Consider the following 72,089-nt stretch of genomic DNA (forward strand, 5'->3'; position numbering starts at 1 on the left):
AAATGCAAAGTTTTGTTCTAGACTGGCAATTCTTCATATTAGCATAAACATAGAATTTTTGTTCTCACAGTAAAATCTTTTGAGGGAAACAAGTAGTCCCAAACCTTTGGGTCATATTTCCACCTACAAACACTGGCAAACACTGGACACTGGCAAACAAAACTGGCAACCAAAACTGGCAATCAAAACTGTAGGCCAGCCCTGGGATAACCAGCCTGCCTCCTTTTAGTAACAAATAATTACCAATAGCATGTTCAAAACACGTAGGTGTGGAACCTGTGCTCTCAAGGGACTCCAAAAAAACGTTTATGTCAAGTTCAAAAATTCTATTTTTTTCATGTCATCTGAGGAACAATAAACCTTTGTGACATCCAACTGAAGGGTGGGCAACAGAGCAAGAAATTGCTGACAGGCCCAACAAAAACAAGGGACTGCCTGCAGCTCAAAGAGCCACCTGAAGCTGACATTAGGTAAAAACATCCACCTGGTAAAACTTGGAAAACATGTGAACAGAAGACAAGGTGACAGCCATACAAACCTGAGTAAACAGTGACCTGATGCTGAAATGCTCAAAAGCACTCACAGCCCTGATGGAGTGAGCATTGATTTGAATTGGGGAAACTTGATCCATGAGATCATAAGCCTGAACAATGGTCCATCTGAGCCACCTATAAATGGTGGAATGAGAAGCCAGAGGGCCCTTCTTGGGATTATCCGGAATGACAAAGATGTGAGAAGAGAGAGATGTGGCAGAGGTAGAGGTGTCCTGGAGCAGTGATCCTGTTAAGGTGAAAAGCAGAAACTACCTTAAGAAGAAAGGAAGGCCTAGGCCTTACCATGACCATGCCCCATGCAGGACAAAAAAAAGGATTCCTGGCAGGGTAAGGCTACCAGAAAAGACCCCCAGCCGAGGTGATAGTGACATGATAAACTATCTTCTGTGCAAGTGCAGTGAAAGGAATCTCTCTGATAGGTTTAAACAGGGGGCGTCTGACGCACCAAGTGGCCCAAGTTCAAATTTCATGGAGGTAGGGTGACCCCTTGCACAAAAGTCTTGATCAAAAAGTTATAAGCCAACATCTCTGGAAAAGATTGGTAAGAGCAGAGTTCTGGCCCTTGATGGTACTAAGGGACAAACACTGGCCAAGGCTCAACATCAAGAAAGGAAAGATTGGTCTCAAGGAGAAACTCCTGGAGTGGAAACCCCTGGACTCACACCATGTAAAGTACACCTTCAACATTCAGTAATGGACTTTGCAGGATGTAGACTTTTCAGCCTTGAAGGATAATGTCAACTGTCCCACAGCTTTAACCCCTTCTTTGGCAAGCTGGTAGGAAAAATAGGAAAAAACTTTAGACGCCCAAGCACTAATAAAAATGAGGGAGCTCCATGAGCCAGAATGACCTACACAAATAAGCGAGTCTTCAGAGACAGAGCAAGTGCAGAGGCAATGGCAATAACTCTGGACCTGGAAAGCACTTCACAGCTCACTTAACCAGAACCTGTCTGGAAAGTGCTCAAGCAGAGACCAGCACCCAAGCTTAATTTCTAGGTTTGCTCCACAACGTCCAATCCAGATCCAGAGGGGGTCACAGTAAGACCAAAGCTGAGACTGTAAGGACAACTGTGCAAGATAACAAAAGGCCACTAGAAAAAAAAGTAGCAAGTCTTTACATTAGTGGAGCTGAGATACAGCATCTATCCTTCCAGAATTCTAGCAAAAAACTGAGGCATGCTGGTAGTAGGAGGGGTTATCCAAGGGCTGGCCTACAGTTATTTGTTTGCCAGTGTCCAATCCTTCAGTAGACTGCAGTATAACCCATAGATTTAAGACTTCCCGTGTCCTTCAATGGATAAAAAAGAAAATGTTTGAAGGGCCAAGTCCACCTTGTTTAAAGTGGACCTTCAGTCATTTTTTTCATCTTTCCATCTATTAAATCTTCTGCCCTTGTTGTTTTAACTTTGGATAGTAAAACATTTTTTCTACCAGTAAATACCTTATACAGCCCACTTCCTGTTTCTTGTCTGGTAATTAGCCTAGGCTTATGACATCATGTACAGCTCTCTCTCTAACTCTTGTGAGAGTTTGCCAGGAAGGGAGAGGGGATGAGTCATAAGAGGGCCAATGAGAGCTGCAGAGCTGGAGTTGTGCATCTGTATGTCTGTGTAAATCCAGGAAGGGAACAGGCAGCAGCTTTAGCTGCCCACAGTTAAAATGGTTGCAGCCAGACTTAGTGGATGGAGATTTCTGCAGCATATTTGGCAAGTACAGAATTACAGTATATATAAAATAATATGCAAAGTGGTTGTAAGGAAGCTTCAGAATGGCAAAGATGTTTTTATTACAAATTATGTGAGCAGACTGCAGTTCCTCTTTAACCACATGCCCACTGGGCATTTTCACTCCCTTCCTGCCCAGGCGAATTTTCACTTTTCAGTGCTGTAGCACTTTGAATGACAATTGTGCGGTCATGCAACACTGTACCCACCTGAAATTGTTATAATTTTTTTGGGACAGATAGAGGTTTCTTTTGGTGGTATTTAATCACCATTGGGCTTTTTATTTTTTGCTAAACGAAAAAAGACTAAGCCGTTCGGTTGGCTTCTGTCGGATGTGCATGCTGGAAAACCAGCAGACTGACTCCCGATCAGTGCTCTCAGCCAATGGCAGAGAGCGCTAATCAGAGTGTTCTGGCAGGGGGCTGTCCCCCTGTCAGAACACAACAGCTCAGTGGCGGAGATCGCTGGACTAACCTTGCATGGTTAGTAGTACAGTGGCTCCCGACTAGAGCTGTCTGTTTTGTTTTTTTTTTGTGCAACCCCACGAGTATGTACCAGGCATTAGACACCATCCATACACCAAAAACCTCACATGACCCTCAGGTACTGGACAGATAAGCAAGGTGCACCTCCATCGCTGATAAAGGTCATACATAAAGCTACAGGATGAACGACCTGTGGGTATTTCTTTGCCCTTCTATGGCCTGCTGCTTGTTGCTTTTACGTGTGGCATTGGCCTCTGATTACCCTGTCCACAAGTTGACAACGCTGCTACACAATTTCACTGCCGAATGAACAGTGTTGTCACGCCATTAAAGGTGGTTCAAATTATGATTGTACTAGCAGGATTAACAGGTATAAAAACTATGTTACAGGGGACTCAGACAAAAACTTCGATTGGCTGCATCATACATTTCATTTTTGACATTGCCCACATAATAGATTGTCATTTGAGAAATTTTTCCACTTCTATTCTTAATCCCTGTTAATAAGTAGGATTCCCCTAATCCACAGGGAGCAGGCAGGTTTAAAAAGGTGTTCTAACAAGTCATTCACAACAATGTCTCTAAGGACCAAGAAGCATTATCTTCCCTAGGATACAGGTGCTTATTATTTTAACTACTCCTTCATTGCAGCCTACAGAAAATCACTGAGGACTCATTTACAGATCAGTGTTTAAAGTTGAGGTATGGCTTTTTGTTTTTGCATAGTTACATTGGCTCAGCTTGGAACAATGTAAGTATAATTGTGCCATACCTGTGGAAGTTCTAAATCACTGTAGTAGGCAGCGCTGCTACAGTAATCGCCGCTAGCATCTGGGTTCCATGTTGAGCAGTCACTCTGCTTCATAGTGAACACAGGAGGTCGCTCGCTTGATACAGAAATGTTCTCAATGAATGCAAGGCATTCTTTGCTTAAATGAGGAGATTGTGTTGTCACCTCCCTGCCTTTACACCTTATCCAATCAGAGAATCCGTTGCATTTATTGAGAAAATACAAAGTGTTCTCTAATTGGCACCCATGCCGAACCAGTGACCCCTTTTTTTTACTATGCAGCAGGCCAGCTGCTCAGCATGGGACCTGGAAACTAGCCTAGATCACTGTAGTAGAGGTGCCTACTACAGTGATTTGTATCTTCTACATGGATTGTCCAGGTATGGTATATACATATATATATCAGTCCAATGGCTCGACCAATGTAATAATGCAAAACAGTGTTCTCCAAACTGCGGCCCTTTGCAAGCTTTTATCCGGCCTTTGTGGCACTTTTCCTCCATTCATTGACACAAACAATGAGGCATAATTCCTATTACTGACATCAACAACGGGATACTATTTTCCCCCCTGACACCAACGATGGGGAGCGGTGGTGGCTGGTGTTTTTTTTTTGGGGGGGGGGGGGGCGGCAAAAAAACCCCCACCCCCCCGAGCGCCACACAACTACCCCCCACCCGAGCGGCACGTCCGGCACTCACCCCATCGTGGCGAGTGAGAGGCTGCATGTAGCAGCTCGGCTGGGCTCCAAGTCCTGTCCTCCATGGCGGCGGGTGGCAGGCAGCATGTAGTGGCTCGGCTCCGAGTCCTGTCATCCATGGCGGCTTCCAGCTCCTCCCCTCCTCCTCCTTGGCGTCCAATAGGATCGCCTGTCCTTTCGGCCATTCGGGTGAACAGTGTCAAAGCCTGCTTCCTGATTGGCCGGGTAGAGGATCAGTGTTACAACAGCGAATATTCATTTGGTGTAGTAACACACCTGGGTGGGATCGGAGCGCACTCTCTGCGACCTGAGCCCACCCTATATTGAAGCCCATTAGAGCCTCTGGCTGTGCTTCAAAAAAACGACCCCTCCACATTGGAATCCATGGTCCGGTGTCCTGAAAGGGGCCGGACTCATGGATAGGGAAGGCGGTGGATGACAGGGGGGTGGCCTTAATGGACGGGCCGCCCCTGATGGGGAGCTATTCCTCCCACTGACACCAACAAAGGGGCATTATACTTCCCACTGACACCAACAATGGGGCACTATTCTCCCCACTGGTACCAATGATTGGGCACTATTCCTTCCACTGACCCCAATGATGGGGCACTATTCTTTCCACAATTTTAGGATTTTACATGTTTAGCATCTATTTACTCAATGCCAGCCCATCTTTTATATTTTACCAAAAAATGGGTACTATATTATGTGTGTGCACTAAAATTTATTTATTTTTTTTCTGTGCATATACATTTGTTAAACAGTTGTGCCACATAAAAATTACAACTACTACCTTTTTATTCCTAGTGGTAATACTTTTTTATTTTATTGTTATATAATGTTCTTAGAGTTTTAGATAATTTTATACCCAAAATGCAGATTTTTTTTTTATTGTTACAAAAAAAATGTTCTAGAGGCAAAGTGGTTTACCTCCTGCCATCCACTTAATGCATATGTTTGCAGCAAAGAGGATGGGCTTTCATGCCCACATGCCGCACATGTGTGTCCATGAGCAATAGAGGTTTCTTTGCTGAGAGTACATCCCCAGCACAGATACTCAGCTGTCACAGTCAGGACCGGCTGCTGATAGTGTGACCACTGTGACAGCCAATCACAGTGGTCATGTGATCAGGCAGACCTTCCCACTCCCCAGGCATAATAGCCCAGTTAAAGGGACACTTGGGCTAGACGAGAAAGGATTAACCAAAAATACAGATGAGAAGTGTCTACAATAGATGCGTTATTATAATCACTTCTCTGGCAACCTGTATCTTCTACCTTTCTTCCATCCCAGTGCAGCAGTCTCCATCAATGTCTTCAGCATTCATCACTTCCTCCATAGGAATCATGGTGATGGGCAAGCACATTAGGGCCTGTGTTGATGGACTCTCGGCTTGCGTTGATAGAATCAGTTTGAGATGCTTCTGAGATCATTCAGATTTCATTGACACATGCATCTGGCCTTAAGGTGACCTCCTGCTGACCTGCATTTCACCTGCTTCATGTGGGTTTTGCATTCCTACAAACTTGTATAAGAATGCAAAATCTGCTTGAAGCGAACAAGAGCCTGTTGTCACAAGCCTTGTACCATTATTGGCTGCCTACTAATAAGTTATGGGAGTCATCAAAGGTTTGTTTGAAGTCATCTGCCTGAAATAACACCTATAGCTGCTCAAATATGGAAGCTGACATCTTCCAGCACACATTAGGGAATTCCAGGGACGGTCCCTGGAAATTAGTTCCAGCTAGTAGAGAGACCCAGGTGTCACCTGTCACTGGGACTGGCATATGCACAAAAGAAACGACTAATTAAAGCAAATGAAAGTCTCATTTGATTTGTGTTTTTATCTGAAGACACCAGTGTGCTTTGAAGTGAGGATGACAAGTCAACCTGAAGCCACATCCTGTGATAAATGAATCAAACGCACTACATAGTATTACTCATATTCAAATAAACATGCTTCCTGGCAAGTCCACTACCTATCAGCAGGAAATAAAGCACAGTCGTTGGCTTACTTGACAGGGTTCCTGTGTATCTGCCAGGGTTTCTGTGTATCCCCGCACACCGCTGTGACCGGCGACATTTCTCCTGGGTTCACGGCTTCGGCGCATGTGTGCGGGACCTGCCCGTCACGGCACAGGCCTTTTAGAAACGGCGAGATCAATCCGTTTCTTCAGTGCGCATATGGTAAATATCTCCTAAACCATGCAGGTTTAGGAGATATTTACAGTACCTACAGGTAAGCCTCATTATAGGCTTACCTGTAGGCACAAGTGGTGTAAACCAACCAATAAAACTCTTATGCCACATAAACACGATCAGACTTTCCTCCAACAAAACCAAGGATTTTTGTTCGAAGGATGTTGACTCAAACTTGTCTTGCATACACACAGTAACACAAATGTTGGCCAACAATTCTGAACGTGGGAACGCGGTGACGTACAAGACGTACGACGAGCCGAGAAAAAGAAAGTTCAATAGCCAATAGCTCCTTTTGCTTGATTCCGAGCATGCGTGAACTTTTGTGCGACGGACTTGTGTACACACTATTGGACTTTCCGACAACAAAGTTTTGTTGGCGGAAAATTTGAGAACCTGCTAGCAAACATTTGTTGGCGAAAGTTCGACAGCAAGCGTTCAATGGAAAATTTGGAAAATTGGATATTTGGAAAATCCGGCCGTGTGCACGTTGCATTACTGATTACAGGCAAAGTTCCTTAGTTATTTCATGTAGGGGCTCACTTTAATGTCATAGCCCAGAAAAGGTACACCAGCTGGATTGCCACTTTCAGCCGCAAATGTAGCTGTCGCTCACATGGAGGGACATTTTTCCCCTAAAATTCCATGGTGCAGATTCTTTGGTTCATATTAATATAAATAGAGTTCATGTGCAGCTTTTCTCTCCAAAGCACTCTACTCATCACTGACACTTCAAGTTAAAGTCGACTTTGGGGCAAAAATTTAACTGATATTAAAGGCTCATCTTTTTTTTCATTTAAAAATAACAAACATGTTATATACTTACCTGCTCTGTGCAGTGCAGTGGTTTTGCACAGAGCAGCCCTGATCCCCCTCTTCTTGGGTCCCTCGCCAGCGCTCCTGCCCCTCCCTCCCATTGAGTGCCCCCACAGCAAGCAGCTTGCTATGGGGGCACCCGATCCATTCAGACACAGAGCCGTGGCTCGGCCCCGCCCCCGCCCCCTCTCTCTTCTCATTGGCTCACTGACTTTCATTGACAGCAGCAGGAGCCAATGGCGCCCCCGCTGCTGTCTCAGCCAATGAGGAGGGAGAGTCTCGGGCAGCCGACACGCTTGTGCAACATTGCTAGATCGAGATGGGCTCAGGTATTAGGGGGTGCTGCTGCACACAGAAGGCGTTTCAGACAAAAGGCGTTTTGTCTTAATGCATAGAATACATTAAGATAAAAAAAAACTTCTGACTTTAGAACCACTTTAACTACTCTTAAAAATGCCCCCAAACACCTTTTCTGGGTAAGAAAAGATCCGTATACTTACCTATTTCAGGCCATATTTTAAGGCCACTCTGGTCCAATCATGTGATCTGACTCCCCTGTGTCAGCCAGCAGTGGCTGCAGGGATGAGGAAGAAGCACCGATAATGGATGGGCCATAAGAGCCCATGGGTGACGTCACCACTCCCAGGCATTACCAAAGCGCTCTCCCCACTCCCCAGCTGGCTAACACATGGGAGATCACGTGACCGGACTGGAGCAGCATGAAAATAGGTAAGTATACAAATCTTTCTTACACAGGTTAGTCATAATAGGTGTTGTGGGGGGAGCATTTTTGAAAGTAGTTAGGTTTTGACTGAAATTCTACTTTAAGCGGAGTTTAAGCGGCAAATATTAGAAAACAGGAATCTGTAAAGTTTCCAGACAAAATTGATCAAGCTCAGCTGAAGCCAAATTAATAAATAGGACTTATTTTAAGCTTTTGGCTCAAAGTCTGAAACCATAGTTTTTTTATAAGCATGAGCATCATCAAACTCACACCACAGATGAAACAGGTGTGTGGACCTAGACTTTACATAACGGAGAATAGACCACACTGCAACCCCTTCTGCAAACTTCGGACTTGCCAGATGTTGGTAAAAATATCCCCTGCATGACTAAGTCTAATGAGGAATGTTTTCACAGCTAAGCCACAAACAGGGGAGAGAAGGGAAGAACGTTCGAAGTGTAACTTCTGCCAAGAGTTTTTTTTTTCGGTAGAGTGGGAAAGCATTAGAACTTCTATCGCAAACATTTTCACTGGCGCTTGCTGCCCTTAGCTGTCAATTATAGCTCACTTTCCTGTCAATTACAAAGCCTGGCCTATGCACCTTCCTGTTGTCACTGAATATCTGTTGGCAGCTTGGAAGAGGCCCAACTGCATACCAACAGGGTACAGGGTTTGGTGTTCACCTGATCTGAGGTCTGATGTTTTTGCATTGGGGTTGATCTGAGGTCTGAAGTTTATGAATTGGGGCTGATCTGAGGTCTGATGTTTTTGCATTGGGGTTGATCAGAACTCTGACGTTTATGAATTGGGGCTGACCTGAGGTCTGAAGTACAATTATTGGGATTGATCTGAGGTCTGAAGTGCATGAATTGGGGCTGATCTGAGGTCTGAAGGGCATGTATTGGGGCTGATCTGAGGTCTGAAGTGCATGAATTGGGGCTGATCTGAGGTCTGAAGGGAATGTATTGGGGCTGATCTGAGGTCTGAAGTGCATGAATTGGGGCTGATCTGAGGTCTGAAGGGCATGTAATGGGGCTGATCTGAGGTCTGAAGTGCATGAATTGGGGCTGATCTGAGGTCTGAAGGGCATGTATTGGGGCTGAACTGAGGCCTGAAGGGCATGTATTGGGGCTGATCTGAGGCCTGAAGGGCATGTATTGGGGCTGATCTGAGGTCTGAAGGCCATGTATTGGGGCTGATCTGAGGCCTGAAGGGCATGTATTGGGGCTGATCTGAGGTCTGAAGGCCATGTATTGGGGTTGATCTGAGGTCTGAAGTTTATGAATTGGGGCTGATCTGAGGTCTGATATTTTTGCATTGGGGTTGATCAGAGGTCTGACGTTTATGAATTGGGGCTGACCTGAGGTCTGAAGTGCAATTATTGAGATTGATCTGAGGTCTGATGTTTTTGCATTGGAGCTGATCTGAGGTCTGAAGTTTATGAATTGGGGCTGATCTGAGGTCTGAAGGGCATGTATTGGGGCTGATCTGAGGTCTGAAGTTTATGAATTGGGGCTGATCTGAGGTCTGAAGGGCATGTATTGGGGCTGATCTGAGGTCTGAAGTGCATGTATTAGGGCTGATCTGAGGTCTGAAGCGCGTGTATTGGGGCTGATCTGAGGTCTGAAGGCCATGTATTGGGGCTGATCTGAGGTCTGAAGGGCATGTATGGGGACTGATCTGAGGTCTGAAGGGCATGTATTGGGACTGATCTGAGGTCTGAAGGGCGTGTATTGGGGCTGATTTGAGGTCTGAAGGGCATGTATTGGGGCTGATCTGAGGTCTGAAGTGCATGTATTGGGGCTGATCTGAGGTCTGAAGGACATGAATTGGGGCTGATCTGAGGTCTGAAGGGCATGTATTGGGGCTGATCTGAGGTCTGAAGTGCATGTATTGGGGCTGATCTGAGGTCTGAAGGATATGAATTGGGGCTGATCTGAGATCTGAAGGGCATGTATTGGGGACTGATCTGAGGTCTGAAGGGCATGTATTGGGACTGATCTGAGGTCTGAAGGGCGTGTATTGGGGCTGATTTGAGGTCTGAAGGGCATGTATTGGGGCTGATCTGAGGTCTGAAGTGCATGTATTGGGGCTGATCTGAGGTCTGAAGGACATGAATTGGGGCTGATCTGAGGTCTGAAGGGCATGTATTGGGGCTGATCTGAGGTCTGAAGTGCATGTATTGGGGCTGATCTGAGGTCTGAAGGATATGAATTGGGGCTGATCTGAGATCTGAAGGGCATGTATTGGGGACTGATCTGAGGTCTGAAGGGCATGTATTGGGACTGATCTGAGGTCTGAAGGGCGTGTATTGGGGCTAATTTGAGGTCTGAAGGGCACGTATTGGGCTGGTCTGAGGTCTGAAGTGCATGTATTGGGGCTGATCTGAGGTCTGAAGGACGTGAATTGGGGCTGATCTGAGGTCTGAAGGGCATGTATTGGGGCTGATCTGAGGTCTGAAGTGCATGTATTGGGGCTGATCTGAGGTCTGAAGTGCATGCAATGGGGCTGATCTAAGGTCGGAATTGCATGTATTGGGGCTGATCTGAGGTCTGAAGGGCATGTATTGGGATTGATCTGAGGTCTGAAGTTTATGCATTGGGGCTGATCTGAGATCTGACGTTTTTGCATTGGGGCTGATCTGAGGTCTGACATTTTTGTATTGGGGCTGATCTGAGGTCTGAATTTTATGAATTGGGGCTGATCTGAGGTCTGAATTTTATGAATTGGGGCTGATCTGAGGTCTGAAGGGCATGTATTGGGGCTGATCTGAGGTCTGAAGGGCATGTATTGGGGCTGATCTGAGGTCTGAAGGGCATGTATTGGATGATATTTACTACTGGCAGCACACATACAAATCATTGCATGCACTGTTTAGCAGTACTGTGGGCCCATGCTGGCTTGATGATGCACCATAGGGGAAGAACAGGAAAGACCCATGATATCACGTGATCAGGAAAAAACTGCAGAATTTGGGGCCATTCACACAATCACATCATCTCTTACATCGTTGGAAGGAATGGATCCGCACTGCACTGTTTAACACCCTATCACACCTAATGTGCACTGTGGTGATTAGCATTTCATAGATGTGGTGGCTGCATTCTTTTTTTTTTCAAACAAGTACATTTTCAGAAAGTATGGATAATACCTGTTTATCCTGAAATGCAGCATCCTTGTCACTTCCCGTGAGATGAATAGACAGTACAAGCATCTTTATCTTTCTTGTCTAAACTACTAATTTCATCAGTCCACCATGTAATGGCAATAAACAAAGGCTAACATGTTTGAAGTCCCAAGTTATATCAATTGCTGCCCCCATACAGTGGAGAAATGGGTATACAGTAGGCAGGAAGTGTGTTATTCACAGGAGTACCAGGTAAAAATTAGACATGTGCAATTTGTTTAGTTACAAATTAGTTTTTTAACGAATTTTGACAAATTAGTTAATTTCCGAATGTTTCAATTTCCGATATTTCGAATTTCCGAATTTCCAAATTTTCAAATTTCCAAAAATTCGAAATTTTGCAGATTTGGAATTTCGGAAATTGGAAATTCGGAAAATGGAAATTCAGAAATTTGCAAATCCCAATTTTCGGATTTCTGAAAATCTGAAAATTCAGAAATACGAATTTTCGGAATTCCGAATTCCGAATTTCCGAAAAAAGCATAGAAACGAATGAAACAAAAACGAACACATTTTTTGTCAGTGCACATGTCTAGTAAAAATAGAGGAAACAAAGCCTGAGACAAGAAAACTAATGCAGCCACCACATCTATTAACTGGTATGCTGCATTATGTTACTTTTTTTTGTTTTGAGTTTAGTAACACTTTAAAGTAGCATTAAATGCAGGCATTTTTTTTTTTTACAAAAAACATTCAGCATTTAATACTACTTTAAAGTGTAACTTCAGGCTGGCTCCTTTTGCAGATATAGCTATGTAAAACATTAAAGGGTAAGTTCACCTTTACAGAAAATCTGTAGGGTGAACTTACACTGGACTCCCTCCCCATCGCACCTGGTCCTGCTGTGCTGAGGCCGGCGATCTCCCGCTGTGACACATCATATAGCTGATTTACCGGTCTGGGGATCTGAAATCCCCCGCAGCTTAATCTCCTAAACGTACCTCGTAAAGGTACATATAGGAGGCACTCTAATTGGTTGTCACCGTCACATGGGCGGCGCCGACCGATCAGAACCCGCGTAGCCCATCCCGTCAGCGCTGAAGAGGAGAGAAAGCCGCTGGGACTTCAAATCCCCGGACTGGTAAAGTGGCGATACGATGTGTCAGTGAGGGAGAGCGCCGGCCTCAGGTACAGCAAGACCGGGTGCAATGGGGAGGGGGTCCAGTGTAAGTTCACTGTACAGATTTTCTGTAGAGGTGAACTTACACTTTAAAAGTAAGTGTCTATACCAGCCTTTCTCAACCTTTTCAACACAGAGGAACCCTTGAAATAACTTTCTGGGCTCAAGGAACCCCTGCTACAATTACTATATCCACAAGTCATGATACATTACTGTGATGGTCAGTGGGAAGAATGCTCCTTACACTTGTGGTCATTGGGAAGAATTATCCCCTTACAAATAGCTAAAAAGATCAATGGTGTCAGTGGGAACTTCTCTGAGAGGCAGAAATTTCTTATAGCTCAAGGAACCCCTATAAACTTCTGGAGGAATCCTGGTTGAGAAACCCTGGTCTATACTGTTTAAAATCTAGTAATATGCTTTCTCACCCTGCTCTGCTCATGCTCAGTTGCTCTTCATTTTTAGGCACTGCTGAATATGTAGAGGCCGATCTGCTGACAGCCTTGAAGCAGAATTAAATCCTCCTATCCTTTACAGCCAAGGAAGCTGCTTCTGTTTGATCTGCAACTACCGTGTTGCATGCACATGTGATCAGTTATGACACCAGACATTTGATGATCTGACAGTTTGGTTGCAGACACAAGCAAATGTAACAGTTAGCAATCCCGGCATTCCAGGAATGTAAGGACGTTGCTAAGAAATGCCCAGCTGTTACTGTTCTCCTCCACTATCACAGGAGCGAGCTCACAAACACTGAGCTCAGAGCTACTTCATCATGGCAGAGAAAGAATATGTGAGGGAGTTCGTATCAAAGAGCTCACTCCTGTGATAGTGGAGGAGAACAGTAACATCCTAAAAGTTTTCCAATCAGCCTTCATGAGGTACATAAATGGCTTCCACTTATAGCAAGGGCTTCAGTTTGTTTGTATTTGCAGACACCCCTTATCTTCATCAGCAGTTGCAAAAAATGGGGAAACGATACAATGGATGAGCAGAAGTAGCTGCACGCCCTGGTGAGAGTACAAAAATTGGAGGAGGTTTCCCTATGGGGTTTTGTATTGCAGCAATAGAGTCCAAAATGATTATAAAATGTTTATTACAAAAAATAAATGGAATTACAAAAGCATAACTATCTGTTGCTGTCTGGATCCTCGCGCATCATCTGGGAGGCTTACTTTAAAGCCATTAGTGGCAATTATTAATCTTTAAAATTATATGGAATCAGTAAATTTTACTGTTTGTTTTTCAATGTACTTATTTACATATTGTACTTTTTAGAAATCTGTAATTTTTTTCCCCCTGAAGAAGACCTCTACTTCATATGGTCGAAACGTGTCGAGGTTCTCTTAGTATGATTTTTGATACATATCATGCTATGTTTTAACGTGCGCTGTACAGCTGTATCATTATGCAAATTATGTATGTCTGCTAGCCTCTATCACAGAGCTCATGTTTTAACAGATAGTTATACTTTTGTAATTTCATTTATTTTTGTATAAAACATATTTATATTTTATAATCATTTTGGACTCTATTGCTGCAATACAAAACCCCATAGGGAAACCTCTTCCAATTTTTATATCTTCATCAGCAGTTTTTTAGTAAAGGTGAAGTAACTCAGTTTGCACTTTGAAAAGAAAAGCTAAAAGCTGATTGGTTGCTTCAGTTTTAATCAATTCCCCCCAGAGTGTTTCCAGGGCAACAACTATGAGGCCTCAGGTGACATCTCAGGCCTGACTGACTCTCAAGCTTGGTGAAAAGTAATAAACAAAGGCAAATAGAAATCTTTCAGCAGTACAATAATAACACTGACTGACTATTGAGATTACATGAAGCCACTCATGACAGGCTCTCTCCAGTCTCAGCAGAGCATGGTGGATCATACAACAAAAAGCTCACAAATCCCTGAAGGAACTCCCAGCTGCTGCCAAATCTACGTACACATTACCCAGCCCCGCCCACCAACATGAACCACCAATCACAGCAATATACACAACTCACTTCACGCCCTCTGCTGCCTCCTATCGGCCATCTTTGTTATGGGCGGACTAACGCCGTCTCACCGCGAAAAGAAACGCCATACGAGACGCCAGATTAATTTACAATTCCACTACCTCAAGAAAAAAACGTCCTATCAACGAAATCACCGCTTTTTAAGACTAAATAATTAAACAGCCGTCAATAAAACTTTAGGCGCCTGTTTATTTACGAGGTTGACTCGGCTTTGTTTTCTGTAGAGGGCAGACGACATTTTCTAGAAATTTCTCTGACATTGTGAAAGCCCAAACCCGCCTTTGGCTTTACCTCAACGAAGATGGCGGCTGTGGGAAGACGTCAAGGTCTTGCGTGTGTGACGGATAAGCGGTCACGTGAGCTCACGCCTAGTCGACGTGCTGTGCCTGGATGACGTATCGGCTGCGCCTGTGTTTGGGGGAAGGAAAAGATGGAGGTGTCTGTGGTGCAGGTGTGGCGGAGGGACCCGGGGAATGGGCGGCTGTGCCAGGCGGAGCTGCCACAGGGATCCACCGTGAGAGAGCTCCTTCCCCCCAGCGGCCTGGTGAGTGTCTGTGTGTTTAATATTAGGGCGGGTTATCTACAAGGAGCTCCAGCGATGTGTATGATGGAGTCACTGACAAGAACACAGCAGCTTCTGCCTTCCCTGTGTAATATAGTTGTATCTCTTCTGGATCCTGCCAGGAAGGCTGCTCGTTTTCTACTTCCCTTCCAATGTTGACACCGCCGTTCATTCCCCAGTGATGTCACACAGCGGCGTTGTCACCCTGTTCACAGGATAGTCTCACATGGACATGGAGCTCTCACCGCTTCCCCTCACATACCTCTTCACCCTCCATGGACCAGAGCAATGTTTACCGTTCTGCAATAGACTCCTTTATTTGTATAGAATAATGGGGGACGGGATCCACTCTCATTCTGGGGTGACGTCATCCTCACCGCGCTTGTGTGCCCGTGGGGGACCTGGTGATCAGGGTTCGCCGTGTCCCTGGGACACCGGTGTTCTTTTGAGAATTTCCCTCCGTCAAAAAATGCCTCTTATGGGTCTACGCATGCGCAGTACGCAACATCACTGCAGCTGATATGATGATCAGCTGGCGTGATGTCAACACGGCGCATGCACAGATCGCCGGAGACAGTATTCGACTATCCGCTAAGCACCTAGAGAGAATGCAATTGTCAGATTCTGCCTCGCTATTGCGTGGTGGGTTTTGTGTGTTTTAACCCACCCTTATACACAGCCAAAACCCGCCACTCAACACACTCAAGGCGCCGTGCAACAGACAGAAAATACGCCGTTCAATACAAACCCCCCCCAATAGTGAGGCAGAGTCTGATAATTTCATCCCTCTTGGCGCTTAGCTGATCGTCAGATACTGCCTCCGATGATCTGCGCATGCACAGTGTTGACGTCACGCCAGCTAATCAACATGTTAGCTGGAGTGACGTTGCGTCATGCGCAGACCCGACGGAGGGCATTTCTCGATAGAACGGCGCCTCCCCCAAGTTCGGTAAAGAGCTGATGATTTGGCTCTTTACCCATGTGATCAGCTGTGTCCAATCACATGTAATCACAAATGCCATTTATCGGCTCTCCTCGCCTTAGGCCCCTTTCACACGAGGCGGGCTCCGTTTCTACGGAGCCCGCCTCGGTCCGCCGGCTCAGCGGGAGATCAGTCCGTTGATCTCCGCTGAGCCGGCGGATGACAGGTCCCTCTCCGCTCACTGAGCGGGGAGGGGCTTGTCAGGCGCCGCTGCCGCCTATGGAGGGATCGGACGAAAACGGACAGCGTGTCCGTTTTCGTCAGATCTCACCCGATCCGATCCGCCAGCGACGGATCTGGACGTAGAGCCATACGTCTGCTTTTAGCGGATCGGACGGGGTCGGATGTCAGCGGACATGTCTCCGCTGACATCCGACGCTCCATAGGCTAACATGGATCGCCCGTTCAGGTCCGCCGTCAAAACTGACAGGCGGACCTGAACGGTCCGATCGTGTGAAAGGGGCCTAACACTGACAGAGTGAGAGGAGAGCTGATTAGCCGGTATCTCCGCACAGGGGAGACAGTACAGATAATCAGGGCACTGATCACCAGTGCAGCCCCATCGGTGATGCCAATTTGTGCCCATTAGTAATGCCTATCAGTGCTACATATTACTATCTCCTCATCAGTGCTGCCTATTGAGTGCCGTCTCATCAGCACACATCAGTGAAGGAGAAAAATTAATTATTTAAAACATTTTCTGACAGAAACTAAGAATTTTTTAATTTTTTTTTTTTCAAATTTCTTTGGTCTTTTTAAGCTTGTTTTAGCCAAAAAAACCCAGTGGTGATTAAAGCGTTTGTAAAGTCAGAAGGTTTTTTTTTATCCTTTAGTGTGCAGCAGCCCCCCTGAGCCCCATTTCTGTCCAGCAATGTCCACAAATGTCTCGACCAACCAGAACTCTCCCTCCTGATTGGCTGAGACACAGCAGCGACACCATTGGCTAACTGACTTTGACAGCAGCGAGAGAGAGCGAGGACGGGGCCGAACCGCAGCTCTGTCTTAATGGACACACAGAGCTGCAGCTCAACTTGGAATAATCAACCTGAATGCACAAAGCAGTTGTGATGATATGTTTTACTAACACATGTCAAAGTTGCAAAATTGTGCTTGGGCATTAAGATTTGTTTTACCCTTAGGCGTGAAGGGGTTAATTGAAGGAAATGCAGCAAATAATTAGTTAAAATACTTGATTTTGATGTGCTTTTGCCAGCGATTTTTAGTTGGTAGCAGGGTCCCTTTAAGAAATATTTGGTGTAATTTGATGGTTGTTTGTCTTCTTTTCAGGGAATATCTTGCTGTGATTTTTATGTGACCTGTAATGGGCAACGAGTTAGCGGAGATGAAGCTTTGCAGAATGGATTCACTTACAGTGTGGAGCCGCGACTCTGTGGCGGAAAAGGAGGTATGATTGTGAAGTTTTTCTAAACCATATAAGTTACTGGAAAGTCTTATCCACACTGCCAGGAAAATCATCAAATCTTAACCCCTTATTGTCGGCTCATTAGGAGTTCATAATGCCACAGGCGTTACTAGGGCTTCCTGATATGTTCACTGTGATTGGCTGTCACAGTGATTATGTGGATTGGGAGCCTGTCCTAGTGGCTTCTGATCTTCACTGTGTGGCTGGAAGTTTGTATATGACAGTGTGGTCATGATAGAGCATGTCACCAGGACAAACTATGAACACACATATGTGGTAGCACAGAATAAAGACCACCTTCGTGCTGCTATGTATGTGTGTGTATACAGCTGGCATCAAGAGGGTACATACATGTCCAAACCCCTAAATCTAGAATATAATGAAGATTGGATTGTATATCTTGATTGTTTAGGATTTGCATTTTGACCTTTTATCTCCAGTCAGTTAATTGGTTACTGCCTACTATGACTAGAGAAATGAAAGCAGAGCTTCAGGCACTCTCTGCTCAACGCACAGTTTAAAGCGGACCTTCAGTCATTTTTTTTTTTTTTTAACTTTTCATCTATTAAATCTTCTGCCCTTGTTCTAACTTTGTATATTCTAATTTTTTTTCTGTCACTAAATACCTTATACAGCCCACTTCCTGTTTCTTGTTTGGTCATTAGCCTAGGCTTATGACATCATGCAAAGCTCTCTTTTGCACTCTTGTGAGAGTTTGCCAGGAAGAGAGGGGGGGGAATGAGTCATAAGAGGGCCAATGAGAGCTGGAGGTGTGCCTATGTATAAATCCAGGAACTGAACAGGCAGCAGCTTCAGCTGCCCTCAGTTAAAATGGTTGCAGCCAGACTCTGTGGATGGAGATTTCTGCAGCATATTTAGCAAGTATAGAATCACAGTGTATATATAAAATAATATCCAAAGTGGTTGGAGGGAAGCTTCAGAATGGCAAAAATGTTTTTTATTACAAATTATGTGAGCAGACTGCAGTTCCTCTTTAAATGTATGTTTACTGTTCAACATGCCTAAAGACTGTAATTCTTTGTGGTTTATGCACAGCGAGGCAGGTGACATATTACTTGGGATTATTATTATACAGGATTTATATAGTGAGGTATTCAGTGCAAAACAGTGGCATTAAACACCTAAATAGTCCCCTTCTTTTTTTGCATGATGCACTTTATGAACTGCCTTATGAACTAACCAGTTTAATCCAGGGACAGGATTCTGACATTGCACCGTTCCTGGAGGAATCGAAGGACAGGAGATATTTGAACAGTGTATGGTGATACAAGGCTCCTTTATTGTTTACCTGTGGTGAGTTTATTACCAATGGGGATTATCTGTGCACAAGATGTCTTCTGGTGATGGTATTCAGATGAGGAGCCTTTAGCCTTGCCGCTGAGGGGATACAGAGCACTTTTTATATTATAAGAACTTTATATGTTTGTTTTTTTTTTGCATACTGATTGTCTATTTAGGTGTTTTTAATGCCACTGTTTTGCACTGAATACCTATAGTTATTCTGCAAGCGCTGTTAGTGCTGGGATGATTATTTTGGTTTTTATCTTTGCATAGTTTATCAATTGTTTTTTACATAATAGCTGCTATAGAGCATTAATTTGTTTCTATCCAGTAGAGCACTGGGATCAGTGACATCTAGTGTTTCTGATATTTTTTTGAGGATTTATATAGTGCCAACAGTTTGCACAGTGCTTTATAAAACTAAGAGAGACAGTACAGTTACGATGCAATTCAGTATAGTAGGGTTCCAGTTGGTAAGTAGAGGTGGGATAGGCTTCCCTAAAGAGATGAGTTTTCAGGGATCACCTGATGCCAGACAAAGTAGGAAATAGGTGAATTGTATCACGCAGAGGAGAACTGGGCATGGTTGACAAAATTCTTGGTATTTCAGTGCTGCAGAGTGTTCAGAAAGAAGCTTTCTGAATTCTTGCAGATCAGCGGAAATTTTTCTGAATTTGCAGTGTTTTCAACCACTTGTCTACCAATGCCATAGAAAGGGCTTTTAAATACACTTCTGGAGCTGTGTTCACAGCTGTCAAGTTGTCTTTCTGGTGTATTTGGGTGGTTCTACACCTGACTGCACACTATGGCAATTTCTGGCCCATAATCATCCCTTGCCCAACTACTCTTGCCATGCATTTGGCCTCTGCTGTCCTTCCTGTGGGCTTGGGACTTGAATTTCGTGTAGCAAGGAGGGATATCAGAAAACATTTGTTCGCTGATCTCTTCTGGTGTATGATGCTGGAAGTTATCAGCAATTTAGCAATTTAGTCACTTCCAGGTTCACAACTAGCTGTCATTCCGTGGCACCACAGACCCAGGAAGAAGCTGCTCAAGCAAAAAGTGTGGTTAATCAGTCTCACTAGGGTCCATAGGTGACATTAGAGGTCTAATAGTCCTTGGATCCCTTCTTTAAAGATGACCTGCCGTTTCTAATAGGTTATCACCCCTCTACGTAATGGCAATAAAGCTAGTGTATCTAAAATCAATTTTTTATAATATACTGTATTGGCGTATAACACTCACTTTTTTCACCATGAAAATCGGGGGCAAATAGCGTGTGCGTGTTATACGCCAATACTTCAATTTTAGCTGCCTCGGAGGGGACAAGAAGGGGGGCCGGACGAGCGCTGTCAGATTACATACAGCGAGAATCTCCTGTTTACTTGGCAGCCTCTGTAATAGGAAGTCCTGTCTCCTGGGCCGCCATTGGACCACTGTTCTGTTTATCATAGGAGAGTCTCTTTGTATGTAATCTGTCGGCACTCGTCCCGCCCCCTCCCTGTCCCCTCTAGACTGCAGGTGGACGTCAATCAGGCTGCACTGATGGCAATGGTGAGGCTGCTGCATTGAAGGCAATCGTGAGGCTGTATTGATGTGGATTGATGAGGCTGCAGATGGGCACTGACCCTTATTTTGCTCCAAAGTTCCTTATTTAAAATTTTAGTTTTTTTCCTGAAACTTCCCTCTTAAAATGAGTGTGCGTGTTTACGCCGATTAAATACGGTATATTACTTTTTTTTTTTTTTTTTCCACAGAAAAGATTGGATAGCGTGGAGATTTGTATTACTGTCTGTGCCCCTTTAGAAAGATTCACTCTCTCGATCGGTCTTGTTTACAGTTATCACCACGAATGAAAGAAAATCTCTAATTTTGGGTTATCGTCAAAACCGAAATCCTCCAATGAGGACTCCAGTTCTGGTGATTCTGGTGACAACTAGGGATTTCCTCTCATTCCTGGTTTTGGCTATGGGACAGGAAGTGAAGGGAAATCTCATCCCATTGGGACACAGATGACAAAATCACTGAAAATCTAAGTTTCCTGGGATTACCTAAATTGTGGTGACTTTATGTAATTCCAAAGATGGTCTTTAAAGTATCGCCTATGAGCGATTTTGGGCACCAAACGTTGTTGCTGTTTCGCAGGCCCATGCCATTTTGATGCTTGAAATGTTTAGTACCTATAACCTTGACACAAGCTCATCTTTTATAGTTTACAAACAAATTGGATATAGTGTTTTGTGTGCACTAAAATACATTTTTAGTGTAGCTCTTACTGAAAATATGGGTTTGATAAAAATGTGCACTAATATTGTGGGACATAAAAATTTGTAACTACCCCAATTTTATTCCCCTGGGTCTCTGCTTTCAGAAAATGAAAAGTGAATAAACAACGCCAGTAGTAAATTGACTAAAGAGGCACAATGGGGAAATGTGCATACATTGTAGAGAAATACTGTATTTTATTTTTTTTCCCCTTTTGGTTTGTGGTTCCGAGCACGAATTTATGAGAAAAGGGAGATAACCGGTGTATACTGTATTTATAGGTTTCGGTTCCATGCTTAGGGCACTGGGGGCTCAAATTGAGAAGACCACAAACAGAGAGGCCTGTCGTGATCTCAGTGGAAGGCGACTGAGAGATGTTAACCATGAAAAAGCGTAAGTCGCAAATTCTTGCTGGTTATAATATAAGTGTATTATGAACTGACTGAAAAAAAAAAAATCTGTATTTTGTTGTACATTTCCTGGATTACACAATACATTTAGGACACCTATTTCAGTACCTGCAAAAAGGAAAAGTATAACAAAACTGGGTTCTGCATTGCAGTTCAGCTCATTATTGTCCATGCGATGCAAAACAAATCTTTGTGCATGGGAGTGCATGTATTTGTAGAGGAGGCAAAGGCATACTGAGTTAATCATCACATTGAAGGCTAAGGGTCAGTATGACAGCCAGTCAACTAGTAGTGTTTGTTTGTTTTTGTTTTTTTTTGTTTTTTTTCTTTAGACTGAATTTAGCAATGGTAGCATCCCCCACCCACCTATCCGTTCACTTGTCTGGAGTGATGGAAAAGCCCTGTATAAGCGAAGTTGCTGGCGACTTGCCTTTTATACAGTGTTATTGATGCTCCATATGACAGAACTTAATGTTTTGTGTGTGGGTGGGGGGGTTCCCTCCCAGAATTGTCACAATTCAATGGTACCCAGTGGTTTCAGAGTAACTTAAAGCGATTCTTCCTTTTTAATTTTTTTTTTTTTTTAAGTAACAAACATGTCATACTTGCCTCCACTGTGCAGTTCGTTTTGCACAGAGTGGCCCCGATCCTCGACTTCTGTAGGCCCCCGGCGGCGCTGGTAGCTCCTCTCTGCACCGTATAACCCCCTAGGAAGCGCTGTCTCTCGGGAGCGCTCCTGCAAGGTAACCCCCCGGGTCTAGCATTCAGTGTCCATAGACGCCGAATGTAGGACTAGGCCCCCCCGCGTCATTGAATTTGATTGACGGCAGCGGGAGCCAATGGCTGCGCTGCTATCAAGCTAGCTAATCAAGAGCTGAGAACCCCGGGCAGAGAGGAAGAGCGCGTCTCCGGCTGGGAATACAGGGGGAGGGGCCGGTCAGTGACAGAAGTTTTTTCACCTTAATGCATACGATGTATGCATTAAGGTGATATCCCACTTTAAAGGACAAGTTCACCGCCCACACGGTTACATCATTCATTCAGAGTTCTGTGAATGAACTACAAGTACTGTCCGTTGCCGTAGCCGGCAACTTGTGGTTCTCAGTGCAGTGCTAGTGAGCGCCCTCATAGTTCGTTGATTGTTTCTGTCATTCGGTAACGGTGATACGGGCAGACAGTGTACTGAGGGTTTTCAGGATCCTGGCAATGCATTGGTGATCTCCAGATCACAGGTGCAATGCCTTACAGCAGGGGTAGGCAACCACGGCCCTCCAGCTTTGAAACTACAATTCCCATGAGACATTGCAAGACCCTGACAATCACAGGGATGACTCGCAGAGGCATGATGGGATTTGAAGTTTCACTACAGCTGGAGGGCTGAGGTTGCCTACCCTGCCTTACAGGCTGCAGAGTGAAAAAAATAAAAAAGATTCCTTTTTTTTTTTTTTTTTCTTCCCTGCCAAAAGATTTGCATTTATTTTTTATAAAAGGTGAACTTGGCATTTAATGTGATTGTGATTCCATTTTTTTTCTTTAACCATAATAAACATGTTATACTTACCTGCTCTGTGAAATGGTTTTGCACAGAGCAGCCCAGATCCTCCTCTTCTCCGGGTCCCTCTTCGGTGCTCCTGGCCCCTGCCTCCTATCGAGTGCCCCCACCGCAAGCAACTTGGGGGCATGGTGCTGCGGTTTGGCCCCGCCCCACTCACTCTCCTGCTTGGCTAATAGAAATGCACAGCACTGTAGCCTAGGGTGGCAAGGCAATCCCCTGCTCCAGCCTTCCCTCTGGCTTGAGACTACATTGTTATATACACACACACACACAGTGGGGACGGAAAGTATTCAGACTTTTTTTCACTCTTTGTTATATTGCAGCCATTTGCTAAAATCATTTAAGTTCATTTTTTTTTTTTTTCCCTCAATGTACACACAGCACCCCATATTGACAGAAAAACACAGAATTGTTGACATTTTTGCAGATTTATTAAAAAAGAAAATCTGAAATATCACATGGTCCTAAGTATTCAGACCCTTTGCTCAGTATTTAGTAGAAGCACCCTTTTGATCTAATACAGCCATGAGTCTTTTTGGAAACGATGCAACAAGTTTTTCACACCTGGATTTGGGGATCGTCTGCCATTCCTCCTTGCAGATCCTCTCCAGTTCTGTCAGGTTGGATGGTAAATGTTGGTGGACAGCCATTTTTAGGTCTCTCCAGAGATGCTCAATTAGGTTTAAGACAGGGCTCTGGCTGGGCCATTCGAGAACAGTCACGGAGTTGTTGTGAAGCCACTCCTTCGTTATTTTAGCTGTGTGCTTAGGGTCATTGTTTTGTTGGAAGGTAAACCTTTGGCCCAGTCTGAGGTCCTGAGCACTCTGGAGAAGGTTTTCGTCCAGGATATCCCTGTACTTGGCCGCATTCATCTTTCCCTCGATTGCAACCAATCGTCCTGTCCCTGCAGCTGAAAAACACCCCCACAGCATGATGCTGCCACCACCATGCTTCACTGTTGGGACTGTATTGGACAGGTGATGAGCAGTGCCTGATTTTCTCCACACATACCGCTTAGAATTAAGGCCAAAAAGTTCTATCTTGGTCTCATCAGACCAGAGAATCTTATTTCTCACCATCTTGGAGACCTTCAGATGTTTTTTTTTTTTTTTTTTTTCTTTTTTTTAAAGGAGCGAGGTTGGGATTTTAAATGAGACGTGGGTCTCCATCCCTATGCATACTAGAAACGGGAGAAGTGGGACTTTGAGTGAGGTGTGCAAAAAAGGCCAAGGGATCAGTCACCATGTAACAAACCATTTATTGATAGACAATAGCCTAGTGGCACGCTGTTGTTCCAAAATATACATAAAACCGTCAAGTATAGTACATATACATCCTTCTATACATGGTAGATATAGATAACAAAACCCAGATGATACAGGGCAAGAATTGATTGAAAAGTTATAACATCCATAAAATGCACAAGGTCACAACATTGGTATATAAAAAACCCAATAAAAAATATGGTGCATGTGGTAAGCCCGACGTGTTTTGTGTATCAAACACTCTTCAGGGGCAATTAAGCACCAACATCTAAAAGCAAAAAGAAAAAAAAAAAGAAAATGTAATAGGAAAACAAGGAGTCCAAATGAGTCAAAACTGATTGTGCATAAGGAAGAAAGGGTAGAGTAATATGTCCACACTGGTATAAGATGAGGGGAGTGAGTCTGTAGTAGTGATAAAAAGTAACGTGTATAAAGTATGCTCCTAGGCTAACAAAAGCCCCTAATCAAAGAGTAAATGTGAAGAAAATATGAGCATATGATAACCTTCTTACCTATGGATGATGGCCACATATAACCTGCCCAGTGGTGGACGTGCTGCCTGAAATTAGGCTAGCGAGAAAATGGGGGCCCTTATGTGCACCTAGCCAACCCCTCCCCCCCCCCCCCCCCCCCCCCCCAGCAGGGAAACTCCCCCCAGCGTCAAACAGTGCAGACACCAGGTGAACCGAGGCCTCCTCCAGCGCAGCGGCACTCGCCGCCCACAGCAGCTGGGGACGCCGCCGTCCGCACGGGAGGTAAACACAATGCCGACAACGTGACGGACGTCACGTGCACGGCGTGGAGGAATGACGCAGGGAGAGGAACCCGCCCCGATCCCCCGTCACCCACAGGGATGACAAGGAGAGAAGGGGGAGGGGCCCACCATGCGTCGCAGCTCCCGGATACCGAGACAGGAGGGCAACCATGAAGACATGGACTCCCTGTCGGAGGCACACTGCAAAGCTGCATCAGTTGGGGGAAAAAAATATATATATATAAAAAAGATGGAAATTAAACCGACAAATGAAACGATGCATGTACACAAAAAAGTTAAATGAAAAGGAATGTGTCATGCTAGACAATCCCCAATAGGAGGCCAACGATTCAGGGCAAGTGTCCTGTGGACTGATGTCCATGTTGGTGAAATAATCCAAAGGTCTCAAAGCACACCTCCATCCCTATATCGAGTTTAAAGGAGCGAGGTTGGGACTTTAAATGAGACGTGGGTCTCCATCCCTATGCATACTAGAAACGGGAGAAGTGGGACTTTGAGTGAGGTGTGCAAAAAAGGCCAAGGGATCAGTCACCATGTAACAAACCATTTATTGATAGACAATAGCCTAGTGGCACAGTGTTGTTCCAAAATATACATAAAACCATCAAGTATAGTACATATACATCCTTATATACATGGTAGATATAGATAACAAAACCCAGATGATACAGGGCAAGAATTGATTGAAAAGTTATAACATCCGTAAAATGCACAAGGTCACAACATTGGTATATAAAAAACCCAATAAAAAATATGGTGCATGTGGTAAGCCCGATGCGTTTCGTGTATCAAACACTCTTCAGGGGCAATTAAGCACCAACAGTCACAGGCCACTGACTCACTCCCCTCATCTTATACCAGTGTGGACATATTACTCTATGGGGACTCTCTGTCTGCGCCTGGCGTTTTCGCTCTCCCCCTGTCTGAGTGCTCCTCCCTCAGCTCCCGGATCTGATTCAGTTGGTGGCCTGTGACTATGGAACCCATGGAGGTTGCACTCCCCGGTCAAGTGAGTATACATCTGGGAATTGTGGCTCTTAGCCTCTCCTATACGCATACCCTTTCTACCTTATGCACAATCATTTTTGACTCATTTGGACTCCTTTTTTTCCTATTACATTTTTTCTTTTTTTTTTTTTTTCTCTTTGCTTTTAGATGTTGGTGCTTAATTGCCCCTGAAGAGTGTTTGATACACGAAACACGTCGGACTTACCACATGCACCATATCATTTTTTATTGGGTTTTTTTTATATACCAATGTTGTGACCATATGTACTATACTTGACGGTTTTATGTATATTTTGGAACAACACTGTGCCACTAGGCTATTGTCTATCAATAAATGGTTTGTTACATGGTGACTGATCCCTTGGCCTTTTTTGCACACCTCACTCAGTCCCACTTCTCCTGTTTCAGATGTTTTTTTAGTAAACTCCATGCGGGCTTTCATGTGTCTTGCACTGAGGAGAGGCTTCCGTCGGGCCACTCTGCCATAAAGCCCCGACTGGTGGAGGGCTGCAGTGATGGTTGACTTTCTACAACTTTCTCCCATCTCCCGACTGTTCCGTCCCAAACGTCTTCCATTTAAGGATTATGGAGGCCACTGTGCTCTTTGGAACCTTAAGTGCAGCAGAAATTTTTTTGTAACCTTGGCCAGATCTGTGCCTTGCCACAATTCTGTCTCTGAGCTCTTAAGGCAGTTCCTTTGACCTCGTGATTCTCATTTGCTCTGACATGCACTGTGAGCTGTAAGGCTCGGTTCACACTGGGGCGACTTGTCAGGCGACCTAGTCGCCTGACAAGTCGCCTCCCGTTCTGTGCTATGGAACCGTTCTAATTGGAGCGACGCAAGTCGCTCCGACTTAGAAAAAGGTTCCTGTATTACTTTGGGGGCGACTTGGGGCGACTTGCATAGACTTCTATGCAGAAGTCGTCTCGCAAGTCGCCCCGCAGTCGTTTGCAGGTCGCCTCGCTGAGGCGACCTGCAAGTCGTGCCGCCCATGTGTGAACCGAGCCTAAGGTCTTATATAGACAGGTGTGGGGCTTCCCTAATCAAGTCCAGTCAGTATAATCAAACACAGCTGGACTCAAATGAAGGTGTAGAACCATCTCAAGGATGTCCAGAAGAAATGGACAGCACCTGAGCTTAATATGAGTGTCCCAGCAAAGGGTCTGAATACTTAGGACCATGTGATATTTCAGTTTTTCTTTTTTAATAAATCTGCAAAAATGTCAACAATTCTGTGTTTTTCTGTCAATATGGGGTGCTGTGTGTACATTAATGAGGAAAAAAAATGAACTTAAATGATTTTAGCAAATGGCTGCAATATAACAGTGAAAAATTTAAGGGGGGTCTGAATTCCATCCCCACTGTGTGTGTGTATGTGTATATATATATATATATATATATATATATATATATATATATATATATATATATAATTTTATAATAAAAAATCTTATGGCAGTTTTAACATTCCTGAAGTGGAGGAAGAAAACAGGAAGGAGAGCGGAACAGTAGAGTAGGAAATCTAGAAAGGAGAAGAGTGTCAGAGTTAGGAGGAGGAAGGTTGGTAGGTAGCTGGTACAATCATGTAATGCTTGTTAATTGGTTAAAGGAAAGGAGAATTAATGAAATGACTTAAGGTAAATGAGTAGGCATAGTCTATGGATTCTTGGGGGTTAATAATAAAAAAAGATGTGTCCTGTTGAGGGAGGGAAAAAAACTATTTAGATAAAGTGCAGGTAGGATGTAATAGCCAGAGTTTCCAATTGCAGATGAATTTGGGAGTTAAAAGATGGGCTTTAGCAAATATGTATTAGTAAAAAATCATGGCCGTTTAGTATACGGACCACTGAACTAAGATCTGGTGTGAGAGGTTGTTTCCATTGGCAAGCAATGGATAGTCTGGCTGCTATAAAGATGTGGGTAGGGATAGTGTGGAATTCAAAGGGCCAAGAATCCATGTCTATGCCTAACTAGGCTAATTGTGGATCCATTAGAATAGGAATACCAGTAACATAGGAAGCAGATGAAAATATTTGTATCCAAAAGCGCTGAATTTGAGGGCAATACCACCAAATATGGGATGGAGATCCTGAAGCTCCGCATTGTCTCCAGCAAAGAGCAGATTAGTCTGGCAATATTGAAGTGATTGTAAAGGGGGGGTGTGTGTGTGTGTGTGTTTTTTGTTGTTGTGTTTTTTTTTTTTTTTTTTTTGTTTTTTGTTTGTGTTTAATAACAAACCTGTTATACTTTCTCTGTGCAGTTGGTTTTGCACAGAGCAGCCCGGATCCTTCTCTTCTCGGGTCCCTCTTTGCTGCTTCTGGACCCTTTGCAGCTTCATAGTTCCTTTTGTCCATTCAGACACAGAGCCCCGCCCCGTCTCTCCCCCCCTGATTGGCTGACGGATTTTGACAGCCGCGAGAGCCAAAGGCGCCACTGCTGTGTCTCAGCTAATTAGGAGTGTCCCGGAAGGCTTGGACATCGCTGGAGAGAGAAGGGGCTCAGGTAAGTAATTAGGTGGGTGCTGGGGTGGCTGCTACACACAAGGTGTTTTTTTTTTTTTTTTTTTTTTTTTTTTTTAATCAATGCATATTTACAACTCCTTTTTAAGGCCAGTTTCAACAGGGAATAATACAAGTTGTGAAATAATTTTTGTAAGGATTCCCAGTGCGTTATACATCGGGAGTGTTTAAGAGGTAGAGAAACTGCTGTGTGCCATTTAGGTATGGAGGTAGAATAGTTAAGCACTTGTTCCCAGTGCACCATAGAAGTAGTTTTCTGTGTAGCTGATGGTTGGGAGAGAATGGCATAAATGGGAGAAGAGTCCTTTGCTCGATGCCGCAAAGGATTCAAAAAGTTTGAGGAGAGAGTTAATGATGTGTAAATTTGGAAGGTGTAGGTTTCCTAGTGTGTGACGTATCTGTAGAATTTGTAGAATGTAGAACTGGTTATGGAGTAGGCAGAATGAAGATCCTGGAATGAACATAGTGGTGGGTGTTGGTATAGATCAGGCATATGCAATTAGCGGACCTCCAGCTGTTGCAGAACTACAAGTCCCATGAGGCATAGCAAGACTCTGACAGCCACAAGCATGACACCCAGAGGCATGATGGGACTTGTAGTTTTGCAACAGCTGGAGGTCCGCTAATTGCATATCCCTGGTATAGATGAACAATGGAGTGGATGCCTGCACTTTCCCAGGATTGTAAAGATAAGTCCGGAATGATAAGTTCCAAGGATCGGGAGAGAGAGCTTTTGTAGGGATAAAAGTGAGATTCCTGTTAGTGTCCCGTATAGAGTTCCATGTTCTTAATGAAGCTATTATGGTGTCCAAGAAATGTTTCTTTGAGGCTGATCTTCATAAGGTGGCACTCGGAGCCCATTAAAGGTTCGAGTTTGTAGCTGAAGTTTGTCTGTGCCCATGAGGATGGGTCTTTCGAGTACACCTAGTCTGGCAAATTTTGCAGGTCAAAGGAGATTAGAAGATTTTATACAGGGGCGTGAGAAGCAAGGATGGCTTGTAACATCTTAAAGTGAGTAGCAAAAAAGGGCATGGGCAGGGCTCTGAATACATATAGAATATGTGGAAGGAGGTACATTTTTGCTAAAGCAATACGACCTGCCCAGGGGGCCAGGACAGAAGCCAAGTTGGTGCATAATTGGGTACGTTTCGAGGTAAGGTTGAGTATTAAAGCAAGAAGGTCAACATGGCTATCGGGCTGCTCATATTTACAAAAGGAGAGGTTCATCAGTTTTTAACCTACAAAAGACAAACCTACACAAACTGAACCTTTCCCTACAAGTGCCGTATTTTCTCCTCATGCTTTCAGGATTACAATAACAAGCTGTAGTTTTGTAGATGGAGTATTGAAGTAAGGCAGAAGATGACCTCTCCTACAACAACCAGGTATGCATAGTTAATAAAGTAATCATTCCCACCCACCTGCGTAGTAGTTCGGGAGTTCTACAATATATGTTCTGTAAGACATACACAGTTGTGTGAGGTTACTCAAGACAGAGTGAAAAACTGTAGACTGTCTCCAGTATCTCTCTTCACCGCGCACCCAACCCCCCATCTCTGGGTGGCAAGTTTTTAAATGGTCCTTTTTTTTTTTTTTCCTTTTCTCAATAGCATGGCTGAATGGAGCAAAAGACAAGCAGAGCGTGAAGCAGAGAAGGAACAGAGGCGAGTGGAAAGACTAAAACGTAAACTGGAAGAGCCAAAACACTACTTCACTGATCCCGAGTATCACAAACAGCGCAGCGACATGTCTGAGAGGCTGGAGGACTCTGTCATCAAAGGTGAGAGTGTTAAAGGCCGCTTTCTGGAAAATGCAGGCACCTCCTTAATAATAAAAAAAATATATATACTGTTTTTATATTGGTCTAATTTAAATAGACTGACTAGCATGAACACTTTCTTTTTTTTTTTTTTTTTTTCTTTTTTTCTTTTTTTTTTTAGGTTTGCTCTTCCATATTTTTGTTATACATATGGTAGAATAGCAGCTACATTGACTACCTCCTTGTTTAATGCCCAGCTTGAGACACAATAACGTAACTAGGGTTAAAGCAGTCTGACATTCCTTTGCCTCAAAAGCAATTTTCCACCATGTAGGAATGGAGTGATGGCGACACTACTTAGTCCTTGCGATTGGCCGCCTAGGCCTGGGCTCTGAGAAAAGATATTGGCCATACAGAGGATGTTATTTTTAGCAGGTCTGCTGAATTGTTAATTTCCTTTGTGAGAAGAAGCAGTAAGCCACAACCATTTTGCACACTGAAAAGCAGAACCTAAGGCTGGATTCACACCTATGCAGTTTTAGTGCTTTTTGCAGATTTGCACTACAGAACGTGTTCCATAGGAAACCATGTTAAATGGACTGTAGTGCAAATATGCAAAAAGCACTAAAACTGCATAGGTGTGAATCTAGCCTAAGTATGTAATTGAACACAAATACATGTGTGTATGTCTGGAAAATCTTTTGACTATACACTGATTAGCCATAACTTTGGCCACTGACAGGTGAAGTGAATAATATTGATTCGCTTTACAATGGCATAGGAAAGTTGTTAGGATATAGTGGGCAACAAGTAAACATGTTGTCCATGAAGTTGCTGTTTCTAAAGCAGAAAAAATGGGCATCCCAGTTTGTTGTGTATGGGGCTTTTCGGATCAGTCAAGGTACCCAGTATCCACAGCCAAAACGCCTACAATGGGCATGTGACTATGGGAACTGGAAGAAAGTGGCCTGGTATGATGAATCGCATTTTCTTTTACATCATTTGGATGGCCAGATGCTTGTGTGTCTTTTAACGGGGGGGGGGGAGAGATGGTGCCAGAATGCATGGGAAGAGGACAAGCCGCTCGAGGCAATGTTCTGCTGGGAAACCTTGGGTCCTGCCATTCATGTGGATGTTACTGGACACATACCACTTACCTAAACATTGTTACTGATCAAGTACAACCCTTAATGGGAAACGTTATTCCCTGATGGCAGTGGCCTCTTAACCCTTAATGGGAAACGTTATTCCCTGATGGCAGTGGCCTCTTTTAGCAGGATAATGTGCCCTTCCACACTGCAAAAATGGTTCAAGAATGATTTGAAAAGCACAGCAATGAGTTTAAGTTGTTGACTTGGCCTTCTAACGTGCTGTGTTTTCCTGTGCGATTCACATTAGATCTGGGTATTGTGCGTTTTTAGCCCAATCGTTTAAATGGGCTGAAATTGCGCTGGACCGCAGCAAAAGTAGTGCATGCACTGCTTTACAGAACAATCAGATCACATGGTACTTCTGTATCATGTGATCTGGTGCAGACAAATGCACTGCGTATGTGACCTGCATTCGGGTTCTCATTAGCATTGTGCTGACACCCACTGCAAATCCCTAGTGCAGTGCGCTTTGAACGTGGTGTGGGAAACATGCACGCAGCATGGGTTTCCTGTACTATGTACTGGTGTGAACTGGACTTAAGTCTTCAGATCTCAGTCCAATCAAGCATCTGTGGGATATGCAGGAAAAATAAACTTGAACCATGAAAGTCCCACCTCGCAACTTACAGGACTTTAAGCATCTACTACTGACAGCTTGGTGCCAGATACCACAGCATACCTTCAGAGGTCTAGTGGCACCAATGCCTCAGTGAGTCAGGGCTGTTTTGGCAGCAAAAAAGAAGGACCTACTGAATATTAGGTGGGTGGTCATTAAGGTTTGGCTGATTTGGTGTACATTCCCTTTTAACCACTTTAGCCCCAGAAGGATTTGCCCCCTTCCTGACCAGGCCATTTTCTGCTAAAAATAGCCACTGATTGCTATATAAATGTCACTGGCAGGGAAGGGGCTAACACTAGGGGGCGATCAGGGGTTAAATGTATTCCCTCAGTGTGTGTTCTAACTATGGGGGTGACTAGAGGAGGAGACATATCGCTGTTCCTAACTAATAGGAATGCATGATCTGTCTCTCCTCTCCTGACAGAACCGGGCGTTGTGTGTTTACACACACAGATCCCATGTTCTGTCTCTCGTGCGTACGATCGCGCGTGGCCGGCGGTCATCGCGGCCACGTGCATTGGGTCCCCCGCTGTGCAGCGGTGCACACCTGCTAAGGCTCTTAAAGGAGCCGACGTACCCGTACACCATTTTGAGCAGGGCTGCCAACCTGTCGATGTACAGTGCCTTGAAAAAGTATTCATACCTCTTGACATTTTCCACATTTTTGTCATGTTACAACCAAAAACGTAAAATGTATTTTATTGGGATTTTATCTGATAGACCAACACAAAGTGGCACATAATTGTGAAGTGGAAGGAAAATGATAAATGGTTTTCAAAATTTTTTTACAAATATGTGAAAAGTGTGTTGTGCATTTGTATTCAGCCCCCCTGAGTCAATACTTTGTAGAACCACCTTTCTCTGCCATTACAGCTGCAAGTCTTTTTTGGGGATATGTCTACCAGCTTTGCACATCTAGAGTGACATTTTTGCCCATTCTTCTTTGCAAAATAGCTCAAGCTCTGTCAGATTGGATGGAGAGTCTTGCCACAAATTCTCAATTGGATTTAGGTCTGGACTTTGACTGGGCAATTCTAACACATAAATATGCTTTGATCTAAACCATTCCATTGCAGCTCTGGCTGTATGTTTAGGGTCAGTGCCCTGCTGGAAGGTGAACCTCCACCCCAGTCTCAAGACTTTTGCAGACTCTAACAGGTTTTCTTCTAAGATTGCCCTGTATTTGGCTCCATCCATCTTCCCATTCACTCTGACCAGCTTCCCTGTCCCTGCTGAAGAAAAGCATCCCCACAACATGATGCTGCCACCACCATGTTTCATGGTGGGGATGGTGTATTCAGGGTGATGTGCAGTGTTCGTTTTCCGCCACACATAGCTTTTTGCTTTTAGGCCAGAAAGTACAATTTTGGTGAGTACCTTCTTCCACATGTTTGCTGTGTCCCCCACGTTGTTTCTCGCGAACTGCAAACGTGACTTCTTATGGCTTTCCTTCAACAATGGCTTTCTTCTTGCCACTCTTCCATAAAGGTCAGATTTGTGGAGTGCACGACTAATAGTTGTCCTGTGAACAGATTCTCCCACCTGAGCTGTGGATCTCTGCAGCTCCTCCAGAGTTACCATGGGCCTCTTGGCTGCTTCTCTTATTATTGCTCTCCTTGCCCGGGCCTTTCAGTTTCGCTGGATGGCCATGTCTTGGTAGGTTTGCAGTTGGGACATACTCTTTTCATTTTAGGATGATGGATTGAGCAGTGCTCCGTGAGATGTTCAAAGCTTAGGATATTTTTTTTTTTATATATAGCTTAACCCTGCTTTAAACCTTTCCACAACTTTATCCCTGACCTGTCTGGTGTGTCCCTTGGCCTTCATGATGCTGTTTGTTCAATAAGGTTCTCAAACCTTTTGAGCGCTTCACAAAACAGCTGTATTTATACTGAGATTATATTACAAACAGGTGGACTCTATTTACTAATTAGGTGACTTCTGAAGGCAATTGGTTCCACTAGATCAGTGATGGCAAACCTTGGAACCCCAGATGTTTTGAAACTACATTTCCCATGATGCTCATGCACTATGCAGTGTAGTAGAGCATCATGGGAAATGTAGTTCCAAAACATCTGGGTTGCCACACACGCCACACTTTTTTCACTTTTTTTTTTTTTTTTTTTTACAAATATTGGATAATTTATCATTTTCCTTCCACTTAACAATTATGTGCCACTTTGTGTTGGTCTATCACTAAAAAAAAACAATAAAATACATTTAGAATTTTGGTTGTAACATGACGACAAAATGTGGAAAATTTCAAGGGGTATGAATACCTTTTCAAGGCACTGTATATGTACGTGAGCCGGTCGGGAAGTGGTTAATGTATGAGTAGCTAACTGACAATAAAGTGGTACTAAAGCTCAAGGTTTTTCACCTTGATGCATTAGGGTGAAAAACCTGTGTTGCAGCTCCCCCCACTTTTCTTTACCTGATCCAATCCGGCGATGAGCACAGCGGCTCCAGCTGCTGTCTCTCTCCTCATTAGCCAGTGGCTTTCGCTGCGGTCAATCTAATCCCGTGATGCAGGGCCGAGTCCTGCTGTGTTAATGGGCGCAGCAGTAGGACTGGGGCGTGAGCCCGCACGTGGCTTTCCGTGGGGATACCTGCTGAAGAGGGCCCGGAGCACCGGCGGGGGACCCTAGAAGAAGAGTATCGGGGCTGCTCTGTGAAAAACGATTGCACAGAGCAGGTAGGTGTAGGCATGCTTGTTTTTGTAATAAAAAAAATCTAAGGTTTACAACCACTTTAAATTAGTTGCTTTTATGAAGATTTCTGAAAGCTTGGTAAATGGCATTGGAAGCTGTGAAAATTTTTTAACCCTTTGTAGGTGCAAGCCTGTTTGCGTCATGTGCATATTTCCTTTTTCTGTAGCTGAATGTGTTTATTGGACTGATGTTTCTTTTAACTAGGTCTGCAAGCTTCTTCGAGTACAGTGGTTTCTCCAGAGTCGAGTGACTGTTGCAAACGTAAAAAAAAGACCCCAAGTGGCAAAGAAAAATCCAGCAAGAAATTCCTATGGTAAGCCCAATTATCGTTGACCATTTTTATAAAAACAAGTTGATATTATCAAACACTTGAAGAGGGAACATCTCATGGGTCTCTCTTATGTATGAATTGGAGCACTCATTTCAAAAAATGTAAAAAATGAAAATCATCATTTTGCAGGTAAAAAAAAGTAGCCCTTTTTTTTATTTTTTATTTATTTTTTATTTTTTTTACGCTGCAGCCTGTAAAGTATTGCACCCACAATCGGAATGCAGGTTCAATGCCAGCATCCTGCGGACACTTAGTATAGCTGTCTGCCTGTACCGCTTGTCAGTTACTGAATTGCAGGAAGTGTGAATGAACTACGAATGTGCTTACCAGTGCCCTTGCAGCTCAGTTTGCAGTTATGCCATGCTCTTTCTATTTTCATATGATGGATTGAACAGTGCTCCGTGAGATGTTCAAAGCTTGGGGTATTTTTGTATAACCTGACCCTGCTTTAAACATTTCCACAACTTTATCCCTGACCTGCCTGGTGTGTTTCTTGGCCTTCATGATGCTGTGTGTTCACTAAGGTTCTCTAACAAACCTCTGAGGGCTTCACAGAACAGCTGTATTTATACTGAGATTAAATTACACACAGGTGGACTCTATTTACTAATTAGGTGACTTCTGAAGGTAATTGGTTCCACTAGATTTTAGTTAGGGGTATTAAAATAAAGGGGGCTGAATACAAATGCACGCCAAAAATTTTCAAAAAACATTTCTTTTCCTGCCACTTTGTGTTGGTCTATCGCATAACATCCCAATAAAATACATTTGCGTTTTTTGGTTGTAACATGACAAACTTTTCAAGGCACTGTATCTCCTCTGAAAGACCCATGAGTGCCTCTATACCTGTTTTTGATTTATATGGCCAAAAGTATGTGGATACCCTTGCAAATTATTATTTCCCAAGTAATCTTCCAGGATGGCTACTAGAGAGAGGCTCCTCCTATCTAGCACAGGAAACACAGGCTCCACATTATTTAAAGCATGCACCACAGTATACCCTCAGTTCTTGTTTCCTCTGGCTAGACAGGAGCATGCTACATGCTATGAATTTTTCCTGCAGACCTTCGTGCTAGGTGGCAGGGACCTAGTTTAGCTCTTTTTTTTTTTTTTTTGAAAAAGATATAAAAAGCTCAGGGGCCCCCTTCCCTTTTTTTTTTTTTTTTTTTTGAAAAAGATATAAAAAGCTCAGGGGCCCCCTTCCCTTTTTTTTTTTTTTTTTTGAAAAAGATATAAAAAGCTCAGGGGCCCCCTTCCCTTTTTTTTTTTTTTTTTTTTTTTTTTTTTAAGCTGGTTCTCAGAAGCATCCCTAGGTGTGGGGATGATTTCTGGCAGAGGAGGGTAGGTACTCACAGGAGTCCTTCCTGGGGGATGGCTGGGTGACTGCTGCTGTTATCTGGCAGGGTGCTGGTTGCTCTAGGTCAGGCAAGCCTATGGCGGACGTCGCTCTCCATGCGGTTCTTCTCCCTGCTGGATGCCCCATTCTCGGCGGTGCCAGTGAATGACAACATGGCCATTGCAGTGGAAGTGAAGTCGGGCCAGCAGGAAGTCATCCGGCGGCCGTCTTTGATTATGGCAAAAAAACGACCTGGAGGTTGCTGAGGCTGTGGAACACCTCAGGCTCTCTTCTAATCCCTGATGCGGTGCCGGATCCACAGCTCCAGGCCGGGATCCTCCCTGTAGAACTTAAGGGCGTGGAGGAGGCAGCGCCGGGTGCCATGTTTTATTAACTTGCTGTGCACCGTGGAGGCTGCTGGTGGTGATGCAGGTCTGGAGACGCACGGGGATTCCTGCCCTAAGGTAAGGAAAAAGGGGGCTGTAGCACCCACTCTTCTTTTTATACCTGGTGGAAGGGGCACTGGATGTCTGTCAATGGAGGTCAGGAGGCCCGCTACTGTTAAGGTTATTGTTGAAATTTTTCTACAATGCATTTATTGTGGGTGCGCCTGGTGGCAATCTTTCACTCAAACATGGTATTTCCTCATGCTTTTCTGTTCACCTTTTTGTCTCTCCTTCCCGTTGGTGGTTTTAATCCTGTTTGCTGGTATGAGGGCTTGTATTTTAGGTCACCCCTCCCCCCCATTCAGAAGTTTTTTTGCTAAAGGGGCTCTTTTTCTCCTTATGTCCTTTCTTTTGCAGGACAAGGACAGAGAGGCAAAAGGGGAAATACCTAAAAAGAAATTTTCAGTCTGTAAGAAGAAAGTGTCTTCCAGCTGGAAGTAAAGTCTGTCAGGAATGCATGGATTATCTCTTTAAAAATGAGGCTGGCTCTCTCCAAGAGTTTATTGAAAGCAATGAAGAAAGAAATGGCTGTAACTATGCAATCTTTCCAAACTAACAAATCGGGCACCTCGGGGTAGAGCTTCTACCTCTACTCCTTCTGCACTTTCACCGGCCTCCAGAGTTCTCCCTTCAAGGGCAGGGAACTTTAAGTTGGGAGAAAGTTCTAACTTGGACTCTGAATCAGAGGAAGGAGAATTAAAAGGAAAAAGTCGCTAAATTTCAGCAATTCCGGTTTCCCTCGGAAGACACAGATGGATTACTGGAGGTCATTTATGATACATTGGGCTTAGAAGTGGAAGAAAATAAGGAACTCTCGGTCCACGATCAGTTATACGCGGGTCTGCAAACAAAACAAGCTTAGACTTTTCCAATCCATGAGACCCTAAAAGATATGATACTCAGGGAATGGAAAGAACCAGAAAAGATTTTAAATTTTTTGGGGAAAAAAAAGACTATTTCCCTTTTAACCACTTCAGCCCCGAAAGGATTGTCCCCCTTCCTGGCCGGGCCATTTTTTGCGATACGGCACTGCATCGCTTTAACTGACAATTGCGCAGTCGTGCAACATTGTACTCAATCAAAATTGATGTCCTTTTTTTCCCCCCACAAATAGAGCTTTCTTTTGGTGGTATTTGATCACCTCTGCTATAAATAGCCACTGATCACTGTATAAATATCACTGGCAGGGAAGTTAACACTAGGGGGCGATCAAGGGGTTAAATGTGTTCTAACTGGGAGGGGGGGTGGGACTGACTAGGGGGAGAGACCGATCGGTGTTCCTATATGCTAGGAACGCGATCTGTCTCCTCTCCCCTGACAGGACGTGGTCCTGCTTTGTCGCGAGTGATCGTGGGTGTCCGGCAGATATCAGGCACACGCATTGGCTCCTCAGTGACGCCGCAGGTGCGCGCCCGTCCACTATACCCGTTAAAGCGGCCGCCGTTCGGCGATTTGCGCAGGGGTGCCATTCTGCCACCATCCAGCAACGGCGGTCGGCATTTGGTTGAAGAGGAGGACACCGGCTTATGGGGCAAATGCCCCAAATTAGATGCATCCTCAGCTAAAGTGTCCAAAAACTCCAGAATTATCCTTTTGAAGATTCAGGTTTTTTTGAAGGACCCAATGGATAGGAAAGCGGAGGGCTACCTCAAACGGGCAAGGGAGGTTTGCTCCGTAAACTTCAAACCAAACCAGCACTGGCCACTATGAGCGTAGCCAGGACCTTAGACCTCTGGTTGAAACAGTTGCGCATACTTCTGGAAAGTGACACACCAAAAGACGAAATTCTGGACGCCCTTCCTATTAACAAAGCAGTACGGAATCGGCAAAATTTACAGCTAGATCTACGGCGCTTATAAATGAAGCGAGGAGAGCGATTTGGCTCGTGTTCAGTAAAGAATTGGATTCAGCCCTTGAGAGGACTGCAGACAGGAAAAAAGGATTCCCCATTCCAAGAAAACAAACAACAAAAAGAATTTTTGTCCCTTCAAGCGGCCACAAGTTAAAGAAAAAAGAAAGCAGGATCAAAAAATGTCAAAACAACCGTGGGAGTGGGAGAAAGGGGTTTCTTTTCAACCCAGCGCAGACTAAAGATAAACCCCATTGACTCGCTTTGCCTGGTGGGAGGGAAACTGGTAGTCCTTCCTTGCACCGTGGCAATCAATCATGAGCAGCAAATTCATCCTGGACCTCATAGACTGTGGGTACCAGATAGAATTAAGCGGCAGACTCAACAGATTTTGCCTGACAACTCTTTCAAAAGATGAAACAAAGTCCTCAGCTATGACATCTGTTAGAAGATATGCTGCGCAAAACGACAAAAAGCTGGATTCCGAGGTTTCAAGCAGAAGGAAGCCTCTTCTCCCACATATTTTTGAGGAAAAAACCCTAAGGAAGATTCAGATTCATTCTGAACTTGAAAAAAGTGAATGCGTTTGTAAGGTACAAGAAGTTCAAGATGGAATCTATCTACACAGTAAAGGAACTTCTGTCTCCCAAGGCGTTCATGGTCTCCCTTGCCTTGTCGGACGCTTACCTGCATGTCTCGAACCATCCAGAATCAAAAAGATTCCTAAGATTTGCGGTAAAAGGATCAGGGAAGATGCTGTTCTTCCAGTGCAATGCGCTCCACTTTGGCCTTGCCTCGGCGCCTCGTATATACTTACCAAGGTCCTGGCATTGGCCTTATTGATGGTAAGAACGTAGGGCGTACAGATCATCCCCTATCTGGACGACTTTCTGATCTTCGGGGACTCAGAGGAAGAAGTAGCACAGCATCTGAATTTGATGATCAACCTTCTGCAGAAATCAGGGTGGTTAATAAACCTGGAAAAATCTCAGATCCAGCCAGCCCAGAAATTGACGCTCCTAGGCTACACGATCGATTCTACAGTGAACAAAATTTTTTTCACGGGAGAAAATACTAACTCTAACTTCAGCCATATCGGCTCTGGAATGCTCAATCCTCCATAAAATACCTGATGTGAGTTTTTTAGCCTGATGACCGCGTCTATTCTCTGAGTCCTTTGGGCTCAGTTTCACATGCACCACCTTCAAAACTTTTTGCGCTCATTGCGGAACGGGCAGGTGGAAGTCCCTCAAGCAGTGAAAAAAATCATTAAGATGGTGGTTAGACGCAGAAAACCTGTCAATTGGCCGACTATGGTCTTAGCCAAAAGCGGCGGTAGTCACTACAGACGCAAGTGCATGGGGTTGGGGTGCACATTTTTAAGGGCACTGGGCCCAAGAAGCATGGCCACAGCAGATGGACAATGCTTTATCCAATGCAAAAGAGTTAAGGGCTGTCTTGGAAGCCATAATTGCATTAAAGGTCCCTTTTAAGAGGCAAACATATTCAAATTCTTTTGGACAACTGTCTGGTTACATAAACAAGCAAGGTGGCACAAGAGCCGCAGGACTGTTGGAGATAGCGGAAGACCTTTTTGGCCTGGGCAGAAAGGAACCTGGCATCTTTCAGCTGTGCATTTAAAAGGAGAAATTAACAGTCTGGCAGATTGGCTGAGCAGGAGAAAAACAGTACAGACAGAATGGTCCCTGAATCGAGCAATCTTTCATCAAATCCATCCAAATCTGTCTAAAATGGGAACACCAGAAATCGACCTGTTTGCCACACAGTAAAACAGTGGACAAGTTTTACTCGTTAGAGGGACCCCCTCAGTTTAGGGGTAGATGCCCTTTCTCAATCTGGGTGGGGGTTACTGGTTTATGCCTTCCCTCCGTTTTCATTAAAGTGGTTGTAAACCCATTGCAACCACTTTAACCTACAGGTAAGCCTAGATTAAAGCTTACCTGTAGGTGCAAGAAATATCTGTCAAACCTAAAAGGTTTAGGAGATATTTGCAGAAATGGCGGCACCATTGTCTACGGCGCATGCGCACTGAGTGCGCTGTTTCTAATGGCGATCATGCCGTTAGTGGCGGCGCCAGCGCACATGCGCGGGAGTGACGTCATCGCAGCTCCAGCCATTCACAGTGTCGGAGCTGCAATACGCAGAAGTCACTCCGGGATAGATGGCGTCGGAGGTGACGAACGAGGGCCGAAGCGGGGGCTACGATCTCAGGTAAGTAATAAATAATGAGCTAGTATGTTCACCGGGTTGCTCAAACTGGGTGTAGCAGACCCCTGGAAGCTTCCTCGCTCCACAGACCTCATCCATCAAGGAGCGTTAACACATCCAGCTGTGGACCAGTTTTCACTGACGGCATGGCTTCTGAAAGGGTATTGCTCAAACGAAAAGGATTATCTCAAAGTAATTGAAACTGAATAATTGTAATTCTCAGCAGTAGAAAAGATACAACTAACGTTATCTACAACAAAGTGTGGAAAAGATTCTGCAGTTGGCGTACAGATGATAGAATAGCTGGTCTCATTATTCCGTCAGTACTGTACTTCCTAAAAGCTGGAGCAGACCTCAATCTGGCCCCTAGCACCTTAGAAGTGCATGTAGCGGCCCTTTCAAATTGTTTGGAGATGCGCCTGACAGAACACTCTTTTTTTTTTTTTTTTTTTTAATTAAAAGATTTTTTTTTTTACGGCTATAGGTCGCAAAGCTAAGCCAAAAGTCTCCAGAATTCCTTCCTGGGATCTCTTAATTTGTTCTAAAAAGCTTCTGTAAAGAACCTTTTCGAAGAGTCTTCTACCAGGCTATTGACTGTGACCTAACCCTGCTTAAGGCTCTGTTTCCACTAGTGCGACTTTTCATGCGACTTGGGACTGAAAAGTCGCATGACAAATTGTTTCCCATGATTTCCAATGAGTACCGTTCATATCTGTGCGACTTCAAGTCGCAGCGACTTCAAAGTAGTCCCTGCACTACTTTGGTCCCACTTTGATGCGACTTGAGGTCCATAGATACAGGCATTGCTTCAAATCGCGGCAAAATCGCGCGACTTTGGGGACGCACTAGTGGAAACATAGCCTTAAACTTCTCTACAACTTTATATTAGACCTGTCTGGTGTGTTCCTTGGCCTTAATGATGCTGATTTTTCACTATGGTTTTCTAACAAACTTCAGGGCTTGACAGAACAGCTGTATTTATATTGAGATTAGGGCTGAAACAACTAATCGATTAATCGACAACTAATCGATTATGAAATTAATCGATTACTATTTTCATAATCGATTAATCGGCCAGAAACATAATGGGGTTAAAAATAATAAAATGAGCCCTTTATAGTACAAAAAGAGCAAATAATCGCTACTGTAAATATTACTTTCACAGTTCTACAGTTAAAAAGTGAACCCCTTACAGTAGCGATTATTTGCTTTTTTTGTACTATAAAGGGCTCATTTTAGGTTATTTTAACCCCGTTATGTTACTAAACGTCTTAGACCTGGTTCACATCTTTGTGTTTTTTGGTGCTTTTTGTAGAAACGCATTACAGTTCATTTAACATGGTTTTCTATGGGACACGTTCACATCTATGCTTTTTTTCAGCCGCTGTGTATTTGGAAAGGGTCAAGGACTTTTTTTTTTTTTTAACACAAAACTGTGCTTTTTTGGTTCCATATACTTCAATGGAGAAGCTGCAGAAAAGCATGTAATGCGTTTTTGCAGCATTTTGTATTTTTTAATGTGCCCAACAACAAATTGGACAAAAAACTGTATTTCTCTTCTAATAGTGTATACAGTATATCTCTTCTTCCTGTTATTCTCAGAGTGGATTCAATATTTTGCTCCCTAACCATACAGTTGGTTGTTTATATTTACCACTGCATAGAGATATTTAAGAATAAATTGCTTTTTTAAAAAAAAACTTTACATATTAACTAAATTATACACCACACTTTTTTTTTTAAAGGTTATTAACCGATTAATCGATTAATCGAAACAATAATCGACCAACTAATCGATTATGAAAATAATCGTTATAGTTGCAGCCCTAATTGAGATCATTAAATTACACACAGGTGGACTCTATTTACTAATTAGGTGACTTCTGAAGGCAATTGGTTCCACCAGATTTTAGTTAGGGGTATCAGAGTGCATATCACCTTTTTCAGGTATTTATTTGTAAAAAAAAAATGTTGTAAATCATTTTTCCTTCCACAAATATGTGCCACTTTGTTTTGGTCTATCACATAAAATCCCTATAAAATATGTCTACGTTTTTGGTTGTAACATGACAAAATTTCAAGGGGTATGAATACTTTTTCAAGGCACTGTAACATAATTTTAGTCTTGAGTGGAGGCTTGTTTGATAGGGTGACAACACAACTGGAGTCAAGAAAAATTTTGTTACTGTATAACAGGAAGTATGTGAACAAGGACCTTCATGGCATGGAGTCGTACCCTTTTTTTTTTTTTTTTTTAATTTTTTTTTTTTTTTTTTTCATTCCTTTGGGATTCCACTAGTGAAATATCCTGGATTGAATTCCTGGATCTGCACATCCACCTCACTCAAGTGAATCCCACTTCACCCATGATTTGGTTATTTTATTATGTACATTAAAACGCAACAAGAGTAGGAAGCACTCCCATAATTGCAAAGTGGGTGGAAACAGGGCCAGAACCTATAGTTGGAAGAAAGTACCATGTTTGTGCAAGAACACAGATGCAGCCACTGGAGGGAGCTGGTGTCTGCACAAAATTGTAACAAATTATCATGTAAAGTGCCTGCTGTGTATAACTCAGGGTGTGAATTAGTAACTTTCCAGCTGGTGAAAATTTCAACACACTGGCAGTAAATTTGTGTCATATTTTACAGCTTCTAGCTTAGAATTAAATTCCTAAAGGCTGCATCTCCTGTATAAAGCTTTGTCTTATTGGCATCTTCCATGGTGTATCAGGTATAACATTTTTGTTTTGATCTCAGGACCGGAGTAGAAGGGATGGAAGTGTCAAGCTCTGACAGTGACTCTGAATCTCCCAGCACATCGGCATCTTGTCAAAGTGAAGAGCAGAGACTGCACAGCTCTGAGAGCGATTCTGATGAACAGGCAGAGTGTTCCTCATCCACCTCAATAACCACACAGAGTCCAGAGCCGAGCAACCACATCAACCCTGACGAAGAGGCCACAGGCCATGAACAGTTTGTTTCTGATTCTGGCCAGACAGAAGTTGTCTATAAGGCTGCAGACAAAGGAAAGCTAATCTCTGACCCTGGCCAGATAGAACTTTCTGAGGAGGCCATAGATAAAGGTCAGTCAGTCTCTGGTCAGACAGAACCTTCAGAGGCTATACCAGAAACCGAGAAACCAACCTTCATCCCTGACCCACCAAAAGAGTCTCCTGGCATGGTAAGTAAACTCCTTTTATAGTGTTAGAGGTTTTTCTTCAACACTGTTGGTGAAAAACAGTGGTAAAGTATTAACCTCTTCCCAGCAAAAGTATTACATTTAAATGCCTAGAGTTCTTTTTTTAAAATGAACCTGCCAGCTGTGTGACCGTTGGAGAAAACTTTATTAACCGCTTCAGCCCCAGAAGATTTGGCTGCTGAATGACGAGGCCATTTTTTTGCAATTTTGGCACTGCGTCGCTTTAACTGACAAGTGCACGGTCGTGCGGCGCTGTACCCAAACAAAATTTAGGTCTTTTTTTCCCACAAATAGAGCTTTCGTTTGGTGTTGTTTGATCGTATCTGCGTTTTTTTTATCTTTTGTGCTATAAACACAAAAAGAGCAACAATTTTGAAAAAAACACAATATTTTGTCCTTCTTTTTTTCTATAATATCCCCATTTTTTTTTTTTTTTTTTTTTTTTTAAAAAGCTAATTTTTTTCTCAGTTTAGGCCGATGTGTATGCTTCTACATATTTTTGGTAATAAAAATCGCAATAAGTATATATATATCTAGATATATAGATATATAGATATATAGATATATAGATATATAGATATAGAGATTGGTTTGTATACCATCTACAAAATAGGGGATAGATTTATAGCATTTTTATTTATTTATTTTTACTAGTAATGGCGGCGATCTGCGAAAATATTTTTTTTTTTTTTCAAGACTGCGACATTATGGCGGACATTTTTGACACATTTTTGGGACCATTGGCATTTATACAGCGATCAGTGCTATAAAAATGCACTGATTACTGTAAAAATGTCACTGGCAGGGAAGGAGTTAACACTAGGGGACAATTAAGGGGTTAACTGTGTTCCCTCTCTGAAGGTGGGATGGGATTGTCTAGGGGGGATGACAGATCGCTGTTCATACTTTGTATGAACACACGATCAGTCTCTTCTCCCCTCAGAGAAGTTTACGCACAGATCCCAGTTCTCGGTGTGTCACGAGCAATCACGGGAGCCTGGCGGTCATCGGCTCTGGGGGGCGAGCAGCAGGCGCGCTCCCCTAGTGGTCACAGGATGAAGCGACGTAACATAACTTAGTAAAACTGCAGCGGCTGGTCAGCAAGTAGTTAAAGCTGAACTCCAACCTGGAACACAGTGCTGTATGTTGTGTAGCCTCAGCTACATACAGGTTATAGTGCACATCTAGTGGCCTCACATGTTAGTAAGGTACATACTTTGTTTGGGCCAAGCTGGCCCAAACAATCTATGAAAAGTGTATCAAAAGCTAGAGTTCAGTTTTAGACTTGGGCATGTACCTTTATCAGGAGGATGCAAAAGTGACTGCTTGGGTACATTACCTGCTATAATGCATAATGTAGAGAGGACATTTCTGAAGATTTTGTTTGTCTTGCATTGTGGGATAAATTAGTCACTACTAAGATGTGACATGAAAATGAGAGTAAACTGAACATGCTGGATTTTGGGGACACTTTGGCTTGCAGGAGATGGTAATAAACGGAGGTCAGCAGGAGGAACCAGTAAGAGCTGTGGGGGGACCCAGGAGAATAACGGCCCAGAAGTTTTGGTTTTTCGAACGGATGTTTATGGGTCATTTATCACATTTAACAGAGGTGTTCAGCAGTGCAGGCAGCAGGAAAACCAAGTATTTACAGTGTTGTTTCACAGGTATTTCCAAGTAATTTTACAATATCATACAGGGTCAATACTATACAATAAAACATCTTCACAGTAGCACCTGGAATAAGCACACAGCAAACATCTGACTCATGTTCTTCATGCTTGTTCCAAGTCAGTAAACCTAAGTGAAGCTGGATGGCAGCATCGGAGCCTGCCCAGGTAACAAGCATGCGCCTATGTTCAGACTTTACAGGATCTTTTTAATAAGTGTTCCTCATAAATATTCTCTATAGAGTAATGTGCCCCTCTTCTCTAGAGCATTGAATCTTGAATTATGGGAAGGCTGGAAAGTGTCAGAAAACTAAAAAGAGAGGCGCTCAGCAGTGCATGCCTAGCTCTTGGGTTTCACTGAGTTTACTCCACCTTAGGGAGTCTACAAATCTGAAACAGAAACAGGAATAATTCTTGCCTGACAGGTCCACTTTATGGTTATGGGAAACATGTTAATGTTACTTAATAGTTCCTTTTTTTTCCTGCAGGACTCTGCTTCATTTGACCTAATGTCATTCTCCTCTGTTGTGCAACTGGAGGCTCTGGGTCTTGACAAGTTGAAGATGGAACTGATAGCGCTGGGTCTGAAGTGTGGCGGGACTTTACAAGAGCGCGCAGCCAGACTCTTCTCTGTGCGTGGACTTTCCAGAGATCACATAGACCCGGCTCTTTTTGCCAAACCAACCAAAGCAAAGAAAAAATAAAGCGTTGAGACGGTCTCTGTGGATTGGGTTGAAGACAGCTGGGGGCAATGGGACAGAGATTGTTGCCACAACAGAAGGGTGGTGCACCTGGGCTCACAAAGCTTCTGGAACCAGTCACTGTTATGGTCAAAGTCAGCCAGTCAGTATCTATGAACAAAGCCATTGTCTGCATTTGTTTTAAATAAACTTTGTACATTTTCATTTAAATGGTTTTGTTTGTTTTTTTTTTATATTGGGGCAAGATTCAGACTAACTTCACATTTGCTGGGGGGGGGGGGGGGATCCATATCTGGGTAATCAATGTACGTTGCAAGAATTTTAAGAACTTCTTTTTTTTTTTTTATATATATTTGTGGATTCCTACCTGCTCCAGAAGTAGCTGTTTTGGTTAGCGATGTCCTGTGGAGACTATAATGAGCTGGTCACTCCTATTCAGAATCCAATCATCTGGTGGTGTTTTGATAAGAAAAGTTGTAGTGTCTGCCTCCCTTTAGAATTAACATCCTTAGGGAGCATTATTCACCAGAAATGTTTTTGTTGCATGGGATGACTAAAATCTAACCTGCATCTTAGTGCAGAGTTCTGAAAAAATCGGTGAGCCAATCGCACAAGCAGAAGTTAATATTTTTGAGCCCTTCTGTACACCGGTGCAATACAGAACACTTCCAGTTTGCCGTTATGCATTAAATTTTACAGAAAATTACAGCTCTTTATTTTTCCTATGAAAGTGAGTTGCCCTTTATCTAAATTTCCTTCCTTTTCCTCCCTCTTATATTTATTTTTTCCCTTAGTGACAGTTAGTAAAAAGTAAAAGTCCTAAGAAGTACCACAGTAGCTGTTATATTAAGTGTTCTTGCATAGCAAGACAACTTACTGTTATCTCACATATATATTATTCTTATTATAGCCAAATTTACCACCCTAACTCCTCCCACAGCCTTTACACCACATAGACAGTAATATACCGAAACGTGCAGATTGTTCCCGATTGGTGTGCTATTACTTTGTGGAATGTTTCGCCAAATGGTTCACGAAATATTGTCGTTTTTGCGGCAAAATTGGTCCCATAGGAATGAATGGCGAAATGTTCAAAAGCATTATGACCACAACATGATCAGCCAAAACATTATGATCGCCCCATAAAAAAAAAAAAAAAAAAACAATTTTTTAAAAAAATCATTTTTGGAAAAAAAAAAAAAAAAAAAAAAAAAAAAATATATATATATATATATATATATATATATATATATATATATATATATATATATATATTTATATTTGAAAAAAATGTTCAGCTCTTTCAGCTAATGAAAAAGTTGAAGTAGTCCTACTTCAACTTTTTTACTACTATTTATACTTTTTTAAAATATTAAGCTTTTTAACACTTTTCACAGTTACTCCAGCTACTCCAATCACACAACAGTTACTCAAGCCACTCCACCCAGTTACTCCGCCCACTCCAGTTGTAGACTACTGTAGGTGGAGGCAAAAACATGTCACACAATTTCCCCAGAAATTGTAGCTTTTCTAGTTATAAATGTTGCTTCTGTTTCTCTCGCTGATTTAGTTTCACTTTTTAATGTTTGAGAGCATTTTAATGAGGTATGAGCAGCAGACAATATCTTTCTATTTCATTTTTTAGGCATGCTGTAACCCGTGTTGATAAAATGCACAACGGGTTTCACAATGCAAAGTGTGAATCTAGCCTTGCTGTGTAATGCATTTGTCTGCATGATGCCTGACTTTATGGTGAGCGTGCACTTTTATTTTGTAAAGGTTTCTGTTAATTAAGTAATCATCACTGATTTGGATTAACTAGCAAAGAGCGATGAGTTTCACAGCTTCTTGTTTGTTGCTGTTCATTACCTACGCTGTGCAAACGCTGAACGGCAATCCTATTTTACCTGCAAATCACTGCAGAGGAGCTGACAAGTTCGTAATACAGATAAACAGACAATAGGGGGTTATTAGCAGTGTGTGCTTTGGGTGTTGTCTCTTTAGGATTACCAGGCTTGTTGATAATTATGTTTATACGAATTCAGATATTTGATGACTGGTTGATACATTAGCCTGAGCATTGCTAACAGTAATCAGATTGTGTAAGGGTTAAAGCAGTTGTAAAGGTACATATTTTTTGCATCTATCTGAGATATAGTGGCTTGCGAAAGTATTCGGCCCCCTTGAACTTTTCAACCTTTTGCCACATTTCAGGCTTCAAACATAAAGATATAAAATTTTTATTTTTTGTGAAGAATCACCAACAAGTGGGACACAATTGTGAAGTGGAACGAAATCTTTTGGATTTTTGAAACTTTTTTAACTAATAAAAAAATGAAAAGTGGGGCGTGCAAAATTATTCGCCCCCCTTGCGTTAATACTTTGTAGAGCCACCTTTTGCTGCGATTACAGCAGCAAGTCGCTTGGGGTATGTCTCTATCAGTTTTGCACATCGAGAGACTGAAATTCTTGCCCATTCTTCCTTGCAAAACAGCTCGAGCTCAGTGAGGTTGGATGGAGAGCGTTTGTGAACAGCAGTTTTCAGCTCTTTCCACAGATTCTCGATTGGATTCAGGTCTGGACTTTGATTTGGCCATTCTAACACCTGGATATGTTTGTGAACCATTCCTTTGTAGATTTTGCTGTATGTTTGGGATCATTGTCTTGTTGGAAGATAAATCTCCGTCCCAGTTTCAGGTCTTTTGCAGACTCCAACAGGTTTTCATCCAGAATGGTCCTGTATTTGGCTGCATCCATCTTGCCCTCAATTTTAACCATCTTCCCTGTCCCTGCTGAAGAAAAGCAGGCCCAAACCATGATGCTGCCACCACCATGTTTGACAGTGGGGATGGTTTGTTCAGTGTGATGAGCTGTGTTGCTTTTACGCCAAACATATCGTTTTGCATTGTTGCCAAAAAGTTCGATTTTGGTTTCATCGGACCAGAGCACCTTCTTCCACATGTTTGGTGTGTCTCCCAGGTGGCTTGTGGCAAACCTTTAGACGAGACTTTTTATGGATATCTTTGAGAAATGGCTTTCTTCTTGCCACTCTTCCATAAAGGCCAGATTTGTGCAGTGTACGACTGATTGTTGTCCTATGGACAGACTCTCCCACCTCAGCTATAGTTCTCTGCAGTTCATCCAGAGTGATCATGGGCCTCTTGGCTGGCTACATCTCTGATCAGTCTTCTCCTTGTCTGAGCTGAAAGTTTAGAGGGACAGCCAGGTCTTGGTAGATTTGCAGTGGTCTGATACTCCTTCCATTTCAAAATGATCGCTTGCACGGTGCTCCTTGGGATGTTTAAAGCTTGGGAAATCTTTTTGTATCCAAATCCGGTGTTCTGCCATATAGTGTCCTCGTATCAGATAGTGTCCGCCTCGTGCTGCGCAGGCGCAGCGCCTGCGCAGTACGGAGGAGCAGGAGATGCCGAAAATGCCCGAAGTTGATCAGCTGACCATCAGCTGTACACGGCGCTCGGGCACCTGTTAGCGATGGCAGTGTAAGAGGGCCCCTCGCGGGCTCGCTTCGCTCGCCACGCTTCGGGCACGGCCTCGCTGCGCTCGGCAAATATTTATTCTAACTCTATGTCCACTTGGATAGTAGGGAATGATCCTGGACATAGGGTAAGAATAAATGCGCAGGCGCTGTGTACAGCTGACGATCAGCTGTTGAACTTCGGAGACTTTCGGCGTCTCTTTTGTCCTCCGTACTGCGCCTGCGCAGTACAGGGAGGACACTATATGATAGGGGACTGAATTCGATAAGACACCGGCTTTAAACTTCTCCACAACAGTATTACGGACCTGCCTGGTGTGTTCCTTGGTCTTCATGATGCTCTCTGCGCTTTCAACAGAACCCTGAGACTATCACAGAGCAAGTGCATTTATACAGAGACTTGATTACACACAGGTGGATTCTATTTATCACCATCAGTCATTTAGGACAACATTGGATCATTCAGAGATCCTCGCTGAACTTCTGGAGTGAGTTTGCTGCACTGAAAGTAAAGGGGCCGAATAATTTTGCACGCACCACTTTTCAGTTTTTTAATTGCTAAAAAAGTTTAAAATATCCAATAGATTTCGTTCCACTTCACAATTGTGTCCCACTTGTTGGTGATTCTTCACAAAAATTACAATTTTATATCTTTATGTTTGAAGCCTGAAATGTGGCAAAAGGTTGAAAAGTTCAAGGGGGCCGAATACTTTCGCAAGCCACTGTATATGCTGCAAACATTGGGCCTCCTATATATATTTTTTTTTTTTTTTTCCACCAAAATTTTTATTTTCCCTGTTTTCTACATACCTATTCTGCATGTCCTCCTTTACAGTCCCTTTAGATTGCCACAGCTTCTGAGTGTTGGAGCGCGCTCCCTGCAGCTACGTCATATGTGAATGTGAACTACAATTCCCTTTATGCTTGGCGGCATCGCGCATGTGCATTGCCGTTTTTTTTTTTTTTTAATATCAAAAATTAATAATGAAGGAAGCCAGTAATTGTATATTGCAATTTAACTTTTTTTTTTATTACCTTGTTTTAGAAATGTTCCTTTTTGTTAAATTTTTTTCATTCTCTAAGACCCCTTTTACACCAAGGGCATTTTGCAGGCGCTATAGCGTTAAAAATAGCGCCTGCAATCCGCCGTCAAACAGCTGCTCCATTGTCTCCAGTGTGACAGCCCAAGGGCTGACACACTGGAGCGGTGCACTGGCAGGACGTCAGGAAAAGTCCTGCCAGCAGCTTCTTTGGAGCGGTGTGTTTACCGCTCCTTCACCGCTGCTCCCCATTGAAATCAATGGGGCAGCGCTGCGATACCGCCGGCAAAATGCCGCTCCGACAGCCTTTTTCGGGCATAATTAACACCTTTTTGAATAGCGCCTCTAAAACTATGGTAAGCGGTGCTAAAAATAGCGCCGCTTTACTGCCGACGCCCCCCCGTGGCTCGGTGTGAAAGCCCTCTTAAAGTCTGCAGCCGACGAACTGCAGACTAGAGCCATGGTCACTTCTAAAAAAAAATATGGAGCAGAGGAAAGGTGGGGCTGTGGTGATGAGATCCTGATTCTCATTCCAATCAAATGGCATGGGAGGCAGAGCTACGGTGCTGATGCAAGTGCCCGGCGGTCACGATCACCGCCGGGCTTCCGCGATCGCTCGGGGCACGTGGAGAACCGGGATCTGTGTGTGTGCGTAAACACAGTTTCCGGTTCTCTGAGAGGAGAAGTGACTGATCGTCTGTTCATACAGAGTATGAACTAGAGGTCGACCGATATATCGGCCGGTCGATATATCGGCCGATATTTGGCTTTTTTTACTTAATTGGCATCGGCTGATTGTGCTGATAAAAAAGGCCGATTATAACTTCAGCTGTGACTTGCAAATGACTTCTGTAATAGAAGTTAATGCAAGTTTCCTGAAGTTATCTGTGGAGAGGATTCTCTCCTCCTCTGGGCAGCCTGCCAAGTCTGATAAGAAGATATATAGTATCTTTCAGGTTCTTTTTATCAATAGACTGAACTCCGCGTGTAGAAGCTCTCAGTTTAACCATTTAAAGACTAAATCTTTTCCGACACTTGTTGCTTACAAGTAAAAATCCTGTATTTTCTGCTAGAAAATCACTTAGAACCCCCAAACATTATATATATTTTTTTAGCAGAGACCTTAGGGAATAAAATGGTGATTGTTGCAATATTTTATGTCACACGGTATTTGCGCAGCGGTCTTTCAAACGCAATTTAAAAAAAAAAAAATACAGTAATGAATTAAAAAAAAAACCTAAGCAGTAAAGTTAGCCCATTTTTTTTCGTCCAAAAGTTTTGATTACCTGTTTTTGTGTATTTATTATTTAAGATATATTATTTTTTTTTTTTTGTTTTTTGTTTTTTTTAAATTATACATACAAGTGAACTGATTGAAGGTTTGTTTTGTTTAATGTTTAAATGAAAAAAAATTTCTGGATTACTTAAGGCTGCTTTCACACTGGAGCGGGCATGCGTTGATGGTAAAACGCTGCTAGTTTTAGCGGCGCTTTACCGTCATTTTAGAGGCGCTATCCGTCTGCTAGCGGGGCGCTTATAACCCAGCTAGCGGCCGAGGAAGGGGTTAAATGCGCCACTGAAGCGCCGCTGCCAAAACGCTTTGCAGGCGCTTCGGCAGCGGTGCGCATTCATTTCAATGGGCAGGAGTAGTGGAGCAGCGGTATACACCACTCCAAAGATGCCGTTTTGCAGGACTTTTTTTTACATCCTGCCAGCGCATCGCCTCAGTGTGAAAGCACTCGGGATATCACACTGAGACTGCAGGGGAGCCGTTTTACAGGCACTTTACAGGCGCTATTTTTAGCCCAAAAGCGCCTGAAAAACGCCCCAGTGTGAAAGGGGTCTAACTGTTAGATTTTATGAGATGAAGGGGAAAAAAGAAAGGAAAAAAAAAAAATCGGCCAAATATATCGGCCCAAAAAAATCGGCATCACATATCGGCCACCGCGATTTCTAAATATCGGCATCGGCCAGAGAAAAACCCATATCGGTCGACCTCTAGTATGAACAATGATCTGTCATCTCCCCTACACAGTCTCCTTCCCCCTTCAGTTAGAGCACACACTAGGGAACACAATTAACCCCTTAATCGCCCCCTAGGGTTAACCCCTTCCCTGCCAGTGACCTTTTTACAGTAATCAATGCATTTTTATAGCACTGAACACTGTATAAATGCCATTGGTCCTAAAAGTGTGTCAAAATTGTCAGTTTCCGCCATAATATCGCAGTTACGATAAAAAACGCAGATCGCCACCAATACTAGTAAAAAAAATTAATAATAAAAATGCCATAAAACTATCCTCTATTTTGTTGACGCTATAACTTTTGCTCAGACCAAACTTATTGCGATTTTGTTTTTACCAAAAATATGTAGAATACACATCAGCCTAAACTGAGGAAAAAGGTTTTTTTTTTATATATTTTTGGGGGATATTTATTATAATATATAAATATATATAATTTTTTTTTTTTCAGAATTGTCGCCATTTTTTGTTTATAGCACAAAAAAATAAAAACCACAGAGGTGATCAAATACCACCAAAAGAAAGCTTTATTTGTGGGGAAAAAAAAAGGACGTCAATTTTGTTTGGGTGCAACGTCACACGACCACGCAATTGTCAGTTAAAATGACGCAGTGCCGAATCGCAAAAAGTGCTCTGGTCAGGAAGGGGGTAAAATCTTCCGGGGCTGAAGCGGTTAAAGGGGTTGTGAAGTCAAAAGGTTTTCTTTAATCTTAATAAAAAACAAAAGGGAAGCTGCGCTATTACTAATAAGTGAATGAATGTGATCTAATAGACAAGTGGCAAATTAAACAAGCATAAAAATGATCACCAAAAAATAAACCAAGAAGGAAATCTAAGGAACAAACAAAGTTGGTTCAAATCTGATGGTGTGGCCAACTTAATTGAAAAATGTAATGTGAATAACATAGTGCATGAAAACTAATATGTGAACACATATTTAACCAAAAATGACAATTACATATAAAAGTAAAAGACTGTGGCAATGACTAAAATAAAAAGTCAGTGAGATAAACTAATGAGAATGGTAAGTAAATGACAGTCTCTTCCAAGATGCTTCCTGAAGGGGAGTGAATGTTGAGGACACCCAGTGAGAAGTCTTCTATAATCAAAGGAAATTGTGAATCCAGCACCAAATGAATTGAAAGCTTACCAGCTGGACAAGCTGTCAAAGCTTGTGGTTCATACCCAGCCAGGGCCTTTAAACCTCCAGTGGCTGACAGGCCAAACGTTCCTGCAGTTGGAGTGGATATCAGCAGTCACAACGAATGACCATCAACATGTCCTCAATGGTAAGGTTATGCCCATAGAGAGAGATAAAAAAAAAAAGCATGCCATCGGTAAAACCAGGTGGTGTTTTATTGTAAAAAGGTCTGTACAATAAACAGACTGAAAAACAGTTCCATAAAAACAGGTTAAGCCGGCAAGTAGTACAAACACGCCTGTGCAAACGGAATGTGAAACAGCACGGTGACATCAGCACGTCGCTCCTCCCTATGCGTTTTGTCACTAGGTGGATGTCGTCCTGGGCCCAGGAGCCTAAGTCTCTTTACTGTACTTTTATATGTTTTACCTTCCCAAAGATAAATATCCCATTCTTCACAATCACACCTTATTCATGTCCTCAGTACCTATATTTGTGAGCAACTATTTTCAAGGATGATCAAACATATGCTACAGATAAGCTATAACATTAGCAGCGCTTAAGTAATCTGCAATGAGCAGATGAAGTGATTGTTCAGTTGTCCAAGATCGATCAAATTAACATCTATTGGAATTGTTCATAAATGGGTGTGTCTTCCAAATTAGATTCCCATCACCACACCACGTGCACAGTCTCCCCTATGGTCACAGACTCATCTGATAAATCCAAAACTTGCACCTGTGATAATCTGGTGAGTTTATGACCATAGGGGGGATTGTGCACGCAGTGTGGTGATGGGAATCTAATTTGGAAGACATACGATTCATGAACGATCCCAATAGATCTTAGTTTTATCGATCTTGGACAATTGAACAATCACTTTATCTGTTCATTGCAGATTACCTAAGCGCTGCTAATGTTATAACTTGTCTGTAGCATATGTTTGGTTGTTTTGTTTTTGGTTATAGCAGCTGCTATGAACGTTTGTTTATATTGGGCCTGGTTTACACCTATGCAGGTTGCAGTTTGCATATTGCAGGTGCATTTTGCATTTTTCAATACATACTTTTGATCCAATGAAGTCTATGGAACCAAAAACCAGAAAAAAAAAGTCTCTGGCCCTTTCCATGATATGCACAGATGTGAACTACATCCATAGCATACCATGGTAAATGGACTGTAGTGTGTTTCTGCAAAACTGAAAATGCACTAAAAAATGCATAGGTGTGAACCAGGCCTTAAGCATTATTTGTAATTAGTGATCTATGAGCGCTTGGAAAGGGAGTTTTTTTTTTACCAAGGTTAATTGATCACTTTCTTTTGGATTTAATATTTTTAAGGATGAAGCACACAAAGGACAAAATTAGAACCAAAGTATCTGATGAGCACCTTGAGAATTCATTTAGAATTGCTACTCTATCCATCCAACTAGATATTGATGTGTGTGTGTCAAATATTGCACTAATTTTGTTGCACTCTTTTTACCCCCCTCCCTCCCTTCCTGGCAAACTCTCACAAGAGTGAGAGAGAGCTGTGCATGATGTCATAAGCCTAGGCTATTTACCAGACAAACCGGAAGTGGGCTGTATAATGTATTTACTGGCAGAAAAAAAATGTTATACTATCCAAAGTTAAAACAACAAGGGCAGAAGAGTTAATAGATGGAAAGTTGAAAAAAAATGAGTGAAGGTCCGCTTTAACCAGTTGCCGACCGCCGCACGAACATATACGTCCTCAGAGCGGCACGGGCAGGCAAAAGGACTTACAGGTACGTCCTTGCCTGCCCGCGGGTGGGGGGTCCGATCGGACCCCCCCTCCCGGTGCCTGCGGCAGTCGGCAAATCTCCCCCGGCGATCGGTGGTGAGGGGGAGGCCATCCATTCGTGGCCCCCCCCTCGCGATCGCTCCCAGCCAATGGGATCATTTCCCTGCCTCTGTATTGTACACAGAGGCAGAGGAAATGATGTCATCTCTCCTCGGCTCGGTATTTTCCGTTCCGGCGCCGAGGAGAGAAGACTGTAATGTGAGTGCACAACACACACACACACAGTAGAATATGCCAGGCACACAAAACACCCCGATTCCCCCCCCCCCCGATCGCCCCCCGATCCCCCCCCAATCACCCCCCCCCCCATGTCACAAACTGACACCAAGCAGGTTTTTTTTTTTTTTTTTTTTTTTTTTTTTTTCTGATTACTGTATTGGTGTCAGTTTGTGACAGTTACAGTGTTAGGTCAGTTAGGGTTAGCCCCCTTTAGGTCTAGGGTACCCCCCTAACAAAGTTTTAACCCCTTGATCACCCCCTGTCACCAGTGTCGCTAAGCGATCATTTTTCTGATCGCTGTATTAGTGTCGCTGGTGACGATAGTTAGGGAAGTAAATATTTAGGTTCGCCGTCAGCGTTTTATAGCGACAGGGACCCCCATATACTACCTAATAAATGTTTTAACCCCTTGATTGCCCCCTAGTTAACCCTTTCACCACTGATCACCGTATAACCGTTGCGGGTGACGCTGGTTAGTTCGTTTATTTTTTATAGTGTCAGGGCACCCTTCGTTTATTACCGAATAAAGGTTTAGCCCCCTGATCGCCCGGCGGTGATATGCGTCGCCCCAGGCAGCGTCAGGTTAGCATCAGTACCGCTAACACCCACGCACGCAGCATACGCCTCCCTTAGTGGTATAGTATCTGAACGCATCAATATCTGATCCGATCAGATCTATACTAGCGTCCCCAGCAGTTTAGGGTTCCCAAAAACGCAGTGTTAGCGGGATCAGCCCAGATACCTGCTAGCACCTGCGTTTTGCCCCTCCGCCCGGCCCAGCCCACCCAAGTGCAGTATCGATCGATCACTGTCACTTACAAAACACTAAACACATAACTGCAGCGTACGCAGAGTCAGGCCTGATCCCTGCGATCGCTAACAGTTTTTTTGGTAGCGTTTTGGTGAACTGGCAAGCACCAGCCCCAGGCAACGTCAGGTTAGCGCCAGTACCGCTAACACCCACGCACGCACCGTACACCTCCCTTAGTGGTATAGTATCTGAACGCATCAATATCTGATCCGATCAGATCTATACTAGCGTCCCCAGCAGTTTAGGGTTCCCAAAAACGCAGTGTTAGCGGGATCAGCCCAGATACCTGCTAGCACCTGCGTTTTGCCCCTCCGCCCAGCCCACCCAAGTGCAGTATCGATCGATCACTGTCACTTACAAAATACTAAATGCATAACTGCAGCAATCGCAGAGTCAGGCCTGATCCCTGCGATCGCTAACAGTTTTTTTGGTAGCGTTTTGGTGAACTGGCAAGCACCAGCGGCCTAGTACACCTCGGTCGTAGTCAAACCAGCACTGCAGTAACACTTGGTGATGTGGCGAGTCCCATAAGTGCAGTTCAAGCTGGTGAGGTGGCAAGCACAAGTAGTGTCCCGCTGCCACCAAGAAGACAAACACAGGCCCGTCGTGCCCATAGTGCCCTTCCTGCTGCATTCGCCAATCCTAATTGGGAACCCACCACTTCTGCAGCGCCCATACTTCCCCCATTCACATCCCCAACCAAATGCAGTCGGCTGCATGAGAGGCATTTTCTTTATGTCCTCCCGAGTACCCCTACCCAACGAACCCCCCAAAAAATATGTCGTGTCTGCAGCAAGCGCGGATATAGGCGTGACACCCGCTATTATTGTTCCTCCTGTCCTGACAATCCTGGTCTTTGCATTGGTGAATGTTTTGAACGCTACCATTCACTAGCTGAGTATTAGCGTAGGGTACAGCATTGCACAGACTAGGCACACTTTCACAGGGTCTCCCAAGATGCCATCGCATTTTGAGAGACCCGAACCTGGAACCGGTTACAGTTATAAAAGTTACAGTTACAAAAAAAGTGTAAAAAAAAAAAAAAAAAAAAAAAACAAACAAAAATATAAAATAAGAAATAATAGTTGTCGTTTTATTGTTCTCTCTCTCTCTATTCTCTCTATTGTTCTGCTCTTTTTTACTGTATTCTATTCTGCAATGTTTTATTGTTATTATGTTTTATCAGGTTTACTTTTCAGGTATGCAATTTTTTATACTTTACCGTTTACTGTGCTTTATTGTTAACCATTTTTTTGTCTTCAGGTACGCTATTCACGACTTTGAGTGGTTATACCAGAATGATGCTTGCAGGTTTAGGTATCATCTTGGTATCATTCTTTTCAGCCAGCGGTCGACTTTCATGTAAAAGCAATCCTAGCGGCTAATTAGCCTCTAGACTGCTTTTACAAGCAGTGGGAGAGAATGCCCCCCCCCCCCCCGTCTTCCGTGTTTTTCTCTGGCTCTCCTGTCTCAACAGGGAACCTGAGAATGCAGCCGGTGATTCAGCCAGCTGACCATAGAGCTGATCAGAGACCAGAGTGGCTCCAAACATCTCTATGGCCTAAGAAACCAGAATCTACGAGCATTTTATGACTTAGATTTCGCCGGATGTAAATAGCGCCATTGGGAAATTGGGGAAGCATTTTATCACACCGATCTTGGTGTGGTCATCATATCATAGGGGATGTTTACATTCCCTGAGATAACAATAAAAATGAAACAGTTTAAAAATAAGATAAAAAAGCAAAAAAATAATAAAAAAAAAAAAAAAGCACCCCTGTCCCCCCTGCTCTCGCGCTAAGGCGAACGCAAGCGTCGGTCTGGCGTCAAATGTAAACAGCAATTGCACCATGCATGTGAAGTATCACCGCGACGGTCAGATCGAGGGCAGTAATTTTAGCAGTAGACCTCCTCTGTAAATCTAAAGTGGTAACCTGTAAAGGCTTTTAAAGGCTTTTAAAGGCTTTTAAAGGCTTTTAAAAATGTATTTATTTTGTTGCCACTGCACGTTTGTGCGCAATTTTAAAGCATGTCATGTTTGGTATCCATGTACTCGGCCTAAGATCATCTTTTTTATTTCATCAAACATTTGGGCAATATAGTGTGTTTTAGTGCATTAAAATTTTAAAAAGTGTGTTTTTTCCCCAAAAAATGCGTTTGAAAAATCGCTGCGCAAATACTGTGTGAAAAAAAAAAAATGAAACACCCACCATTTTAATCTGTAGGGCATTTGCTTTAAAAAAAATATATAATGTTTGGGGGTTCAAAGTAATTTTCTTGCAAAAAAAAATAATTTTTTCATGTAATCAAAAAGTGTCAGAAAGGGCTTTGTCTTCAAGTGGTTAGAAGAGTGGGTGATGTGTGACATAAGCTTCTAAATGTTGTGCATAAAATGCCAGGACAGTTCAAAACCCCCCCAAATGACCCCATTTTGGAAAGTAGACACCCCAAGCTATTTGCTGAGAGGCATGTCGAGTCCATGGAATATTTTATATTGTGACACAAGTTGCGGGAAAGAGACAAATCTTTTTTTTTTTTTTTTTGCACAAAGTTGTCACTAAATGATATATTGCTCAAACATGCCATGGGGATATGTGAAATTACACCCCAAAATACATTCTGTTGCTTCTCCTGAGTATGGGGATACCACATGTGTGGGACTTTTTGGGAGCCTAGCCGCGCACGGGACCCCGAAAACCAAGCACCGCCTTCAGGCTTTCTAAGGGCGTAAATTTTTGATTTCACTCTTCACTGCCTATCACAGTTTCGGAGGCCATGGAATGCCCAGGTGGCACAAATCCCCCCAAATGACCCCATTTTGGAAAGTAGACACCCCAAGCTATTTGCTGAGCGGTATAGTGAGTATTTTGCAGACCTCACTTTTTGTCACAAAGTTTTGAAAATTAAAAAAAGAAAAAAAACATTTTTTTTCTTGTTTTTCTTCATTTTCAAAAACAAATGAGAGCTGCAAAATACTCACCATGCCTCTCAGCAAATAGCTTGGGGTGTCTACTTTCCAAAATGGGGTCATTTGGGGGGGGGGGGGGTTTGTGCCACCTGGGCATTCCATGGCCTCCGAAACTGTGATAGGCAGTGAAGAGTGAAATCAAAAATTTACACCCTTAGAAATCCTGAAGGCGGTGATTGGTTTTCGGGGCCCCGTACGCGGCTAGGCTCCTAAAAAGTCCCACACATGTGGTATCCCCATACTCAGGAGAAGCAGCTAAATGTATTTTGGGGTGCAATTCCACATATGCCCATGACCTGTGTGAGCAATATATCATTTAGTGACAACTTTGTGCAAAAAAAAAAAAAAAAATTGTCACTTTCCCGCAACTTGTGTCAAAATATAAAATATTCCATGGACTCAACATGCTTCTCAGCAAATAGCTTGGGGTGTCTACTTTCCAAAATGGGGTCATTTGGGGGGGGTTTTGTGCCATCTGGGCATTTTATGGCCTTCAAAACTGTGATAGGTAGTGAGGAGTAAAATCAAAAATGTACGCCCTTAGAAATCCTGAAGGCAGTGATTGGTTTTCGGGGCCCCGTACGCGGCTAGGCTCCCAAAAAGTCCCACACATGTGGTATCCCCGTACTCAGGAGAAGCAGCTAAATGTATTTTGGGGTGCAATTCCACATATGCCCATGGCCTGTGTGAGCAATATATCATTTAGTGACAACTTTTTGTAATTTTTTTTTTTTTTTTTTGTCATTATTCAATCACTTGGGACAAAAAAAATGAATATTCAATGGGCTCAACATGCCTCTCAGCAATTTCCTTGGGGTGTTTACTTTCCAAAATGGGGTCATTTGTGGGGGTTTTGTACTGCCCTGCCATTTTAGCACCTCAAGAAACGACATAGGCAGTCATAAATTAAAGGCTGTGTAAATTCCAGAAAATGTACCCTAGTTTGTAGGCGCTATAACTTTTGCGCAAACCAATAAATATATACTTATTGACATTTTTTTTTACCAAAGACATGTGGCCGAATACATTTTGGCCTAAATGTATGACTAAAATTGAGTTTATTGGATTTTTTTTAGAACAAAAAGTAGAAAATATCATTTTTTTTCAAAATTTTTGGTCTTTTTCCGTGTATAGCGCAAAAAATAAAAACGGCAGAGGTGATCAAATACCATCAAAAGAAAGCCCTATTTGTGGGAAGAAAAGGACGCAAATTTCGTTTGGGTACAGCATTGCATGACCGCGCAATTAGCAGTTAAAAAGTGCTCTGGTCAGGAAGGGGGTAAATCCTTCCGGGGCTGAAGTGGTTAAGGACCCAGCCGATGAGTGAGTGGAAGGCATTTTTAGAACACTTCTTGCGGGCGAGTCCTGCTCTTCACACTGTATTGGCTGTGACTTTACCTTGCCAGTCTGCTGAAAATCCCTGAAAAGGGATTTTGTCACAGTTGATCCCTCACATATCAAATGTATAGAGCAAGTGGCTGTAGCTTTAAATCTTAGTTTGCTGTAGGCTTTCTGGCTTATTTTTCGCATGGGCCTCAGGTTAGTACACATGCATAAGACAGTTTGGGTAAAGGGCTGGACTGCAACTCCCATGTGTAAGAAGTGTCTGGTCCACATGGACAAAACAATGAGAACCACCATCACAAAATGATATAAAACGAACTATAGTAAATCTTTAAACATGAAAACATAAATAAATCTAGTAAATGTGCTGTGAGTCCAGTGATATCGTGCATCCACTCTTCTTCTATGTCTGTGATCACCGAAAAGTGATAACTCCCGAACATGCTCCCCACTCTGTGATCAAAACTCACCTTTTGGTCCAACCTAAGCTAATGTTTATTACAACGTAGTTAGGTCAGACAATCTTGTGTATCCTAAACAATCACAGTAAATCACATCTGGTCTGTTCAGCACCTCGTACTCGGCACAAAGAGGCATTAAAATACACACAGCAGCCACATAGTGTAAAACCATATACAGTGCCTTGAAAAAGTATTCACACCCCTTGAAATTTTCCACATTTCGTCATGTTGCAACTAAACACGTAAATGTATTTTATTGGGACTTTATGTGATAGACCAGGGATATGCAATTCGCGGAACTCCAGCTGTTGCAAAACTACAAGTCCCATCATGCCTCTGCCTCGGGTGTCATGCTTGTGGCTGTCAGAGTCTTGCAATGCCTCATGGGACTTGTAGTTCTGCAACAGCTGGAGGTCAGCTAATTGCATATCCCTGTGATAGACCAACATAAAGTGGCACATAATTGTGACGTAGAAAGAAAATGACAGCAATTTTGAAAGCAAGCCATAAGAAGTCCCGTTTTCAGTTTGCGAGAAGCCATGTGGGGGACACTGCAAACATGGAAAAAGGTGTTCTGGTCAGATGAGACTGAAATTGAAAGTTTTGGCCTAAACGCTATGTGGTGGAAAACTAATACTGCACATCACCCTGAACACATCATCCTCACCATGAAGCATGGTGGTGGCAGCATCATGCTATGGGGATGCTTTTTTTCAGCAAGGACAGGGAAGCTGGTCAGAGTTGATGGGAAGATGGATAGAGCCAAATACAGGCCAATCTTAGAAGAAAACCTGTGAGTCTGCAAAAGATGTGAGACTGGGGCGGAGGTTTACCTTCAAGTAAGACAACGACCCTAAACATACAGCCAGAGCTACAACGGAATGGTTTAGATCAAACCATATTCATGTTTTAGACCGGCCCAGTCAAAGTCCAGTCCTAAATCCAATTAAGAATCTGTGGCAAGACTTGAAAATTGCTGTTCACAGACGTTCTCCATCCACTCTGACAGAGCTTGAGCAATTTTGCAAAGAAGAATTGGCAAAGATGTCACTCTCTAGATGGGCAAAGCTGGTAGAGACATCCCCAAAAAGACTTGCAGCTGTGATTGCAGCGAAAGGTGGTTCTACAAAGTATTGACTCAGGGAGGCTGAATATAAATGCACACCACACTTTTAAAATATTTATTTCTAAAAAATTCTGAAAACCTTTTATAATGTTTCTTCCAATTCACAATTATGTGCCACTTTGTGTTGGTCTATCGCATAAAATCCCAATAAAATACATTTATGTTTTTGGTTGTAACATGACAACATTTGGAAAATTTCAAGGGGTATAAATACTTTTTCAAGGCACTGTAGCAAGTGTATTAAAACTATTAAAAAAGCAAACCTGCCAAGAGACAGCCGCACACCAAAACTCACGGACCAGGGAAACGAGGGCATTAATCCGAGAGGCAGTACAGAGGCAGTACAGAGACCTAAGGTAACCCTGGAGGAGCTGCAGAGTTCCACAGCAGAGACTGGAGTATCTGTATATAGGACGACAGTAAGCCGTACGCTCCATAGAGTTGGGCTTTATGGCAGAGTGGACAGAAGAAAGCCTAATGCAAAAAACAAAATGGCACATTTTGAGTTTGTGAAAAGGCACATGGGAGACTCCCAAAATGTATGGAGGAAGGCGCTCTGGTCTGATGAGACCAAAATTGAACTTTTTGGCCATCAAAGAAAAAGCTATGTCTGACCCAAACCCAATACATCACCCACAGAATACCATCCCCACAGTAAAACATGGTGGTGGCAGCATCATGCTGTGGTGATATTTTTCAGCAGTCGGGACTGGGAAATTGGTCAGAGTTGAGGGAAAAGATGGATGGTGCTAAATACAGGGATATTCTTGAGCAAAACCTGTACCACTCTGTGTGTGATTTGAGTTTAGGACGGGGGTTCACCTTCCAGCAGGACAATGACCCCAAACACGCTGCTAAAGCAACACTTGAGTGGTTTAAGGGGAAACATGTAAATGTGTTGGAATGGCCTAGTCAAAGCCCAGACCTCAATCCAATAGAAAATCTGTGGTCAGACTTAGATTGCTGTTCACAAGCGCAGACCATCCAACTTGAAGGAGCTGGAGCAGTTTTGCAATGATAAATGGGCAAAAATCCCAGTGGTAAGATGTGGCAAGCTCATAGAGACTTATCCAAAGCGACTTGGAGCTGTGATAGCCGCAAAAAGTGTCTCTACAAAGTATTGACTTTAGGGGGGTGAATAGTTATGCACATTGACTTTTTCTGTTTTTTTGTCCTATTTGTTGCTTGCTTCCCAATAAAAAAAAACCCAAATCACTGTGCTCTATCCAATGTCCCTTTTGGGCTCATGAAAAGATTTTGGTGCTCTGATTTAGGCTCCTGTTAGCTAGTAAACATCATCCAAAATGGTTGGCACTTGAGTAGTTAGTAGCCAGCTATGATTAAGGCCATTTAGGCTGAAAATGCATAAGCAGGACTCTGTACTGAGGTTTTTAACCCCTTCGTATCATTAAGATTCCCTCAAGCCAACTATTTTAGGCCTGTTTGGTAAAATTCTGTCTGTCTTGTTGTTGCCCACCCTTCTGATTTATTGCTTAGGGGGGTCCTAGGGTCTATGCATATCTAGCTTGTGTCCTGTACTGTATGATAAGGGTAAAAGGAGTTTTCACCTACCTGTAAATTCCATTTCTTGGAGTACAGTACTGGACACAAGCCTCCCTCCCCTCTGTCCTTCTTGAATATCCAGTCTGTGTCCTGTACTGTACTCCAAGATATGGAATTTACTGGTAAGTAAAAATTCCTTTTGCGTACATCGTAAAACCCTTTTTTTTAAGTTGTTTGGAGGACACTGTTCCCAGCACCTGTGTTTATGATCATGTTCTTGGTGCTGCTTTACTACAAATCTGAGGCATGCTGTTAGTAGCAGGGGGTAACCCCATGCTAGCCTATGATTTTTTTGATTGCCAGTGTCCTATCTTCTTATAGGTGGCAGTATAACCCAAAGGTAAAAAATGTCCTGTGTCCCTCAATGTACTTCATTAGGAGGATTTTATAGTGAGTACAATAATCGTATTTTATGTATCTTGTTTACCTGTAAAAGTCTCCCTTGTGTAGATCCAAAAGGCCTAAGTGTGCTGCTAGGTGCCGCTACAGCAAACCTCCCCCTGCACAGCGGCATGAAAGGTTACATAGTAAGGGGAGGGGTGGGAGAGCTGGGCCAGCACAGAGAGGCACTGCGTCCATATAGTGCAATGATAGGTGGTTGGCAGCTGCAGCTCTTCGTGCTTGTTCGCACAGCCAACGATTACCTGCAAAGATCGCAACTGGGCGCACTTTTCTGTGATTTGGATTAATTTCAGTAGCAATGAAGGCTGGTCAAGGCATTGGTTGTCCTCTCTGGCTCATTCAGAGTAAACAGGTGTATTGTCAGTAGGTCCTGCTACTCCCTGCAGTGTCACGGGGATCTCCCAGGTGTCTCTGTGAATAGGAGGCCTCTGCTGTATTCACATCATTATTGACACACACAACTGCCACACAGGGAGGCTCAGTGACCTGTATGTACCTTGCAGAGAGACTGGGAGGAAATATTCTACATTCTATTCCTCCACAGAGTTTTCATCAAAATGTAATCTCCTTCCTTCCTCTCTAATTCTCCAGAAAACACACATTAGTATGTACATCTCATTTCCAGCCATAGAGAGTAAAGTACACAGGAAAACAAACATGTTTACAAATATGCTTAGACTTTTACATAGGAAGAGATTTGTAGTCTCTGGAACCACGATCGGAACAATTCAGAACAGGTGGATAATATTAGCATTGAGGGTATTTTATGCTAGGGACTGGGAGTGGGAATGTAAAGAAAAACACCTGACAAGATTACCAATAATCTCATCTAATATCAGATTATGTGCACTTGATCTTATGTAGTAAATGCAAACCCAATCACCAAAAGATTACCTGCAGTACAGTAAGTTTTAACATACACTATATTACCAAAAGTATTGTGACGTGCGCCTTTACATATACCTAAACTTGTCTGCGGCAGACACCCCAGCGGAAGGAGAAAGTTGGCCATCAGGGCCCGCAAAGTCACAGAGACGTCCACCCGTGACCAAACGCTGAAAATGAGGATTCTGGAGACCCAGGGGGAATTCCGGGTTTCCAAGAACTGGTACCATAGGGGAGGGTAGCGGTGACAAAGAGGAATGTTTGAAAGCATCCCTGACCACCAGAAGTGTGCTGCCCAGCGTGGGATGGTCAGTGATGGCCTTTGGGAGAGGTGATGCGATCCATGGCCAGCTCTTGGCTGTACCATGGGAGTCCTCCATTTCCATGGCCACCCAATGTTTCGCCTCTGCATGACAGTGCCAATCCACCAGCCTGGTGAGAAGTGCCGATCTGTAAAAAGCTTTTACGTCTGGGATGCCCACCCCTCCCCTATGCCTCGCAAGATGGAGAAGTTGTAACCTGATGCAAGGCTTGCGATAGGACCAAACGAACCCCAAAACATTGAGTTTACCCGTTTGAAGAACACTGGATGAAGGCAGATGGGAAGCGATTGTAGCAGATACAGCACTAGGGTCATCTTGAGGGCATTGCAACGGCCAAATCACGTTAATGTGAGTGAATGCCAATGGGGGAGGTCCGCTTTAAGGTGGGTAAGTAGCAGGTCAAAGTTTGCCTGATAAAGATTGGAGGGGGCGGGAGTGATGTCGACACCCAAATAGCAAATCGAGTCTGTCGCCCAGTGAAAGGAGAAAGCCGGGTGGAGTGATGTAATAATGTCCTTGTCCCCAGTGATGTTAAGAATGGAGGATTTAGAGAAATTCATTTGGAAAAGGGAGAGAGCCCCATACTCCTGTAGAGACTGGAAGAGTTTCGGAAGGGAGGTAAGTGGTTCTGTTAGAAAAAAAATGAGATCATTCGCAAAAGCGGCCACCTTATGCGATCCTGAAGCTTTTAGGAAGTCAGCAATGCCGAAGTCCGCCCGAATCGTACACAGAAAGGGCTCTAGGGTGAGTATAAAGATCAAAGGGGACAGGGGGCAGCCCTGTGACGTGCCATTACGTATGTTAAAAAAAGTAGGATTTCATCTTATTGACCTTGACCGTGGCCGTGGGGTTGGAGTAGAGGGATATTATCCAGCTCAACATGGAGGACCGGAGTGCAATATGTTCCAAGGTGGCTTGCATGAAGGTCCAGTTTACCCAGTCGAGCTTTCTCTGTGTCCGTGGATAGCAAGAGAAGCGGTCGGTTCGATGATCTGGCTGCATGAATCAAGTTCACTACCCGAATGGTGTTATCACGTGGCTCACGCAAGGGCACAAAACCCACTTGATCTCTATAAATGAGACTAGGGATATGCGGGATCAACCTATTGGCAAAAATTTTTGCGAATAGTTTTAAATCCGTATTCAGGAGTGCTATCGGACGATAGTTTCGTGATCGAGTTTAAGGCTGAGACCAGTGGACGTGATAGGGTCTCAAACAAGGCTTTGTAGTAGTAGAAGTAGTAGAAAAAGATAGCATGCCCAATAGGACTGAGGGGTGGCCCCACCACCAGGAGAGGACACGAAGGGGAAGAGCAGTCCAAGTTGTAGAGGCCCTCATGAAAAGATCGAAACTCAGCCGCCATTTCAGAGGAAGTATGGAGTCCACCTGTTGCCGAAGCTCATGGAGCTCCCGAGTGAGGGCAGTCACAATTGAGGCAGCCATGGCCTGGAGGTCTTGTTTAGTGGGCAGGCAAGCCACAATGTCCCAGAGGGCCCCCTCTTGAAAGCTGCCTGTCCCCACCATGTTCTCTGATGTAGGCTGTGGGTTTGAGCAGGGCAGGTCCGGAGACAGTATAGGAGAGTGTGGTCTATCTGCGGGTAGGTGAGATTCCCCAGCCCCTGCCTGTTAGTTTTTCTTACTGCTACTACTAGTGGCGGTGACGGCGCTCGCTGGGGTGACTCGCGGCGGCCCCATCTTAAGCTTGAGCTGCAGGGAATAAGATCGCGTGCTGCCGCAAAAAGTAGTGGGTGATTTCGGGTCTCTGGATTCCCCAGTAACCAGCGGGTGTTTATGGTCCCCCGGCATCAATAGCAAGGCTTGCATGACCGATGCGGCGGGTAATTCCCGGTCTCAGCCCGTGCAGAGCTCCAGTCAGCACATCCTCGCGCTGCCATCGTCAAGCTATGCCCTGACTGGTACCTTTTAACAATGAGATCCCTCTGACGCTTTTGAAGCTCTGTGCGGACCATGGCTTTTGCTGTAGGATGCGACTAAGAAAATGCCAGGAAAGACCTACTAGAATAGCTTAACTTTATTTGGGGTTAATCAGAGGCACTTTAAATGATGGCAGGTGTGTACTGACTCCTATTTAACATCCTATGCATTAAGGTGAAAAAACATCTTACAATCACTGGCCCCCCAACCCTCCCGTTTTACTTACCTGAGCCCTGGAAAGTCCTGCGTCGCGAATGTGCTCTTCCTTTGCTCGGTCTTCTCGGCTCTTCATTGGATAGATATATAGCAGCACAGCCATTGGCTCGCGCTGCCGTCAATCAACTCCAATGACGGGGGGCGAGGGCGAGTCCTGTAGTCGGTGGCTATGGACACGGAATACAGGTCTTGGGAGCGCGCCCGCAAGGTAACCCCCTTGGGAGAGCGCTTCCCAGAGGGGGTTATCAGAAGCGGGGAGGAGCTGAGACAGCTGCCGAGGGACCCCAGAAGACGAGGATCGGGGTCACTGTGTGCAAAACAAGTTGCACGGTGGAGGTAAGTATGACATGTTTGTTATTTAAAAAAAAAAAATATTCAAACCTTTAGTGTCACTTTAATACTGAACACAGCTACATCCCCAGTTATAAGAAGATGTGCACACTTATGCAACCATATTATTTTAGTTTTTTATTTTTACTTCCCCCCCCCCCCCCCTAAAAGATTTCAGTTTTTTTTTAATTGAGTTGTACAGTTTATAGGTCACATTAAAGGTGGAAAAAGTTCTGAAATGATTTATCTTTGTCTCATTTTTTTACACCATAGAAACCTGACATTTTAACAGGGGTGTGTAGACTTTTTATATGAACTGTACATGATAGCACAAAACAGTTTTTAAATGGTTGTAAATATGTAACCTATAAACTCTCTAATCCATATCAATAATAATTTAACTAAAAAATGCATAGTTGTGAAAAGTTCATGTAGGATCCTGTAAACACATGCTTCATATATAAGAAATTGCATATGAAGTCTTGTAAACACATGATTGAATTAAACACGGCATCTAAATAGCTTGACACGTTTCGTGGATTTAATCCACTCTTCAGAAGCAGACACGTGATGTGTATCTGCAAAGAAATGCATAAATTCCTATATAGTCTGGCATTGTCAAAGGGAGAAAAGAAAAAGATAGGATGAGGAGACCTCCCTATATTACTTACAAATCAGCTGTGTATTGAAAGTATAGTACTGAGAGCTGGGAGCTCCCTGGGGGCATCATTTCCAGGAACTGTGGTAGTGTGATCTGCAACCCAACACAAAGCAACACCCAAAGTGGACAGATATCCATGACAAAATGATCCCCATATGTGACCAGGGCTATTGCCAAAACTGTCTCTGGAGGGCTTCTGTGAAAAGTATTTGTATATGTTTTGGTCCATAGTGTGCCATATAACCCAATACTCATTGTTAGGGTGGGGTGAGTGCAGATATACAAGTAGTGTCATGAGTGAAACCCAAATAGAAGGAAGTGGAGTGTAAAAGAAAGTGAAGTAAAGAAATGAAAGAATATGCCACCAAAAGGAACCAGAGAGAGACCAATTAAACGGAATTCCAAAAAAGGCTGATAGTAAAATTCAGAAACCAAAGTGATACTTGATAGTGAGACATAAAAACCGTGATCCAATGTGGTGCATAGGGTCCAAAGAAAGAGAGAAAACAAGCAAAGTAGCTGAGTCACCTGGGAATGATGCCTACATGGGCGCAGCCACAGCACACTCCCAACGTCACGCAAGCGCGTGGAATGAGAGGGAGGCGCCGTCACCTGAGCGGCTATGCCCTCCGGCAATTGGCACCAAAACCTTTCTCTCATGTTGCCCGCAAATGTAAAAAGCGCCAGCAGGTTAAGAACCCACGAGGAGTGATGCCGCACGTCCAGCGCATAGAGCGTGGTGTCGATGCACAACGCATGCGTACCCGCTCACCCCGCGTCAGATGAAGGCGGAGGAATAGGAGGGAAAACCCACGGTGCGCATTGCAGCTCCCGGAACAGAAGAGAACCCAACCAGCTCACAAAACCAGACCACATAACACGACAAACATGGCATTAGATAGTTGCTATACTGCATATCTATTAAGTAAAAAAAGGATTTAATTCACACACCCTGGTTTATGTCATAACCCTTACATAGAGGGAAGGGGGGAAACCAGAAGGAAACAATATTGGGCCAACTGTAAAGATGGTATACATGCTCCTATTTTATCAAACCTAACTAAACTTCTGGGAAGTCTGTCCACAAGGTTTAGGAGTGTGTCTATGGGAATGTTTAACCATTTTTCCAGAAGCGCATTTGTGAGGTCAGGCACTGGTGTGGACAAGAAGGCCTGGCTTGCAGTCTCTGCTCTAATTCATCCCAAAGGTTCTATCTGGTTGAGGTCAGGACTCTGTGCAGGCCAGTCAAGTTCCTCCACCCCAAACTCACTTATTCATGTCTTTATGGACCTTGCTTTGTGCACTGGTGCACAGTGATATTGGAACAAAAAGGGTCCACCCCCAAACTGTTCCCACAAATTTGGGAGTGTGAAATTGTACAAAATGTCTTGGTATGCTGACGCGTTAAGAGTTCCCTTCACTGGAACTAGGGGGCCAAGCCCGACCCCTGAAAAACAACCCCGCACCATAATCCCCTCTCCACCAAATAATTTGGAGCAGTGCACAAAGCAAGGTCCATAAAGACAAACTCGCTCATCCATGTCTTTATGGACCTTGCTTTGTGCATGGGTCCAAATCATTTGGTTGAGGGGGGGATTCTGGCGTGGGGTTGTTTTTCAGAGGTTGGGCTTAGTTCCAGTGAAGGGAACTTTTAAGGTGTCAGCATGCCGAGACATTTTGCACAATTTCATGCTCCCAACTTTGTGGGAACAGTTCGGGATGGTTCCTTCCTGTTCCAATATGACTGCGCACCAGTGCACAAAGCATGGTCCATAAAGAAAAGGATGAGGGAGTTTGGGGTGGAGGAAATTGACTGGCCTGCACAGAGTCCTGACCTCAACCCGATAGAACACCTTTGGGATAAATTAGAGCAGAGACTGCAAGCCAGGCCTTCTCATCAACATCAGTACCTGACCTCACAAATGCGCTTCTGGAAGAATGGTCAAACATTCCCATAGACACACTCCTAAACCTTGTGGACAGCCTTCCCAGAAGAGTTGAAGCTGTTATAGCTGCAAAGGGTGGGCCAACTCAATATTGAACCCTACGGACTAAGACTGGGATGCCATTACAGCTCATGTGCGTGTAAAGGCAGGCGTCCCAATACTTTTGGTAATATATTGTCATTGTCATTATTTGGAGCTTTAATTCAAATAATACCTAGTAATCTTGCCATGAAGGTCCTTATCAGACCCTTCTGTTATAGGGTGACAACACTCTGTCCCTTTCCTCCAATTGTGCTTTTGTGTAGTCATCCTGCCACTTGGACTTCTAATGGAAATTACAAGTTGCAGTTTCAGCACATGATACTTAGGCATGGTTTACTGTTGCCTCGCCCTGAGAAATGTCATGCAGCTATCCTTGGAGTGTATGTAGACAGGAAGTGACTGCAAAGAGGCTACAGGAAAACGGCAGCACTGAGATGCAACAAAGGATGAAAAAAATTGGTAAATGCCAGTATTTTTATTAAATGATTAAACACAGTGTTTCAGCAAACTAAATGCCATTCATCTACTAACAATTATGATTGTGAAAAGTAGGAATGGTCCATACTGTGAGACCAACCAAAAGTGATATTATGGTTAAAGTCACGTGACCAAATCACTATAGAATCTCTTGAGATAGGTTGTCATCCTTAACCCACCGCCATGGGTGTAATTAAAGTGTTACTAAACCCAGGACCCTGCATTCACTATATCTGGTCTCCCACAGTATACAAAACATGAAAATGCAATTATTTTAGTAAATATAAACTGCTAAATGCCTTTTCTCATCAGCAATTTATAGCAGTTTTGTGACCTCTATCAGTGTCTGGTTAAAGCTTGTAGGTGGAGTCTTCATCCCACTGTGTCTGTCCTTTGAGGCTGCAGGACCCCTGACCTTCTGTCTGGACAGTGCTGATTGGCCCTGTGCTAATCACATGCACTCTCCCC

At 43.5% G+C, this 72,089-nt stretch overlaps 1 protein-coding gene across 1 annotated transcript; it reads left to right on the top strand.

Moving 5' to 3' along the window:
• Positions 1 to 14,691: 14,691 nt before the first annotated feature.
• Positions 14,692 to 46,596, top strand: SDE2 (SDE2 telomere maintenance homolog). Its single transcript, XM_073628310.1, is given in 8 exon segments — positions 14,692 to 14,733; positions 14,735 to 14,860; positions 17,148 to 17,265; positions 21,132 to 21,243; positions 29,994 to 30,163; positions 34,828 to 34,936; positions 43,574 to 43,997; positions 46,174 to 46,596. Coding segments are annotated over 8 exon segments (1,302 nt in total). The 5' UTR covers positions 14,692 to 14,706; the 3' UTR covers positions 46,390 to 46,596.
• The last annotated feature ends 25,493 nt before the right edge of the window (positions 46,597 to 72,089 follow it).

Source organism: Aquarana catesbeiana, linkage group LG04, assembly GCF_042186555.1.
Source record: "Aquarana catesbeiana isolate 2022-GZ linkage group LG04, ASM4218655v1, whole genome shotgun sequence".
Lineage (NCBI taxonomy): Eukaryota > Metazoa > Chordata > Amphibia > Anura > Ranidae > Aquarana > Aquarana catesbeiana.